The sequence below is a fragment of the Micrasema longulum genome, unplaced genomic scaffold, assembly GCF_059751315.1.
Source record: "Micrasema longulum isolate JH-2025_06_02 unplaced genomic scaffold, ASM5975131v1 h1tg001793l, whole genome shotgun sequence".
Lineage (NCBI taxonomy): Eukaryota > Metazoa > Arthropoda > Insecta > Trichoptera > Brachycentridae > Micrasema > Micrasema longulum.
This window is the reverse complement of record NW_028278967.1, coordinates 50900-122988: the sequence shown is the minus strand read 5'-3', so window position 1 is coordinate 122988 and position 72089 is coordinate 50900. Positions and strand designations below refer to the sequence as shown.

Genomic DNA, 72089 nt, shown 5'->3' with positions numbered 1-72089 from the left:
CTGGCCTCGGAGTAGCGCAGGACCAAAGTGCTTTCGCTGTAGAGATCGCCAACTTCGGGGGGACCTGATAAGGCACCTCAAGAAAAAGATCTTTGGAAGGTAAAAATATTTATTCAAGTTGACTTATTTTGTGTTGGTGGTCGTATTTGCTTACTGATTGGTGATAAAAATTGACTTTTTGGTAAATCAGTTGATGGAATATGTCCCCTCAATAAATGCTGCAGATCTGAATTTTGTTTTCTCAGTTGCATAATTTCTTCATTCAATTTCTGTCTCTCTGAAGAAAAAACACAAATACTATTACAATTTAAAATTTGAAATACAAAACATTATTTTAAGGTTTATGTACTCACCTTGTAAAATAGGAAGATATTTATTAAAAGCAAATAGTAAGCCGCCCCACAACTTCTCTTTTTGTGGGGAAAATACTTCTTTATACTTTTGCCAGTACATCACAACATCTTCGGTTTTTAAACTACGTGATATTGCAGTATCCATCTTAGAAAGCATGGGTCTTAAAAAAATACCATCTGTCAACATTTCTACAATAGATTTCATGGGGTTTGATAGACATATTATGTAAACAAATAGAAATAGACATTACGATTGTTTGGCTTGGTAAATATATTTAAATTAAAGTGATAGAGCATTTAGAATAAAATATGAAAATGGAAGGTGCTAAATGACAATAAATCAATAAAGAAAAAACTTGCAAAGGAATCCAAGCTCAAGATCAGCGTCGTAGCTAGGGTCATGAGCGCCCCTGGCAATTTCTACGAAGAGAAAGATAAAAGAACGCTGTGGGTCAAAGTGCACCCCCCTGAAGATTGCACCCCCGGCAGCCACCCTCGCCTGACCAGTCCCTAGCTATGATGCTGCTCTTTAGGAATTGAAAAATAATAAAATATATCATTTCATTTTTGAAAGCAAACAAATTAAATATGAAGAATAAGTTCTATATATCTCAGAGAGATTGTCTTCTTCTTTTTCTTCGATTCTTTTTATTTTTCGCTGTCCAAGCATAGTAAAATTTAAATATGCCATAATATATAGTCACAAATGATTTTTTAAATTACAAAGCAGAATACTATATATTTATGTAAACTGGAAAAAAACAATAGAAATGTTATTTTAACGCTTGTTTTGAAGCTAAAAAATAAAAGTGTAAAAGTGATTCAATTTTCAACTTGTTACATAACAACAAAGAGTACCTTTTTGCAGCTTTATCTGCAGCGACAACACTAGCTACAAATTCTTGTAATGCGTTCAGCACGTGTACTGAGGATACTTTCAGATCATGTCCGTAGATACAGGTTACTGGCATCTTCTTGTGGGAGACACTTAAGCTTACGGAAGAAAAGTCTCCCATGCCCATTAACATTCCTATAGATGCATCTTTGGATAAAAAATTGCAGTAATAAGATCAGTTTTAATTATAATATGTTAAAAATTACATATATATTACTGTAACAAATTTATACCATTCAAAGTGTAGCTGCAATCTTTAAATATTTCTTCAACTTCGTTGACTAAAAGTTGTTCTGATTTGGTTATTTTTAACTCAATTTCGGAAGCTGGCTTTCTATGAGTAAAAAAACATAGTCTTTATTTTCAACACGAATTAATACCAAAAAGAAAAGGGATTATAACACTTGTTGCACCATTAACTTGATTGTTAATTAATTACTCGAGGGAAAAAAAGTTTACTTATTACTAAGACCTGGATGGTTTGTAGCAATGGTTTTTTCCAGTGATGCGTCACAGTAAATTTATTACAAATTTATAAATACGTGTATTTCTCATAATTTTACTGTGCTCATGAAAATACACTATTAAAATAAAGTCTAATTGTAACTATAATTATCTGCAACTTATTATTGTTTTATTTAACATAAAATTTCTCTTAGAATTCAGTCAGCACCTTAACTAAGCAAAGTTTTGGCAAGCAAGGGAATTGCCAGGGTTAATTATGCGGGAAATATTCATGGGAATTTCTAAAATATTTCATTATTAAAAATAATTTTAAGTTCGCAGAAATTTATCCGTCAAATCGTTTTCAACTTAATGTTTTTATGTAAATTGGTAATTGAATGAATGATTTTTTTAATCCTTTTAATTTGGTATAAAAAATGTTTTCTTTCACGCGGTAAAAATTAGGGCATTTAATTGTACGGCGAAGTTTATCAAAAATGTATGAAAAAATAAATAAGAATGCTTTTAATATAAATGAACTGTGATGGTTCTAGGAACATACTTCATCCATGTACCTGCTAAAGGACTGCTTCCCTAATCAAAAACCTCACCGCACACCCTACTACCTACCTATATATTTTATATTGATTTTAGTTTCAAATGCATGTTTTTAAAGAAAATAATGGCAGTGTTTGCAATAAAAAATATTTCTCAGAATTAATTCGAGGGATGTCAGATTTTATAACACAAATATTTAGCTGTAAAAGGTTTGGCTGTCCATTAAAAAAAATCTATTTACACTGATAAATCTAAATATTATAAAAATCCAAATATATTTTTTAATCTTACTTACTCTTTAGATTCAATAACTTTTGCAATCTTGTAATCAGCCTGGTCACCTTTAATATAATAAATTTAATTAACGTCAAGTTATAATAATTTTATAACTGCAGTAATTTATGATGCACATTTAATGATTTATAACAAAAATAAACAACTATTGCAAAATATGCAATATGGAAATTGTTTTAGGACTCCAGACTGACTTAAAAGTTTTGTTTTTGGCCAAGTGATTGTGCGTAACAAAGGGAATAAGGATTGTGGAAATTAAAAACCCATAAATCCACGACGCAATTGAAAAAATGGCAGGTAAATGGAGATATTTTGTCAATGGGAAGTGTGCGATCAAAAATTCCTTGAACAAAAACCAAAATGAAAATGCTTACCGTGTTTCATTTTTGGTGAATCAATTTCATTTTCTTGCACAATTTTAGTGTCTTCATGGTTCTGCTAAAACATTTTGAAATAAAATACTAATTGAATATACAAAAAAAAAATTGCACACATTTGAATAAAAATGTCTTCACTATCAAATTTATTATCAAAATGTATATGCAAAATGTTAAATGTTTTTAAATCCCAATCAAGCGAATATTATCGAGCTCTAACTTCGTCATTTGCCATGTTAAATAATAAGCTTTGACATTGAAACCAGTCCGGAGATTAAATGTATTTAGTGGTTTTACACAAAGAAAATATTCCATTATATTATTTATGTATATATTAAGTATTATTCAAATTTAAAATATTGAAGCATTATTTCTTAAGATATAAATATTCTATACATAGTAATAAATAAAATAAAAAATGTTCTACAATTTTTTCCATTTATTTATACGTAAGCATGGATTGTTTTATAGATTTGTTACTACAGTAAGTACACGTGGCTGTGACTGACTCACCCCATTTTCCGGAATAGGTTTCTTATCTTTTTTTACCTTTTCAATATTTTCTTCATTACAAATAGGACAATATGAGTATTTAGAAAAATATGTGCATAACATATGCATATCTTCTTCTTGCTGAATTTCTAGAGCCTGAAAATAAACATACACATACACAATTCTTCTTTCTTTCTTAACTTTCATTTGCGTAGGAATTTCAAATTTAAATACTGTTTGCTTTAAAATGCCATGTATGTTTTATGTTTTTTCTTTATGTATCCTATGTTTTTATTTTTTTCTCACATACTCATATTTAAAATTATATAAACTCTTATAATAAACAATAAACAACTACAACAGTGTAAGTCACTCTCCAAGCACAAGAGTTAGTCTCTTTTTTGGAGAGTTACAGTGATAACATTTACTAGATGTGTAAAAGTAGATGTGTAGAATTTTAAAAAAACATGTACATTTTATGAAATTTATTGATAAAAAAAATTTAAAAAAATCTTTTTTAATCACTCATTTGTTGTTGCTTAGACATTTTCATGAACTTAATGATGGATAAGTTCAAAATTTGAATAATTTTTTAATACGAGTTCCGTCGCGGTACTAGCACGGTGCAGACAGCACGCAACATAAATAATGTGTATGGGCTAAACACTGCAAGCGAACGCACTTTATGTTTTTTTAAATTTTATTGCTTCCATTGAAGAAATTTCGACATCAACAATTAACCTCGTGGAAGACCGGAGACTAAGTTTGAAGATGAGGGGTTGAAAGCAATAGTGAAACCCAGAACCCATCTCAAATTATGACTGTGCTAACAGTAGCTTTCAAAGTAAGTGACAAAACAATATTAAGTTATCTATATAAAGTCGCCAAAGTAAAGAAGCTTGAGAAGTTATTACATTATGAACTAAATGAACGTCAGCGGAAAACTCGCGTTGATGACTGCATTGCTTTGCTGAGCTGATATAACAACCACAAGCACCCATCGCTGTGGTAGGATAAAGGGGCTCCAGCCCAAAGATGCCCAAAATGAAAGATCACTTAAAAGAAGAGTACGTAATAACGGTCAAGAAACTGCAGACAATGATGGAGTAGCTCGCAGCAAAATGACAAAGCTGGTCAGTCGCTCATCGCCACTGTTGCTTCATGGCAACACCTGGTTGCGCATTTCACTTCAGAGGGTTTCTAAACTGCAAGAGCTGAAGTTGGAGACTCTCTGTTACCGACCATACTCGCTGGACCTCATTCTACCGATTACCATTTTAACACAAAAACATAGCAAAAAAAAATCACACTTTGTTAAAGGCTGTAACAAGCCATTGAAATAAAAAGTGACTTTTAATAAGGTTCCAAACCATCAGAATTTTTAATGATGCATTTTAATTTTATAAGATATCATGTGACAATTATTTTATTTAGTGTTTGTAAAAAGATTTTTAAAAAAATATTTAAAAAATCCAATTCTCCTTTTCCAATCAATACTTACATCGTATTCATTTAAAAAAAAAAAAAATCTATGCAAAATGGGAGTTCCATAGGTAAAGCACCTAATATTATAACATATAAGCATATCAGTAATTATAGTTTTAGGATTAAAAATATAGCATCTTAGTGTTTGAGAGTTTATTACAACATTCATGTAAATAAAGAGCCCTAGCATTTTAGGGTTCTTTATTTAAAATTGTAAATTAAAGATAAATTTTAGAAGATTTTAAATAAATGTATGTATAAGTAAAATAGTGTTGATAAAAACAAAAATATATGTTTACCATATGTTACATAATACTTAATAAAAATGACTCACACTAAACACATTGTCCAATTTGCAAATTAAAACAGGTTCACTTTCATATTTTTTTAGAAGAGGCCATAATCTTTCTTCTATTAGAAATCCTGAAGTGTCGGCCACTAAATTGAGAATATGGGTTACCTAGAACATTTACATTGGTAAAACTATAAATTGTTCATTCTTAATTAGCAATAATTAGCGTAGTATTTTATATAAGTAAATATGTACATATATTTTACCAGTTTGTTTTTAGATTTTTTGTAAAAACTGTCAGAAGAATCCTTTAATGATTCAGAATTTGCACCACTTAATGAAGACCCACAACTAAATGCATCTGAATTGAGAAATAATACAATATAAATAATACGATAGCATAGAGAATTTGTAATAGGTACCTACATACGTCCTATTTATTTTGCCAGCGGAAATTTAAAATGCTCATTCATAAAGTCGTGATCGTAGAACATTTACGGATGTGCGAAAAACGCGACATTGACTTTCTTTTATATTTGATCTCGAAAAGGTTTTATGAAGGCTTTATATTCAAGGTTTTAAAAAAAATCAGATATACATAACTAACTCAAGTATCAAGTGTACATGTTTGGAGTTTGTCTAATAGTCTGTCTATCTCAATGGCGATGTCTTGAGACATGTTTTTGTCCTATAATAAATTGCTGTTTACACGTGGACAATGGTCAAGTCTTGCACGCGGTGGTGGGGGTAATCATTGTTCCGCGGAGGATAATCTGCTCCCAGCCCGCCCGTCTATCTCGGAGGCGATGTCCAGAGACAATGTTTTGTCCTACAGATTGCTATTTACACGTGGACAATGGTCGAGTCTTGGGACAAAACAATATTGTATTGTCCACGTGTAAACAAGATCATTGCAGGAGACTGCTGCGAAACATTGCATAAATTTATATACTATTAAACGTGTTGTCCAGATATTTATTCAAATTTATGTTATGTATATGTAATAATGTACATGTAATATGTAAATGTAAAAAAAAATATTTTTGGTATTCTTGAACAATTTGCGTGCTTCCACTTTCCATTACGTTGTATCCCAGCTCAACACAGGACTCTTGGCCTCATAGAGTTAGGGATATGTTATTATTTTTTTGTAATGTGTATCTTTGTATAAATAAATAAAAATAAAAATATACTTTTGTACTTGTAAAGTTGTGACATAAAGTGTAAAAAAATAAATAAATATTTTTTTCATGTGAAAAGTTGAAGAAAATCACATGTGTCGTTGTTTTACGATCACGACAATATATTTTTTTTAAATCATCAGTATTTTTTTTTTCATTGTGAGTATTGCATTTTAATTATATATTTTTTTATTTGTTGAAAATGTAATGCATTTCTTTAAAAAAAAATCAGTTCCTTAGATTCAAATATTTCGCATAAATTGTGAGTAATCGTACAATATAAAAAATTACCTATATTTTGTATTTTTTCTATAGCCATATTATAAGAAGGCATATCAGTTTGCTTTGGAATTTTTATTTTATTTGGTAGTGACTCTATTCCAAGAATATTTTCATTTATTATTTTATCAGTTTTAATGATGTGTTCAATCAGTTCATTTGCTTTCTCTCTATTCATTCTCCAAAGTTGTTGGTATTTTCTTTCATTGACCTAAAAAAATATGAGGTATTTAATTTTTTAGGTAATGTAGTATCCAGAGCTTATAATATTTGATTTGTAATTTACAAAAAATTATTTAAATTTCATTTATCAACTGAGATACTCGTACATCCACAATAGAGAAAAAAAAATCAGAAAATTCTTCTTTATTTTCGTTTGTGTACATTTATTTATTGAATATACTAGCCTCACTGCTATTTAATCTTTACATGGCAGATATGCCAGAATCCACCTCACGAAAATTTTATTACGCAGATGATTGGGCGATAGCTGTGATCCACAAAAACCTTGACTACTGCGAGATGGTACTTGAACTTATGTCAACTTATTTCCGACAACCGCGACTTAATGGGCCCAAATATCTCTGACTAATACTGGATAGAAGCCTGACTTACAAAGAGCACCTGACCAAGACTGCTGCAAAGCTTGGAACCGGCTGAGGCTCATCACCTACCCAGTTACGGAATACTGTGCACCAGTCTAGCTTAATAGCGCACACACCACCCTTATTGACATATAACTGAACCAAGCAATGCACACGAGCAGCGACACTATCAAGCCAATGCCGACTTTCTGGCTGCTGGTCCTGAACCATATCACACCTCTTCATCTGCGACAAATGAAAACTTTGCTCAGAGAATATGACAAAATCTACAAAAATGCTGAATTATCAATTAATTGGGATATTCCGAATGTAGACATGAGCAGAAAACCATCCAGGAAGCCTTCTGCCATTACAGCTAAGGCAGCTGCGCATGGATGAGTTTGCGCTAAACACCTCATGGCTTAGAGAATGGAGGTCGAGCGTGGAGCCTCACCTACAGTCCATGCCCTACATCAACGAGAAAATACTGGGCTTTGACCTACCCAGGAGAACATGGTGCAGCCTTAGCAGGGTCAGGTATGGCACCGAGAGATGTGCGGACATGATTCACAAATGGGGGGAAATACCCTCACCGGTTTATGAGTTTGATGTCGAAAGGCAAACCACCAACCATATTGTCAAGGATTGTCCAGCAAGACGCTACCTTTGTGATTCAGCAGACTTCCTTACTGCAGTTCCAGAATCTAAATCTAAAACTTTAATTTTTTGTTTGTTTCTCTCATTTTCATGTTTTTTGTTTCCTGCCATATGCTAAGTAAAAAAATAAGCCAATTTTTTACTAGTATATCTAATCTGTGATTTACAGTTACAGCAGTGAGAAGCAACCGACCTCCGTGTTTTTTCAAAATGAAAAAATCTGAGTTTCGTGTTCTGATCATTATTTATGTAAGACAAGGATAACCGAGACCAAAGCCAAGTTAGATAAGTACTATCTAGACTCTGCACCATCGATGAAGATGATTCAAAAGTGGTTTGCTACCTTTCGTTGTGGCAGTATAAGCACCAATGACGATAAACAATCTGGACGCCCAGAAGATGTTAGTACACCAGAAAACGTGAATTTTTTTAATGATAATATGTTGAATGACCCCAAAGTGAAATTTAAGGAGCTAGCTTAGACCACAAAGATCTCGTATGGTAGTGTATTCAATATCGTACATGACATTTTGAGTATGAAGAAGCTCTACGCGCGCTGGGTCCTGCGTTTGTCAACAGTGGACCAAAAACAAATTCATGTTGCGACTTCCCAGCAGAATTTTGCAATGTTTAAGCAAAATCCAACGGAGTTTTTGCGCTGATTCATAGCCATGAATGAAACATGGATACATTTCTACACTCCAGAATCGCATGCGCATGGAGTAATATTCATTGTTTATTTTGAAAAAGGTAAATCCATAGCTGGTGCATATTATTTATCATTATGGGATTGTTTGAAAATTGATTTTGCAGAAAAACCGTTGCATTTGGAGAAAAAAAAATTCTCTATCATCACGACAATGCGCCTGCTCGTAGCGCAAGCAAAATTGTAAGAAATCGAGCATGTACGGGTTCTCAGCCACCGTATTTTCCAGACGTGGCTTTTAGCGACTTCTACCTGATTCCAAACCTGACAAGATGGCTCACCGGTAAGCGATTTTACTCAAATGAGGAACTCATAGCTGAAACTAAGGCCTATTTTAGAGAGCTTCTGAAGGATTACTTTTTGGACTAAAAAAGTTGGAAAATCGTTGGACTCGCTGTGTCGACTTAAAAGGTTTGTATGTTTAAAAATAAAACCGAATTAGGCCAAAAAAATGTTTTCTTGTTTCACTTATTCCAAACATATTTATCCACCTAGTACGTATTTAAGAACATAGGACATTATGAAATTTTTCTCGACTAAGTTCTCCATAGAGTAATACTCTCATTTAGCTATTAAACAGAGCTTTATACCCGTATGCAGAGACAAACCTTAAGGTGAGGAAAGTGCATTCTATTGTCTTCACCTTCGGGTTATTCTCTGCATTTGAAATTAGAATGTACTTTCCTCACCTTAAGTTTTGTCTCTGCATACGGGTATTAGACTATTTTCACCATACATTCAACATAATAAATATGATCAAATCTTACATTAGCAAAATGTTCAGCTTTAACTTGTAAATCCAGCATAACATCATGCAGTCGACATATTTCTTTATTGGCCTTTGCCTCCTCAGCAGCACCATCTTTTTGTGAATTTTTAATCTTCTTTTTTAGAGCGTTCATAATATCCTGCATTTTATTCAGTTTTCTTTTTTGTTGGGATCTCACAAACACATTCTCTTCTTCCCTTCTCTTCAACACCTGTCAAAGTCATGTTTTTTTTCACCAAAATATTAGTAATAAATATTACTAATAAAATAATAATAAAATAAAATATTACGCCCTATTTGCATTCTTATAATTTACCCAAATATTGCATTTTGAGGGCCATTTTCAACGAGTTGTAAATAACTCACTATTGGAAAATGGGAATCGAGTATTAGTAATGTTTTTATTACACTAATTAAACACATTTATATTTTGGATAATTTTCTTCTGTAAAGTATAGCTTATTTAAAATGCTCATTATGAAACCAAATTTAATAGTCTCACTTAATATTTTGGTTTACTTAACTTTATTTAATACATCGGCCTCATGGTGTAATGATCAGCGCGTTTGCCTACCATGCAAGAGGTCTTGGGTTCAATTCCCCACAGGGTTTATATGAAATATTTATTAGGGAGGGTGTTTTCAATAATATAATATTTCATAGTCCATGGACTAGTACCTGTAGCTTAAGGCTGATCATTTTACCTTCATGTTGCAAAAATGATCAAAATATGCTGCAATTGGTGTGCCAATGCAGTGTCCTAGGAACCATTAGGTGCGGAAAGGGAATGATGATGATGATGAATATTTTGGCATCGACTTTTTGAAAATTCCAAAAATATAAATGTTTAGGTACATGTATTTTATTTAATAAATATATATTTGGGTTATTATTATCTATCCAAATATTTATATTTTAAGGCCATTTTCTAAAAGTTATAAATAACTTGTTCTAGAAAAATGGGAATCAAGGTGTGGTGAACTAGATTTCGAACTTCAGACCTTGAACCATGAGTCCTAAACCACAAAACCATAACCCGCTTCATTTACATATATCTGTTGATAGGAAGTAAGTAATACGGGGTCTACATTCAAGGTGCATAAAAGGAATGCGATAGTGTGTTGTGACGCTGCCTTGTCGAGTTTCGATAAACGCTGGTGCATCAATATTCACAAATATAATATAAACATCAATATCGACCCGCCAATTTTTACCAAAACTCAACTACAACACACTACCGCATTCAGTCCATGCACCTTGAACGCTGACCCCGTTTATAGGTATTTTTCTTCCTATAACTATGAGTTGTGAATAAATAAATTTGTGTAAAAATATTAGGTGTACAATATTGCTTCCGCCATTTTTTTTACGAAATTCGAGGCCTTATTGTAAAAAACTGGTTATATATTTATGACTCAAAGTATGCCAAAGTATATCAAAGTGCCATTGATCGAAACAAGTGATAGTCAGAGGGAGCAACATCTGAAGAATACAGCGGGTGGGGTAAAACTTCCTATTTTAATGTTTCCAAGTAAGTCTTGACCACTTTCGCAACATGGGGCCAAGCATTGTCATGCTGCAAAATCACTCTCTCAGTCAGTCTCTTGTAGTGTTGCGGCCATTTGTCTTTCAATACTTGGCTAAAACGCATTAATTGTATTTGATAATGATCGCCTGTGATTTTTTCACTCGGTTTTAACAGATCATAATACACTACACCGAGCTGGTCTCACCGAATACAAAGCATGACCTTAAAGCCGTGAATATTCAGTTTGGCCGTTGAAGTGGAAGCATGGCTGAGAAATTTGATTTTTTGCTCATGATTTATTCAGAAGTGGTACTTATATAATTTTACCTGAAAATTGTAATCAATTTTTTCGCTGTTAATAATACAAGTTGCCTTCAATTGCTGTAATTCTTGTTGGAGTGTTTGAACTTCTGTTTCTAGTTGTATTTTAGAAGCTCGGAACTTTTCTCTATGTTCCAATGTTAGGATATCCATCTTTTGTTCAAAATCAGCAACCTGTATCAATATGTATAATCTTTTTATTCTTTCCGAATTAAGTAGAATTAGATCTCTCACAGTAAGAAAAAAAATCTTTGATAAATAAAAAATATGTTGAAATAGACTCCTGACTTATTTCTGACCGAGAGCTAGTAATATAATCAATGTGAATTTTTGTTTGAATTTTTAACGCCACGATTACGAAAACATCACACCCTCAGCCTCGAACACAAAATGGCTATGGTAACCGACCTGGCACATCCCCACTGGAAACATATAGACAAATCCTCTCTAACAAATCTACCCTTCGCATAGGAACCTTCAATGTACGCACCTTGCGAACCCCTGATGAAGACCTCCACGTCACAGATTACCATTTGGACATTTTAGGTTTAAGTGAAGTGCGCTGGAAAGGGGCAGGTAAAAAGTTGTTGGACGGGTGCACGTGTCTATACTCTGGTCAGGACCAATACCATCGCCAAGGAGTGGCTATATTAATGTCGGAGAAGGTATCTCGCTGCCTTGTGAAGTGGGAACCAATCTCGGAACGGCTGATATGTGCTACTTTCAAGACGCCCGATAGATCCATCACTGTCTTTCAGTTCTATGCTTCTACATAGGATGCAGACGCCTCTGCCAAAGACCATTTTTATGATTTGCTTCACTCTGCATTATCTAGGTTATCCAGACGAGACCATGTAGTTATCATCGGTGACCTTAATGCTAGGGTAGGGGATACCTCCATAGTAGGATCCGCAATCATGGGGAATCATGGTCTCAGTGGTACAAATGAAAATGGTGTGAAACTCATAGAATTGGCTACTTTAAATGAGCTCACCATTGGCAGTACTATATTTCCTCATAAGAACATTCACAAGTATACATGGACCTCGCCAGATGAACGCACGAAATCGCAAATTGACCACCTACTCTACAGCTCAACACAGACAGGGGGAATTTCTTGACGTTAGGGTTTACCGCGAAGTCGATTTATACAGCGACCACAAGTAGCTCGTTGGGAAATTTCACCATAAGCTCCACCACATGGCTAAACAAAATAATAATGCCAAAGCCCATCGATATCGAAAAGCTGAAAATTCCCGCCACCGTACAACGTTTCAACAGTAGTGTTCGAGCAAATCTAGAAAACACAAATGGTGGTCACAACTCTTTACCTCCAACGGACTACATTGAGAGTCAGTGGCAAACTCTCAAGACCTCAATTATGTTGTCCGCAAAGTCTGTTCTAGGAGCTAAGGAGAGTGTGCGTCCGCGGTGGATGTCAAATGATACTTGGAATGAAATTGAAAAGCGAGCAAAACTGGAGTGAGGCGAGGCTGCATCCTTGCACCATTCTTATTCATCATACTGATGGATTTTATCTTATGCAAATCAATACCACCTGATCGAGGTATAGAAGTGAACTCCCCCCTAAAGTTGTGCGACTTGGAGTATGCAGATGATGCAGTCCTTTTTGAAAAGTCTGTTGGTGATTTTCAGGAAATTGTCGACACACTGCAGGAAAACTCAACTCGTCTGGGTCTTAATATTAATACAAAAAAGACTCAGATTATTTGCAACAAATCCTGTTCTGACCCTGATCAGCCTCTTTATAATAATGGACAGAGGATTGAGAAAGTTGACAGCTTCAAATACTTGGGAGTACACATAACTGAGGATGGAAGCATGCACAGCATGAAGAGCTCACAACCCGCCTAGGAATTGCTGAGAGCAACTTTTAACATGATGCCTGCTGTCTGGAACTCTAGTCTATATTCAGTCAAAACGAAATGCTGATTATTCAACTCTTGTATAATGCCAGTTCTCCTGTATGGGTGCGAATTTTGGCACCTTACCAAAGCTCAAAACACCAAACTTCTGAGTTTTGAAAGTAAGTGCTTGAGAAGAATATTAGGTATAAGGTGGTATGATTATATAACTAACATTGAAGTCTGAGAACGGACGCAGCAGTCTCCTATAATGAGCGTCTTGAGGATGCGGCGGTGGACCTGGCTTGGACACGTGCTGCTCATGCCTCAGGAGAACCTAAACCCAAGTTGCCACTTCTTTAAACCTGCGTGATCACGCCGTCCTGGAAGGCCGTCAATGACGATCTTTAGACTTTATTTGGCGGAATTAAGGGGCGCTGGATTGACATGGGAGGAAGCGATAGTGCTGGCTGGCGATAGGGTCTTCTGGAGGCAACTGGTGATGTCCACATCCTCCACTTAGGAGCGGATGTGGAAAAGAAGAAGAGAAGAAGAATTTTTGTTTTGACTGCATGCCAAAGTAATCTCTTTTCTATTTTAAAGTAGCAATAAGTTTTTTATTTATTTATTTGAATAGGTACATGATTAATAAAAGAAAAAAAGGTCCCCCTAAACTGCGAAAACTGGCTTGTCAGCAGGTTTTTTTTTCCTTTACAGAGGATGATTTGTAAAAAGGAGTTACATAAATTTAGAAAACAATGTAGAGATTATTGAAAACTAAATGATGTACAATAATAATAATAATAATACTATTGTATTTGGCTGATTTATATAGGGTAATTTTTGTGAAAAATTACCTCAGGGGCGTTTTATAGTTTTATATGTTAACTTACATTCTAACTAAGCTAAAGGTACATGTTATATTTTCTCATTTAAAATTGAGGGAATGATAAACGAAAGAAATGAGATTTTAGTTTAGATGATTCGCAAGTGTGAAGGCAATTGTTTCCAGGCAGAGGGGCCGGCATCGGCAAAAGCACAATTTCCGAACCTAGTGTTTGAGCAGTGCCAGATTTCGACAAGTTTACCTCTGCCTGAATCAAATGCTGACCTAAGAGTACATTTTCTTTGACATGTTTTTTCCTTAATACATTGGTCCGATAGGTATCATGGAGCCATTTCATGAATGGATTTGAATACTGTCCAGCAAAGCTTGTATTTTATTTTCACTGCGCCAATTTAACCTGTGCAAAGCTCGAAGATGTGAGATGTGAGAATATGTTGTTTTTGCTGCTGTATTGAAAACAGATTGAAGTTTATGCATTACAGTAATCTAGATGCAAAACGAGTTAGTTGAGTCTAGGATTATTTCTCGGTAAGGATTTTATTTGTCGTAGATGGAAGAAACCAGCACTTACCATTTTATGGATCTGAGAATGAAGAGAAAAATCTGAATCTAAATGAACTCCCAGTACTTTAACATTTATACTAGGGGTAAAATCACAATCTGTGAACGAAATTGGGATCAGTCTAAAGGGTATAGTCGCTTAATTTTTTATGAAATTATAATAAAAAATAGCAGGCAAGTAAAGTTGAACATTTTTGAAATATGTATTCATACAAATACATACATATTACAAAAAAATACAAAAATAACGTATCCCAAACTCTATGAGGCCAAGGGCCCTGTGTTGAGTTGGGATACAACATAATGGAAAGTGGAAGCATGTACATAATTAAATAATAGCAAAAATAAAAATTAAGTATTATTACACAAACGTACATATTTATATTTCGAAAGGCATCTGGACAACATGCTCAATAGTATATAAATCTAAGCAATATCTCGCAGCAGTCTCCAGCAATGGTCTCTTCCCTTAGACAAAATCCAGACTTGTACACTCCTCCTGAAAATGGCTTTCGTTTTAGAGAACTTAATATGTTCATCCAGAAGATTGAACACTCTTGGGGCCACAAAAAAGAAATTCCTCTGAGCAAACATGAACTAAGAATGTATACAATAATTTTCCTCAAGTAAAATCGCGACATAAAATGCTATAATAATATTGCAAGCCTTGTTACCTGTTGTATTTTATTATCAATATTGGTAATTTCTTCTTTGTCCCTCTTTTTAAAAAGCGCTTCCCATCTCTTGTTATTGTATTCTATGGTTGAAGCTCTTTCCATCGCTATGGCGTTTTCAATTAACTCCAATTGAGACTTATAAGCATTTCTCATTAGCAAAACTTGATCATCTATACGTTCACTCAGTTCTTTGATATCGTGCAACTGCTCAAAACAATTATTATTATATATATGACTCGGTAGGTATTTAAAATAGACAGACATATTTGAAAATTCATTTTACTTTACCTGTTTTTGTAAATCTGCAAAATATGTTTCATCAACTAGCTTCATTTCTTCCTTTAAATTCAGTATAAGGGAATTTTTCTGCATAATTAAATCATTGCATCGTTCTTTTTGAATGTTTATTTCTTCATTGATAGTGATTGGATCATTTAAGGCTAGAATAGGATTCCAATTTTTTGATATAACTTCAAATTTTTCTTCGGCCAGATTTGCTTCTTCTTCGAGTTTAGTAATTATTTCTGAGAAAAATAAATACTGAAGGATAAAATATTAAAAATTATGTGCGAGATTGGAAAACAAAAAAAACGTTTTATTTAATGAAGCAAGGAATAAAAAAAATAAATACATATATTTTCCTAGGAAACATAAATGTTGTATATTTTTGAGAGTCCACAACAAAAAATACAGAATAAGGGAGATAAGTACATTATTATGTCTAGAACACATTTATTATTTGATCGATAAAATAAAACAAAATGACATATAATATATGACATATATATATATATATATATATATAAAATTACTGAGCAAGTACACAGATAAGATATGAAAATATACCATATTATGTTATTCAATTTATGATCAAACATCATGACAACATACCTACCGTAATATTTTTTACATAAACTTTATTTTATAATAAGGAATTTTGCTGTTTTCTTGCACATGGTGGGAATATTTAAACTTTTTTAGAACGTTTGAAAAAATAATGTTGTTAAACTGACACATATTTTCAACACACATTTTACAGTGCTATTGTGTTTATCCTGCCAATAATTAGTCAATCATATATATACACATGGAATCTTTACAGGATAAATGATAACGTCACATCTGTGTCATCATCATTCGTCATACTTAATCCCAGCTCGGATTATAAAGCACAAATCCTTTAATAATCATAACACTTTTAAAGGACACAATAAAACTATGTTTAGTTTAGTTAAATATGTCGGGTTGTGGTCCTATGGTAGTGTTGCAGACTCCAGATCAGGAGGTCTGAAGCTCGAATCCCACTCTACCACAACCTGTCACCATATTCTAACACAATTACTTATGACTTACAGAATTCAATATTTATCATTCCCCTTTCCACACCTAATGGTGCATAGGGCACTGCATTGGTACACCAATTGCAGCGTATCTTGATCATTTTTGTTACATGAAGGTAAGATGATCAGTCTTACGCTTCAGGTACCAGTCCAGGGACTATAAAATATTCTAGTGTAAAAACACCCTTTTAAATAAATATTTCATGTCATCCATGTCGGGAATCGAACCCGAGACCTCTTGCATGGTAGGCAAACGCGCTGACCATTACACCACGAGGCCGACAATTTACTATTTGGGTGAATCATAAGAACACAAGTATATATATTGTTTACTAATATTTTTTATAAAAGTAATATATTGAATATTTATTTATTTATTTTATTATTTTTACTAAATATTTAATATATTTATTTAAATAAATAAATAAATAAATATATTAAATATTTAGTAAAAATAATAAAAAAAACAAATGAACATATTATTCTGATATCAACACCATTCAAATTTGAATAAAACTATAGGTATATTTTTGAAAATCATAAAAAGTTTATATTTATACCTTAACATACAACAATTGTGTTCTGAAATAAAGTTAGTGCTGCAAATATTAATTTTATAAGCAGCATCTCTTAAGATTATAGAAATGACACATTCACTGTCGATCAAACCCCGAATATTCATGTCAAATAGATGATTCTTTGGTTAGAAGATATCTCGCATCACAAGTTTTGTCGAAAAAAACAAAAAACACCATCTGTATATCACTATTACGGCCTGTACTTACGTGTGGCTCCGAATGTTGGGTATTAAGTAAAAAAAAAATGGGATGTCTCTTCATATTTGAGAGGAAACTACTAAGAAAGATATTTAGAGATGTACAGGAAAACGGAGGTTGGAGGATACGGTTTAACAAAAAAGTCCAGAACGTTGACAATAACCCCAACATGGTGCAATTTATAGCTGCGGTGGGCAGGGCATGTAGAAAGAATGAGAGAAAAGAGAGTGCTTTTCTCTCAGAGAGAGAGAGTTTGGTAGACCCAAACTCTGGTGGCTGGATAAAGTGCAGGGGGATGTGGATGCTATTGGCTTCAGGGTCTGAAGAAGTAGGTACATCCCAGGAAAGAGAGATAGCCAATGATGATGACCTTTTCAAATCAGATCCCTAGATTTAAGCATTAATATCAGACCTCTCTGTTTTTCTGCCTCCGCGAACCTCCTGGCCACCTCCCGAGCATCGCTGGCCACCCTCACATTGGTGACCTTCTCTTCTCCATCAGCCAACAAGTGCTCCAGCAATGCAGCACTCTCCACCGCCTGTCTCTCCACGGGCCCGACCTCATCTTCCTGGCCTACTTCTCCCAATATTCCTTCACTTCCAGCTTGTATGTTATCTGCGCGCGATGCTCTGAAATTATTAAAAAGATAATGCTTTTTTGGAAGAAAAATCGTTTCAATTGACATAAGCTTTTCATTTTTCTTACTTGCTGATTAACAATTAATTTTAATTCCTCTTTAATCACTTTTTACTTTCAGAGTTAAGCTTTTGTTTCTTTATGTAAGGATTAAAATTGCTATATTTTAAGGTTCTTTTGAAAAAGATATCTAAGATTAAATACTTAATAATAGGTACCTATATACCTAAGTATAATATTATGTATTCTATAAATAAATTGAAGGGGAGGTATAGTTATTATTCCTATATTACCTTTCAGCCAATCAAAATCAAACTAGTGTAAGTTAAGTAAATTGCAGATTCTTCAAGCTATTTGATTTGTAACCAGATCGTGCTTGTACCATTGGCATAGCTTGAACATAATACATAAACATGGGTGGAAATACAAAAATGGAATGTGTAAGTATTATATTAGATTAAATTAAACAAAATTTCTTAGTTTTTTTTTAACTGGTTCAAAGTATTTCTAATACCAAATTATCTTTTTTTTATCGATAATTCTATAACTGGTAATATATTATTATTTTATATAGTTTATCTTTTTTAGACTTTCTTAATTTGTTAATTAAAAATATTGTTTGAAATACTCTGTATTATTTATGCTTACATGTATGTATACCGTAAAACGCTGCAACTTTTCCTACCGGCCACAACTTTTCCTGTTTCGTTACGATTACGATATTTCGCATTTGATTGGCTTTTTCTCACTTTTTACCATTTGGTAGTAATTTTTCATTGTCCTGGCAACACCTTTTTTATTTTTCATAACGCCAACTCCATTGTTGCGCTCTCAGTTGAGCGATGAATGTCGGCAGGAGGAGTCGTGAAATTTTGGTCTCCTAAAACTTTTAAAGTTCAAGAAAAACCAAAAGTGTTTTTGAAAAGTAAAACCGTCCCGGGGTAAGAAAATACTGTATATTTTTCGTATTGTTTGATACTTTTATCAAAAGTACACGATTTCATCAAAAAAACTTGCTAGGCAATGTTGTGCAGTGTTTTGAAAACACGATTTGTACTTTTTGCCTGGTTCTAGGGTTATCACTAGTAGTCAACGTGCTTTATCTTAAATTTGATTTTTTCATTTAATTTAATTTTTTTATTAAACGAAATTTGAATTTATTTGACTTTATATAATTTACCCGGATAAAGTTTTTTTCGTTTATTTCTAGTAATACAAATAAACTTTTAATTATGATTTAAATATGACACACTACTTATATAAGTGTTCGAAACATAACTTAATTCAAAGTTTATCTCTATCGATGATCGTTATAATAAGTTTACAAAATATCTCAAATCTATTGATAAAACGATATTTCGAGGACAAATTGAATACTAAAAATTATGGAAATCTTAATTCTATTGCAGTTATGTGAAAAATGGCAAACAATCAACAGCGAAGAAGGCGTAGAGTAGGAGCTCGTAGTTATTCTGATTACTCGAAGGAAATGCTGGAAGTTGCTGTAGATCTCGTTCGAAGAAAAATTATTTCATCATACGAAGCAGAAAAGCAGTTTGGGATCCCACGTCGGACAATTAGCAACAAAGTCAAAAGCGTACATAATAAACCATTTGGTCGACCTACAGAGTTTTCAACTGAGGAAGAAGCTCACATAGCGGACGTGGTGAATATTTCAGCAGAATTTGGTTGTCCTCTTTCTCTTTTAGATTTGCGTATTGTAGTTTACAACTACCTTTTAAAAAGTGGAAAATCTGCTCTTTTTAAAGGAAAAATGCCTGGTGAACGCTGGGCCCGTTTTTTCTTAAAACGACACAATTTTTCACAAAGGGCAACACAAAATATAAAACGAAGCATAATATCCCCTTTCGAACTGAGTGACATTAATGTTGACGTGAAAGATTGTCATGAATTTCAAGAAAACAGCTGGATAATAGCTAAATTCGCTGCGAAAAAGAGCACTAAGCACTTTGTAGGGAAGGTTTTATCAATAAATGAAAAAATTCCCACAGTGAAATTTACACGAAAAGTCAAAAATTCTAAGCGTGATAAGGGATCAGTCTTCATCTACCCTAGTATTGAAGATGTATGTGCTGTACAAGATTTAAAAGATGTTATTGCAGTATTACCTGATCCCCAAATTTCCCGACGAGGACATTTCATATTTCATTTAAATCTTAATAAGTATAACATCCAATAAGTAAAAATGGTATTACTTACCTAACTAATAAATCAGACGAATATTTTCACAATCGTCTTGGTCAATCTGTCGAAATATTTCCCTTATCGTATTTTGAGTAATTATTTTAATAATTTTGTATTTTGTTTGAGATTTTTTGAAAATATTTCTTTTCTTTTGGGTACCTAAAGATGTACCAAAATATTTGATTTTATAGTTTCCGTACCTAAAGTTAGTAATATAATAATGTTCCTATTCACAAATAGGATATTTTGTTATAACATGCTAATTTTATACTTAACGGTATTTTCAGCATATTATTAGCTTGTTTGGTTTTAAGCATATCTAGTTTTTTTAAATATATTCTTAGTGGTTTCTAAAAGTAAAAAGTAACGATGTTGGTTAAACAGTTAGCTATTTTTGTTTTTCGTTTTATTTTTTACGTATGTTTGTTTAGTGTCATAGCTTTTAATATTGTTCCTACTTTGTGTTGCTGAAATTTTAATTACCTGCCTAAAAAGTAACTTTAGGTTTGAGAGAGAAGACTACCTATTATTATAGATATAATAGACTGATATTAATACCTACTGTTACCAACTTTATTTAGATTTACTTCTGATTATTTGTTTAACTTAGGAAAAAATAGAAATAAAAGTGGAAAAAAAAAATCTTTTTTTGGCACAACCCTACACTTACCGACATGTTTGTATGGGAAGTTTGTGGTACCTGCTACAACTTTCCCCATTAGCTGTGAATAAAAATCTATTTCCTTAATGGCAATAATTTGACTGCCGGGGTCAAGCACAGCGACTCTTGCATATGGAAAAAAAATACTATAAAGAGAAACATTATATTTACTGAGGTATTCTTCGAGGCAAAGTTGCGCCTTTTGCACACAACTTTGCCTACGACTTTGAATGCATGTAATTAGGAAAACTTGCAAGATTTAAAAGGATTTGGAACTTATACGGCTAGGCATTAGGTCCGTCTTCCATCTAAAACGCATTAACAGCCATAATAATAAATAGGTTCAGAGATATCTACAAAAAAAGTCAAAATTGCGGCAAAGTTGCAGCGTTTTACGGTATTTAATTGTATTTGTAACTAATATGTAAAAGGTCCCAAGTGCCGTTTATTTCAATAAAATAAAATAAAATAAAACATGTATGATACAGTTAATAAACTTATTTGAGGTAAAGATGTCAGGACCATTATTTTCCAATAAATAATTTTGGCAACCAATCTATGCAAGTAAACACTTAACAACATATGTATCAAGATGATTGTTAGTATGCTACCTTTTTGATGCATTATGTCTTCGTTGAATCCGGAGTTCTCTGGCCGCAATCCTTTCCTGAGGAATTTGAGAAGTAATTTGTGGATCGGTGGATTCCAAAATTTTTTCCTCATCTTCTTCATCCATGTTATATTACAGCGAAATACGAGGGTTTAAAATATCAGCGGTAAAAATTTGATCAATATATCCGGTTGCCATGAAATTTTAAGCAAACTAGTGTTGCAAGGTTACGGCAGCGAGTTGGCGGAATCAATAATTATTTATGATAAAAAAAGATTTTATAGGTGACTGCTTACTAAAAAACTAAGCCTCCAAATATATTTTTATGAATTTCAGTAACTTGGAAGTCAGTACTTGGATTTCAGTAACAGTTCCAGGGAAAGAGAAAAAAAAAGTTTTATGACTCGGAAACATATAACGACCTATTCATTTATAAAAGATAATAATTTACTGTAATTCGCTCTTAGCTGTCTCATTCGTATAACTTTTTCCACAAAAACTTTGTTGACTTTCCATTTTTTTGTTAAAAGACGGTACATATTCATAAACTTACTAGTAATAAAAGCACTATTAAGTAGTTGTTGGTGCTGATGCATAAATAACTTTTTATAAAATACTGTATTTTGTGGACGGTAAGACGCGTCGAACCATATAAGATGCATCCTAAAAAAATCTATTATTTTTTTTTTAAAAAGTGTTCGGGATGATAAGACGCATTGAACCAAAAAACGGATTACAATTTTTGATAGAATTTTTATAGTAAAAAAAGCGGGCCCAAAAAATACGGTATATCATAAAATGAAATCGATTAAAATTTGGCTGATTTCCGGATTTTGAATAACAAACCTAAACTATGTACGGTGAGAGGCGGGTGTATTATTTTATCATTTGACTCGGTATATTTCATATGAATTAAAGTGCCATCGTGTACTGCTAAAAGATACTACAAAACTTATATTTCACTATCACAATTTACTTCTAATCAATTTTAAATATTAAACACGTAACGTATTATTAGTAAAAATAAAAAATGAAATATCATCTAAGTTTTTTAATAGCCTTTTTACCTCTCAACTCGGGTGTTCTGGCCAAATAAAATATCATCAAAATGACGTTTTATTTTATTTTATTTTATAAAGTATTTGGTAACTTAAAGAAAACCAGATACACCGAATACTAAATAATAATGAAATATCTGTTTCGTCTCTAATCGTAAGAATCACAAGAAAAAAAACGTTTTCATTTATATATGTGTCTTGCACAGTTTTGCTAACAGTATATTTTAGATTCAATGCAACATATACCATATACATAATTTGGAAAGAACGTCAACGCACAGTTAAGAACCTCTGGAAATCCAAAATATCTCGACACTTTTTATCAGGAATAATAAAAATAATATTAATAACACTGGCAACACTTACGGTCCTTTTTTGATCCGTCGGTCATCATGTCGGTGTGTTATTTTTCTGACATTTTTCCAAATCGTAAATTATCAATGCAATCGTAATATTTATTTGCCAGTGTTCTGAAAATTATGAATTCTCAATAAACGATTTAGTCGTTTTTGCCATTTAACTTGATATGTGTATCTGGTTTTAGTATTTACTTTTTACAAATACACGTTCCAAATGTCATCTTTCAGCTTGTGCAGCCGGAAAGCTTTCAATGTGTTATTTCTTAAACATTTGTGGAAAATAATTAAGTGAACATGTGTTTTTACAATTTGTGTCATTCTAATAATTTCGTTTCAGCCGGCTGCCGCCCCCGTTAAAAAAGCTAAGGAAGGGAAGGTTATTAAAGACAACACCAAAAATGTTATGAGAAACCTGCACATCCGCAAATTATGCCTGAACATTTGCGTTGGTGAATCTGGTGATAGATTGACTCGTGCTGCTAAGGTATAATCTAATGAACTGTTTGTTTACATCGAGTCAATAACCTTCTTGTCAAGCTAAAACCTGTGTTTACCTGCATATTATTTGTTCAAGAAAATTCTGTCATTTGTGAGAATTTCCTTAGTTAAGGATATGCTATAAAAATATCTTTTTGCAACATCTGCCCATCTTTGTTGGCTCGGTAGATTACTTAAAACAAGAAACATTAAAAAAAATATCGATCTAGTTGATTAATTCTAATTGAAAAAAGGCAAAATTAAAAAGTAACGATTTTTCTACTAGGTGTTGGAACAGCTGACTGGACAACAGCCCGTGTTCTCCAAGGCTCGCTACACTGTGCGCTCCTTCGGTATCCGTAGGAATGAAAAGATCGCTGTCCACTGCACGGTGCGAGGCGTCAAGGCTGAAGAGATCCTCGAAAGGGGCCTCAAGGTAAGCGGTGTTTAAATTAAACGTGGAAATCTTTTACTTCACCCCAAAAGCATCAGATGTAAGAATTTAAAGAAATGACTTCTAACATATTTATGTTTATTGATTTGTCAACACTATTATGTACTTTTTAAAACATTATTTAGTAAATATGAGGGTTGTCAGCGCCCTTGAGGTGATTTTCACAAAAATGGCGCTATATAAATTATCCAAATATATATATATAAATATATATATATTGTCTGAAATGTTTCCAACCTAACGATGAAACAAGTCGTATTCATTCAAATTTGGTTTTTATTTTTCTACATAGTCGCCTTTTACATCTATACACTTCTCCCAGTGATGCTCTCATCTCTTCAACCCAACCGAATAGTTGTTAGCGTCTTTCCCCGTTAAATAGGTTTTTTACGAAGGTGATAGCCTTCTCATTAGATGAGAGATAGAGCAGAGTCCCCGTACACAGTGTCCAACTTGTCTTTATTGCCTTTCATAAATAAATATTTAATCACAGCTCGATACTATATTTTTCCAATTTTTTACAAAAACACTTAAATGACAATAGAAACTCACTCAAATGACTGAAAAAATAACTGCGCTTCCAAAATAGCCGAAAATTTTATGGGTACCTTTCAACGCATGCGCAAACACATTCCCCAATTTTCGTTGACAAGTGCTGCCATCTTCATGCTGAGGTTGGAAACATTTCAGACAACCCTCGTATATGATACTTATTTTATATTATTCAATGATACACTCACATTTACATGTGATATTTTTATTTGGCTATTTAAGGATCAGATATTAGAAGCATCATTTCGCTTCATTCCGCTTCATTCCAACAGAAGCAATATTACTGATTGAACCGTCAATTCTATATTGAGAGGCATCCGATTAAAATCTCTAATGGAAATTTTTATATATATAAATATATATAGGACTGTGTAAGTACATAAAATATCTAGCTTCGGCGGCCCGCTAGTTTATGTCTTGGACCTAAATACTCATTTTATGTTAATCAATGATACACTCATGTTTACATAGGGTATATTTCTATTTGGCTACTTAGAGCATTTAATTTGTGATAAAATATGAGACAGACATATCTCTCTTCATCAGAATGTTATTCACAATACTTTTTTGCCTATGTCTCAGTATCATTAACAAAAAATATATAATCCAAATGTTCTGTAAAAATATACCGTTTCTTCCATTATTTGTGTTACATTAACTGCACCATCCCACTAAATAAAACTTTTAAGCACTTCAGTTAAATGTATTTTTTTTATAACAATCTTCAGCATGTTTTATTTGTTTGTATGTCCTGCCCTGTGAGGATGTCCTTGTATAAAATATGCCAGATTATTAACTCTTTGCAACTTCCGCCCAAATTCCTTTAGTTCGGTGGATTACTTTCTAGAGTAACACGACTTCATTAATTTTTTTCATTTTAAAATATGCTGTTACAGTCTTATTCCGTAATTAGAATTATTTTTCCAGGTCAAGGAATACGAGTTAGTGAGAGGAAACTTCTCCGATACAGGAAACTTTGGCTTCGGTATCCAAGAACACATTGACTTGGGTATCAAATATGACCCTTCCATTGGTATCTATGGTTTAGATTTCTACGTTGTCCTCGGAAGACCAGGTAATTTATTTATATTATTTTAAAACTTTTTGACCATTTAAGAGCATTTTGCACCTAAATGTGTATTAATGGTATGCATATTTTTGTTCAAGGTAATTTTTAAAATATGACAGTTGCCTTAGGTATATATATGCTATATTAATTCTCTATGCAACATCTACCCATTTTTATCTGACTCGGTGGATTACTAAATAAGAGAAATAGGAAATAATTATTTACCACAAATCCTGATGTAAAATATAAGTCGAGTTTTTTGGTTCGTATGATACCAACCAAGAACTTGTTAAGCTGGTAACCACGAATTTTCAAAAAGTGAGATCTCTACAACTCTTATCAAATAATCTTTGTTTAAAAAGTAAATAGAAATATTTATGGTTTCTAAATACAAAAAATAATGTTTTATAATATTTAAGATGAGCTTTTAACTTTAATAGTGCGATATCTCACAACTAGTGAATACCAACTTGACGATTTTGTGCCAAAAATGATTTCTTTCATGGTTTTAGCAATGTAAATTAATGATCTGAAAAAATGATTGATTGACCTTCATTCATACATTCTAGCGTTGGTTTTGAGTGTCATTTAACCAGTGTTGAAATAAACTAAAGCATTTCATACTTTTTACTCATTAATTTATAATAGAAGGCATCCAAGAGTATTAATATTTTCCAAAACTGCATTATGCTAAACATATCAACTTATGCAAAGAATGACGAACTATTTTTTTATTTTGAGTTCCATGATCATTACATCATTTTCAGTAACAGAAAACTATTTTTTACAGAATTTGAAAGAATAAATTTACTTTATCAGAAGGATCTAAACAATAAGGGTTTAATAATATAAAAACATGTTTCATAATATTGCAATATTAATTCAATATTTTTTATGTAAATTTTGAGGGAGTACTGACTTCAGTTAACTTTATTTTTATTGATATTGTTTTTAATAAATGGTAATATTTCAGGATTTAACGTTGCTCACAGAAAACGAAAGCGTGGAAAGGTTGGATTCCCTCACCGCCTGACCAAGGAAGATGCGATGAAATGGTTCCAGCAGAAATATGATGGAATCATTCACAACAAGAAGTGATTTATTTTAATAACAATAAAACCAATATAAACTCATTTCTTCTTTTATTATCTAGTCTAGTTTTAATAATTTATTTTTTAAAACACTAAAATAAAACATTTAAGTTTGTAAGTGAAAATTCTTGATGGAAGTTCATTGTAATTTATTATATAAATAAAACACGAGTGATACTTCAAATTTGTGGATTAAAGTATCACTCGTGTTTTATTTATATAATAAACTAAAATAAAAGATGAGTAATAATAGCGGTCTTCTATTTTTGTTCAAATGATTTGCATGTGTACTTCCACCAAGAACTTTCATAGGAAAATTTGCTGTCGTAGTGATGCGAATTTATCGCATGTGGAAAAAATGTTGAAAAAGAGCCGATTTATGTATTCTAGGCCCAAAACCATTTGTATAATGCATATGTGCAATATATGAAATTTCACAAGAATATAATTTGAATCATATTTTCTCTCAATTTTGCATACATAATACAGTCCAACTTGGTTATAACGATCACGGAAATAGTGAGATCTCGGATATAATGAGGAAACATAAGTTGACATTTTAGTTTGCGGTTTTCTCCATACATTTATTCACTTTTATAACGAGCTTCTTCTCGGACATACCGAACAAAAATATTGTCAACAGTTGAGAAAAAACTCTTCAATTGATTAAAAACATCATTTTTGAAATAAGAACCCAAGTAATACTACGTAAGTGTCTAAAGTACATAATTGTTGTTTTCGCCGACAGCATTGACAAAGTATCACACATGGTTGGAATTGCTTGTAAAAAATCCAAGCTTTGTGAACTTAGTAAGCGCAGGCTCGGCACCGTATTACAATTTACAACTTCTTTTGTAGTTTATGAATGACATCCTTGTTTCGGGGATTTTGCAATGTTTTTTATTAATGTTCTATGGTCAATGCATAATGAACATTACAAGTGGGTGATGTCAGACGAGTTAAAACCTAACCCTTGAATCTAAGCAGGACTACTCTGCCGTCATAAGAAAGAAGGACGCATCTAACATTTTTTTCGAAAATGAGTTAATTACATATTTGGAATCAGGAAAAAAATATGCATATAATAAAAATACATCTATCTTCCTAAAATAACCACAACAATATTATTTTCACTAATAAATGAGACTAAAGTGCAAAAAGTCTTGAAGATAACTAAATATAAAAGGCTGTTCTGACTTGTATAATTATTAAAGACTGATTAAAATACTTATTTTTTCTTCTATTCCGTTTGACAAAACATCTGAAATGAATGTACCTACTTGTTTTCAATTAAATTTAAGATCTGCTGGTAATTTCAAAGCTAATTGATTATTAGGTCGGCGTTACTAGTTTGAAAAACAGTTGTCAGTGACTTCTATTTTATTTAGAGTAGAATCAATTGGCACATTAACACTAAAAAAGAATGTTTACTTAATTACTAAATAAAAAGAGCTTTTCTAGCTAGAAACATCTTTTCACTGAAGTAAAACATATTACTTTGTATTTTTTTTACTAAAAAGGAGTATGATGTTAGTTTTTAAATATAACGTAAAATTAATATATATATTCCATTAGGGCAAACCACAATACATACTGTCGCACAATAATATACTTAATTTTTGTAGCATTTTTCAATCTCAGAGTTACAAAATATCTATTTTCTCTGTTTATTGTTTTATGTAGAAACGTCCTTCTTTCTTATGACGGCAGTATTAACAAGCAGAAGTGTTTCAATTTGCAAAAAAGTGGCAATTATTTGTACAATGAAACGTGGTGAGAAATATGTTGAAGTGTGAAAAAGGATTTCTGTATCCTATTGTCAACATTGTGAAAAAATACAAATGTTTTTTATCAGAATTTGAAATTTAGAAACTGGTATGTTTGTAAGCATTTATTATTACTAGCAGGCAACAGTCTGCTATTCCTGACTGTTACATGCTAGGGGATTCGGCCCTCATTTGAATTATTAGAATCTCGGGCTTTGTGAAATTTCACCCTTTTGGGCCTCACAATTTATTTTTTGCTTTTAGGAGCAATCTAAATATAACAATAAACGGGGGTGTGGTCCCGTGGCTAGTGTCGCGGACCCAGGGATCAGAGGTCCGAGCATTGCACCACGCTCTACTATTTCGCTCACTTATTTTCTAATAAATAAATAGTTAGGTAAATCATAAAAATACAAAAATTTATTTAAAAAATAATCTTATTTATTTAAAAATAAAAAAATAATCTCACTCAAAATAACACTTCAAAAACCTCATAGTTATAATATATTATATATCCCGGCAGCCTCCGTGGTGAAGTGGTTAAGACGCTTGACTCGCGCATGAAAGGTTCCGGGTTCGATTCTTGGTTAGAACACAAAAATTAAATGTGATTAAAGATACTTTTTCTGCCTGTTTTATTTTTTTTATTTACACAAACCAAATGTCTTATTTGGATATTATAATTTAAAAGCATAATAAAAACATTAAAATAACTGCTTTTAATAATGCCATCTACCGGCCGATCTGTAAAACGCTAAAATATATAAAAGCTAAGAATTTTGTTATTAATTGAAAAATTAATAATTTTGTTTTACCAGAATTTATATAAATATTTCGCCATTTAAAACAACAAAAAAAAATATACGTGTGGGATTCGATCGCTAGGCATGTATACAATATTTTTGTCTTTCTCGTCCACTGGAAGCGTGGCGTCTTATGTAATCCAGTTACTCGGCGGCCGGGTGAGGTGGTGGATGGTCTGGGGTCTGTGGCTGTTTGCCCACGTTGACCGCGGACGTCCAGCGGGCTCGTACAGAGAAAGAACAGACGCAATCAATCATTTCTACGAGTAATAATATATGTATAACAATTTCAAAAGTGACAATATGCAATGGCGATTGGATTTAAAAACCTTTCTCTGGTATAACGTGTAATGCTTATAACAAACCAATTCAGTCGGCCCCGTCTTCCTCGTAGTAACCAAGTTCAATTGTATCGCATGCATAATACTTTGAAAAATACATGGTAATCCAACATTTACTTGACTGTTGCATCATCCATTATCGAAGGGTTTTTCAATTTTATAGGACAGTCATAAATAAAAGTAGTGCCAAAGTTAAGTATTTTTTTTATATTACAATAGCATAAAATTAACAGTGCCACAAAAATAAATATCTTTAAAACAAATATATACAAACAATAAAATCACTATACACTTGTATTCACCATCCTGTATTGCATGGATTATCATTTCTTCTATCTTTACACATAGGTTTATTTTATTCTCAAAAGCTGATGAAAAACCCTTTCCCTTCACCAGTTTTGCACAATTCGTTCTGAATATACCTACCTATCGTTAAATGAAATAAGATTTCGTGTTAGTCAATAACAGTTTCACATTAAAAAATACACTCATGTTCTTCTTTAACTTTTGTATTAAAGTAACAATTTTATATTTTTGGGTGAAGTATTAAAACAGGTAATTTAAAATTTAATAACTTATGGAAACATTGCTTAATTATTTGCTTACAATAATTCTACTTGTTAAATACATAATATTATTTATGTATTATTATTTTGCTATTCTCAACTACAAATCTTATAACTTTTAGGTTGAATCTTTGGTTACAAAGTCTAAACTTTTCATAGGAAACAAAAATAGTTAAAATTATTTTTATATATAAATAAGGATACATAGGAACCAAATTTCCATACCTGTACTCTTTAAAAAGGCACCCTAGTTAACGTCCAATAATTTGACCATTAAATTCCTTTTTATACAATAGACAATTCGTTAAGCGTGATTACTTATTAATTTTATTTTTATCCGATACTTTCTGGGACGAATAAGAAGTCATTATAACTCTTAATAGGTAGAAATATTATTCATTGAAAAACAAAGGATGAAATTATTTCCATGTATACTTGATGTTGATTCTTTTCAGCAATAAAGAATTATTTCATTTTAGTAAGAAGAAAGTATAGAAAAATATACACTATGTGGTCTGAGGAATTTCTCTTATATATTGTCAATATTATTACATAATGTAGTAGGTGGATCAAAAAGTTTGGAATAATCCTAAGAGGTGGCGTTAGTATACACTAATGTGAACCAATCATAAAAAGGCTTCATCCTTCATTAGACATCTGTAAAAATTTCAGTTATTTTTGTTTGCAGTGCGAAGCAACTAACCTCTGTGTTTTTTTGTTAAATGGAAAAATTTGAGTTTTGTGTTCTGATTAAACATTATTATTTACGCAAGAAAATGATAACCGAGATCAAAGCCAAGCTAGATTAAATATTATCCGGACTGCACTGTCAATGAAGATAATTCAAAAGTGGTTTTCCGACTTTCGTTGTGGCTGTATAAGGGCAAATCGTCTAAATAAGCGATTATGCACAGCTTATCATTGTATTTGACTTTCGATAATAATGTTTTATAGTTACCATGTTTATGGTAAAATAAATAAAATAATTGTTTCATTTATTATAAATCACCACCACCATTTAGATCTTCCCACAAAATAATATCCATTAAGTGCGCCCAGCCCGTTCTCAGTGAACGATGAAAGTAGCCGATTACCTCAGCTTATTACTCCATACAAAAAAGAACACTATATTTTACGTTTTTAAACTATGTAGTTGCGTTTTTAAAACTATTTTGAACATTGTTTCCGAAGGACTATTTTTCTTTGATAGGATACTGTTGACATATTATGTATCACATAGGACATGTGGTGTTTGCAGTGGCCATTAATTATTTTAAAAGGAATCGGCCAGTGTTAAGTGTTGATATTTAAATCATAATAGAAATATCTTCTGAATGTCATTTTGTGGTATTTTTGATTATTGTTTTAGTTGATTTTCACAGAACCACAGAAAAAAAAAACATTTATAATTATATTACTTATATGTAGGTACAAATGAATGAACATTTTTTGTAGATTACCTATAAAATAAAACATGGGTCGTCACTGCTGTACAAGCACACATGACGCTATACGATCTGGACGCACGATAACTGAGACTAAAGCTAAGCTAGATAAGTTTTATCCGGACTTTGCACCATCGACGAAGATGATTCAATGGTGGTTTTCTGACTTATTGTGGCTGTACAAGCACCGATGACGCTGAAGAATCTGGACGCCCAATAGATGTCAGTACATCAGAAAGACATGGAAAACATCCATATTATGTTGAATGACCCCAAAGATCTCGTATGGTAGTGTGTTCAATATCATACATGACATTTTGGGTATGAAGAAGCTCTGCACGCGTTTGTTAACAGTGGACCAAAAACAAATTCATGTGTTACAACTTCTCAGCAGAATTTGGTAACATTTATGCGAAATCAAACTAAGTTTTTTCGCCGATTCATAACAATGGATACATTTCTAAACACCAGAGTCCATGCAAAAGTCAAAACAATGGGTTTCTCTGGGTGAAAGTGCTCCGATGCATCCAATGTAGCAACAATGGACTGGAAAGGTTATGATGGCCTCCGTATTTTGGGATGCACATGGAGTAATATTCATTGACTATCTTGAAAAAGGTAAATCCATAACTGGCACATATTATTCATCATTATTGGATCGTTATTAAATTGTCTATCATCATGACGATGCGCCTGCTCATTCATCGTTAGTTGCGTGAGCAAAATTGTAGGAAATTGGGTTAGAACAGGTTCCTCAGCCACAGTATTCGCCAGATCTAGCCCCCAGCGACTTCCACCTGTTTCCAAACCTGAAGAGATAACTCAATGAGGCCTATTTGGAAGAGCTTTCACTACTTTTTGGATGGGATAAAAAAGTTAGAAAATCGTTGGACTTAAAAGGAATGTACGTTGAAAAATAAAATCGAATTTGGCCAAGAAAATGATTTCTTGTTTCACTTATTTGAAACTTTTTGATCCACCCGGTTTATCGCTTTTTTGCAAGAACAACGAATTATCTCGAAAAATACAATTTTACAGTAAACAACTTTTAAATATATAAAATCTAAACTAATGCTTTTTTACTATGGATCTGTAATTAAGATCTACGGTAAAAAAAACCCATTAGTTTAGGTTTTATACTTTTTTTAATATTTAAAAGTTGCTTCTTGTAAAATTACATTTTTCGAGATAATGCGTTGTTCTTGCAAAGAAGCAATATGTTTTTGTCGGTTCAAATTAAGCCATTACTAGTCAAGTTTTTAATAAATTATAGTTCTATTAATTGAAGAAAACAATATTCAATATATTAAAAATAAAAAGTTATTAAAAATAGAATAGAAAAAGTTAAATATTTGTCAACCATGAAAGGCGAATTTGGTTAGGTTACTTCTTCCTTACTATAGACAACCATTTAGTAAAAAATGATTTTCTTTGCTCAAATCCCAGAGAAAAACGTTGAATATAAAATGAAAAAATATACACAAAAGGTTCTCAAATAATGTTATTTTAGTATTTTCTTTGATCAGAGATCAACAAAATAAATTTAAGCGAAGTAATAAATTCACTAGCCTTAAAAATACATACCTATACTGAAAAATATCTACTTCTAGTTCCAGCATTTATGTTACCCAACAGCACGGAGATATAAGGGAAAGGGTTGCTATTGATACTATGTACGTCTATTATGAATGCCGCGCTCTTTGGATGTTTTCTTTTTCTTTATCCGAGAACCCTAAAATACTTTCAATAGCGTTAAGGTGTCCTTGGTGGTTTTCTCTATCTGTTAGAAAGTAGTAGATAGCCGATTTCAGGAATTGGAGCGTCACTTCCGGGTCCACACTTCCTCTTGATCCTGCTTGCGCTTCAACAATGCGTTTATACATCGCCTGTAATCATTTACCAAAAATAAATATAAATGACAAGATATATGTACTTATGAACAATATTAGTACTTATGCAAACATAAAAATAGCACTATATACAAGTATTAATGTCATATGCATCAACCTAGTTAGATGTCCCAAAACCAATAAATGCTGTAATAAAATTTATTTTATCGTTAATTTAATTTCACTCATTAAAAATATTTAGTCATTAATTTAAGCTCAAAAAAAGCAGAATGTGTTTCACAAAAAGCTATATTTTTCAAGAAGCTTATAATGAAATTTATTTGATAAATAAATGTCTATGTTCGTCTGTAATTATTTTTTTTGGATAAATGTCCAGTTGTAGATATTTGCCATTCAGTATACCTAGATACTTTTGTCCACACCTTTGTCCAAATACTAATTTATTTATACGTAAAACAACCATTATAGATAGTGAATTACAAAGACTAAATATTGACATTGCTTCATTACAAGAGACTAGGCTAGCGGACAATGGCTCGATTAAGGAATCTTGTAATACATTCTTTTGGCATGGAGAATCAGCAACAGAAAGGCGTGAATACGGGGTTAGCTTTGCTGTTAAAACTCTTTGATGGCATGTTTAGAAATTACCGGTGGGTATTTCTGAACGGTTAGTAAAAAATGAGAGTCAAAACACAAAACTTCTATACAACTCTAATAAGTGTGTATGCTCCAACGTTAAACTCCGACCCCGACTCACTATTAAGTGTTACGATAGAAGTAAATAAAAAAGATAAAATAATCGTGCTGGGTGACTTTAGCTGACTATAGTGTATGGCCTTTAGTTCTTGGTCAACACGGATTAGGAAAAATTAACGAAAACGGACAACGGCTTCTTGAATTGTGTGCACAAGAACAACTTTGCGTCATAAACACATATTTTTCTGCTGGTCGAAGGCAAAAAGTTTCTTGGCAACATTCAAGATCAGTCACTGGCATCAACTAGATTTGATCTTAACTAGAAAAATAGATTTAAAAGATTTTTTGAAGACTCAAGCATATCATAGTGCAGATTGTGGATCGGATCATGCCATTGTTGTAACAAATGTATGCCTGCAACCACAAGAAATACATTACAATAAGACAGCAGGCACAAAAAGAATCAATACAATTGGTGTAACAGATGAGATGCGTTCCAGTTTTCAAAGGGAAATGAGTCAATTCTGTGATTCCAAAAATAACTCATCTGACACTTGGTATAATTTACGTGAGTCAATTCATAAGGCAGCTATAAAAGCTTTTGGTACTACAAAGAACCGAAGTAAAGATTGGTACGCAGATTGTGCCGTAGAATTAAACCCAATGATCCAAGCAAAAAGAGATGCCCTGATTAATTTTAAAGCATTTCCTTCTGATCAAAATAAACAGTCTTTGAAAAATGCAAGGGCAAATGTACAAAGAGAGATTAGGCGGTGTGCAAATAAATATTGGAATACGCTGTGTAGCGACATCTAAAATGTGGCGGATACTGGGAATTCTTTTGCTATGTATGAAGGCATAAAAAGAGCAATTGGATCTGTTGTCAAAAACTGCGCCTCTAAAAACTATTGAACCAAAATAAACAATTGGATCGTTGTGTGGAACATTACTCGTCCCTATACTCTTTACCAATTCCAATATCATCATCTGCTTTATATTCCGTTGATGCATTAGAAATTATGGATGAGCTGGATGTGATTCCATCACTTACAGAACTCAAACAGGCTATTATGAGTATGAAACAGCGAAAAGCTCCTGGTGTGGATGGTATACCCGCTGAGATACTGAAAGACCAGTCTCTGTTACCCCAACTTTACCTTCTTCTCGTAAATTGTTGGAACGATGGTTATGTTCCACAAGACATGAGAGATGCGAACATTATTACATTATACAAAAACAAGGGAGACAGAGGTGACTAATAATTATAGAGGTATCTCCTTGCTGAGCATCATGGGTAAAATATTTGCCAAAGTGTTTCATAGACGAATTCGAAAATTAGCAGAAAGGACATACCTCGAAAGTCAGTGTAGATTCAGAAGAGAAAGGTCAATTACGGATATGATATTTGCTCTTCGGCAACTTCAGGAAAAATGCCGTGAACAGCACAAACCGCTGTTTATCTTCTTTGTTGACCTGACCAAAGCTTTCGACACAGTGAGCAGGGAGGGTCTTTTTAAAGTCTTGGAACACGTGGGATGTCCGCCGAAACTTCTTAAAATATTACTTTCATTCCATGAAAATACAAATTGTACTGTTCAATTTGAGGGTAAAAGGTCAACTGCCTTCAAAGTGGAGTGTGGAGTGAGACAAGGATGTGTGCTGGCACCCACTCTTTTTGGTATTTATTTTTCGGTGCTGCTTCACTCAGCATTTAAAGATTGTGAAACCGGGGTGTACCTCCACACTAGACCAGATGGGAGGCTATACAACATCGCAAGGCTAAAAGCCATCACTAAATGAAGACAGATACTCATTAAAGATTTGCTATTTACGGATGATGCTGCTTTTATTGCGCATTCCGAGGAAGATCTACAACTTTTCAAGGATCTGTTTTCAACAGCGTGTAAAAAAAATTCTATGGAAATAAGCTTGAAAAAAACTGGTGAAAAAAATGAAACCAACTGGTCCAAGAAGTTTAAAACTTGAAAAATTGTTTTCAGGCGTTGCCTAGTATGTAAAATAATTCAGTCAGATGAATCTCTTCACAGCAATAAAGGTTTCAGCTCTTTAACTGCACTTAAATCAACAAATTGAAGAAATATGGATGTTCAAACATAGGCGAAATGGTGAATATTACACAGTGTGTAAAGTGGCCACTTAAACCAGCCAATGACAGGTCATAAGCCCTGTAAATGCCTAGACTTTCACATTTCCTTATTTAAGGTATTCTCCATCCCTGTTGTTATTTGTTAATTGAAAAAAACTGTTATTTTACGACAAGACACAGATCAGAGGCCAGAAATTAAAGTTGATGGTCAAATACTACAGGTCTGTTCAAAGTTTTGTTACCTCGGTTCAACAGTGTCTGGAGACTGTTCGTTAGACTAGGAGATCAACTGTAGAATAGGAAAAGCAGCTACTACATTTGGAAAGCTCCAAGACAGAGTTTGGAAAAATGATAAACTTACCATATTTACCAAAGTACAAGTTTATCAAGCCTGTGTACTCAGCGCGCTCCTATACAGCGGTAAAACCTGGCCTACTTACAGACACCAAGAAAGGAAAATGAACGCGTTTCATTTGCGATGTTTGCAGCGTATTCTTGGCGTGATGTGGCAGAACAAAGTCTTCGGCGATGGCACTCTTAAAAGAAAGACGCCTGCGATCACGGTCAAGTGAGTCGAATGGAGGATGGCCGAATACCGAAAGATATTATGATTGGAGAGCTTTGTGATGCTAAACAATCCCACGATGGTGAGCGATTGCGATTTAAAGATGTCCGTAAATGTGACATGAAAACTTTTTGCATTTACGCTGATCATTGGGAAGAACTCGCCAGGGATAGAGATGCATGGAGAGGAGCTGTAAAGGAGGGAAAAGCGGCACACGACGACCTCTGGCTGGAAAGTCTGAGGCTTAAAAGACTGCGAGGAAGGCAGCTACCTACTGGAGCCCCCCCCCCCACAACCTAGAAGTGTGAGAAATGTGGCCGACTGTGCTGGTCCCGTATAGGACTATACAGTCACCGGAAAAGCTGTTTTTCCCAGTCTATAAATTAAGTGTACATCACCATCGTCTTTCGAAGACAGACGGTTGCCATATAGATAAACCTAGATACTTTTGGATAGACAACTGAGTTTCAAAAACAATTATACTCGCCTCTACCTGCCTGGATGTCATTTGTGTTTTAAAATTATGATTCTGTGTAAAAAAAAAGTATGGGTACAGTACACCAATAATCAGCAATGCTTTATTTACCATCTTTACAATCAGCAATGCTTTATTTACCGCCTGTACAATCAGCAGTTACGATTTTTCCATATTTTTTTTCTTCTTTAGCAACAACGCTTTAAATTAACTTTCACAATCCATTTTTTTCTCAAAAGAGGCTGTTTCTAAATTATTTTGATGTTAGAAATAAAACAAATATTTTATGAAAAATGTACATGCTTTGTAAATAAAGTGCAAAATTCTACCATGCGTTAGTGCAAATAATACTCTGATGGAATAATAATAAAATAAAAGTTCTATTAAGATAAAAAGAAGCTAATTATTATGCATTTTTCTGCTTTTTTACAGCATCATCCCACCTTTCGAGCGCCTAGAACCCAAAGAGAAACAGCCTCCTTTGCACTTAGAAGTATATGTGATTTTGACGTACGCTCCGGCGAGTAGGTTAGATCCTGTAAAATACTTTGGTGTTATGGTTACAATTCACTACACATGTAATTTAAAAATGAGCCTAAAGCTTTTCCACAAGGACCTGTTAATATTTTTTTTGTCCCAACATCCATTGTTAGAAACCGATTGCATTGGCAATGATAATTTCATGTGGCATAACAATATTCCTTCATAATATTTTCATAAGGTACACATAAAAACAACCTTGTGAATAATTCATTCTAATGGGTACTCATTTCTTTAGCTAAATATGTAGTATTATGTGCCAGCAAGTATTTTAATTTTATTTATAATCTGATTCCTCTGTAAATTATTAATTCTATAGTCATTATTTCCTTATCCACACCCTGTGGTGCTCAGGGGACTGCATTGGTGCTCCGATTGTAACGCATCTTGATTATTTTTGTTACATTGAAGGTAATGTGATCAGTCTTTACACTCCAGATGCCAGCCATTCCAGAAACAATAAAATATTACAGTGTAGAACCACCTTAAAAACCAATAATCCTATCCACCCCGCTAGGAATTGAACCCAGAACTTCAAGCATGGGTGGCGGATGTACCAACCACTTAATTGCGAGGTGGAATTATCTCCCCTCGAATTGCTTTTTCAGGTTTTTTACCTTAGAGTAGTCACCGAGTCGAAAGCAGTCATCCAGGTTTCTGGTTCTATTAACTGTATTCTTTATCCATCCGAACAATAACTAAATTCTATAGTAGGTATATCATATAAAATATTTGTGATCTTTTGTTTCCAGATGCAGTGAAGTAATTTGTGTTAACTGGTTCATCCTTAAATTATCTGTAAAAAATAATTTGCTTACCCTTAAATTGTCCAATTCACGTTGTGTGATTTGTAACTCTTGTAACAATTCAGGAACTGATACTCGACTTTGTGGAGTGTGGGTGAGCTCCAGTACCTTAAAGATAGATTCATTGGTATTTTACAATGAAAAATTAAAATTGTTAAATTCAGACAAAAAAATACAGGTCAAAACTGAACACTAAACTAACCTGATTAGCCTGTTCAAACTGAGCAGCTTGTTGACCTTTGGTGTACATGTGAAGGTACATTTTATGATGTTTGTCTTCTTGTTCCGCTAATTGCTTACTAACTTCTTCCAAACGTTTCTCTAATTCTCTTATTCGTTCCTTAGCTTGCTCATAGTCAGGCATAATACTGCAATACCGTGTGTTGACATCTGCTAACTTTTGTAGGATTGCTTCTACTCTATCATTATGAATAGTCTTCATTTCCTGTGTTTCATCCATTTGTCTTCGAGTAATGTCTTCTATTTTCTTTTCATAAATATGAATCAGTTTTCTTCTTTCATCTTCTCTATCGAGATTATCTGTGCTACAAGCTTTATCTTGCAAATTAGTTGCCATAGAATCTTTGGAGTGTACGGACGAGTTGGATAAGTCTTCAAAATGGCCGGAATCAGCTAGAGAGCTATGCAAATCACTTAAGTTATAACTACAAGAAGGCATTTGATTATTCTTAAAATCTACACTGTCCCCTTTATACTCTGAATTTGATTTTAACGGGCCATCGTCAGTTAAATCTGCAACATTATCACAGTCAGGAGTGGCAATTTCTTCACCAGCGAGTTCTTTGACAGTTACTGCATCGCTCGAATTAGATTTCTCATCAGGTGATACGAGGGAGGCTTTGTAGAGTCTTAGTTCGACTACTTCTTTGGTCAGTCTAAATATATCACTGTCTTTCTTTTCTAAGTCCAATTTGGCTTGGTTTAATAGGGCTTTTAGCCTTCTTATTTGTCGTTGAGCTCTCTGGGTGGGAGTTAGATATTCTTCTCCTGTCTGACCAGCATGTACCGAGCAATGAACGACATATTTCATTTTCCTGCCACTGAATGTTGTTCCGTTGCGTGCCACGTAGGCGTGATCACAGGATGCAGTGGTTGCCACGCTACTGTAACTATGTAAGGAATCCATGTCATCATCCATGTGATGGTCCATCTGATCCTCAGGGGAAACCGGGGGAGTTACTGGGGCTATACCATTTCGACTGGGTGGCATAGAACAGAGACATGTTTTTGTAGCAGAGGGTGATTTTACTGGTGTTTTGGCAGATTTATACTTGTATGTCGGTTGTGACAAACTCAGGGACTGTAAAAAAGAAAAAGAAATTAGAAGTACATTTTTTTATTTAGTGATTTTTTTTCTTACATTACATAGAGTACAAACAAGATATATCCCGCATAGGCATAGCCTGTGTGTGAGTATACTGATTTAATCAGCTTTACGTTACAGCATGTAAGTATATACACTATACACACAATAAAAAATATACAGTATAAATATTTTAATATAAGAAACAAAAAATTAACTTAAAAGAACAACTGAAAACTCAATGATTCCCAAATCTCCTTGTAATTAATTTATAAAGACTACTATCTAGAGACAATGAATGATGTATAGGGAGCATTGATTAAATTTTTTTATTTTAGTAAAACTTATTTGAATGGCATTTAAGTAGTAAAATTTTATAGTAGTAATATGAATATTATTGGTAATTTCAAGGTTAAACGTTTATGAAAGGTATTTGAGTATTAAAATATTATTGTAGTTGGCAGGTTCGGTATACATGTATTCTTCTTGTTGAGTTTTTACTGAATTCAGTAAAATACGGAATTCTTCAGGTTTTTTCGGTTTCAGTCAAGATGTTCATCGTCGTTTGTTAAATATGAGTTAAGACCTTCAATAGTTTCGCAAATTTGCTATTCATCTTGAAGTCAAAGAAGTATCTGGTATACAGTACATGGTTTCTTTTTATTATTGTAGTGGAATATCTTATTGCACCCATCCATATTTATTTATTTATACAACAACGGTTCAAAGAACCTTTTACAAAAAAATAATAATAAATATGCCGGAGACAATATATCAATAAAGGATATATTGTCTCCGGCAATCCATCACCGCGAAACTCACATTTGACCACTTTCGAAGAGAGAAATTGGAACATTTGTTTTTAAATGTGTGTTCAGCAAAATTATGGATTTTTAAAACAATCCATAACTTGAGTGAAGACGCATAAGAAAAAATCTCTCTCCTTGAAAGTGGTCAAATTTGGCATGATGGATTGCTGTCGACGATATATATTATTATATACTGTAAGTGTTGGTGACAGGGATGCGAGTTCAGTTTATTTGTTTTTTTTTTAGGAGCCATTTTTTAAAAAAAAAGTTAAATTTCTGTAATAAAAAAATGCAGTAAAACCCAATTATCAGGATTAATGAGTGCCAGACGTCACCTGGAAATGCAGAAATATGGATAATTTTACTAACCATCAAAACAATATTTTGAAAGAAAACACAACATTTACTCTAAGGCCACTTTTTGATTGCTTTTGAAATAATACAGCGAATTGGAATCACATTAAAAACTTACTTAAACATGTCCAGCAAAGTTGATTACTTTGATGAAGAGACTCGTTTAAGAGCAGCAAGGTCTCGCATACGCATGACAGTTAGAAGCTGTATATGGTCGCATTCGGGCTGTTGCTCCATCCACTTTAAGGCAGTGTCCAAACAAAAGAATGCCTCATTCGCAGTAGGTCCCACTTCCGGTTCAGCTGAAGTAGCGTCAGCGTCTTCATCGCTCACCTGCTGAGACTCGTCCATTAGATTTTGAAGTAAATCGTCATCATTTAACATTTGAAATCCAGCGCCCGTTAAATCGGACTGCAACCACTCGTTTATGTCATCTGCATTGCACTCGGAACAGCCAGGAATTTTAACAAGGATGTTCCGGATGTCTTCAGTCGATATTTCTTGTTCAGCCTCATTTTCATTTTTATTTTCACTTTTCTCAAATGTTTCTTCCACTTCCTTTCTCTTTGCTGATCCCTTTTCTTTCTGGTTTTGTTCTATTGTCGAAATTCCATTAAGTTTATTCCACGCCCTCTTTAATGTTATGGTTTTAACAGAGTTCCAAGAGTCAGCTAACATGTAAGAACAGTCCTTTAAATCTATCTTTTTATGGTATGCTAGAGTGCCCTCTTCATCTTCATCTGCTAAGAGCAGTTTTTGCAACAGTTGTCTTCGGTAATGGCGTATCATGCACTCTATTATGCCTTGGTTCATCGGTTGAAGTAAACTCGTTACATTTGGTGGCAGGAAGAGCACTTTAAAACGCCCATTTTCTCTTTCTAAGAGGTTTTCAGACGGGTGAATTGGCGTATTATCGACGAAAAGTAACACATTCTTATTTTTCCCTATTTCCTTTTGGTATTTTTTTGCTTCCGGAATAAACACTTTATCATACCACTCTGTAAACAATGCAGCTGTCATCTGTGATTTTGTTTGATTATTGTACACCAGGGGAAGGTTTCTGACATTTTTAAAAGCCCTCGGCGATTTCAATTTACCGATCAAAAGCAAAGGGAGCCGATGAGTGCCTGTTGAGTTAGCGCAATTAAGCACTGTCACTCGTTCCTTGTTAATTTTGTGTCCGAGAGCAATAGTTTCTCTCTTTGAGGCCAAAGTTGTATGAGGTAAAGCCTTCCAATTAAAGCTAGTTTCATCAGCATTGTATACCAACTCAGGGTCATAGTTTTTAGTTTCATTTTTAAACTGTTCAAGAAATTTATTAGCAGCAAGCTTTTCTTTAGCCACATCGAGCAGTTGAATACCGCGTCCAGCCTTAAAATTACGAAGCCAGTCGTTACTTGCTGTGAACTCAGACACACCATCGATCTTTTCAGCAGACGTTTTTGCTTTCTCGCATATAATTGGGCCAGACAGAGGATTTCCAATTGATTTTTGCTGCAGAAACCATTTAAAAGCTGCCTCCTCTAGCTGTTTATTTTCAGCGGTCCTAATCATTTTTCTGGATGAGCTTCCATCTTTACGTTCCAAAACGGAAACAAAGTTCATAGTTATTGAAGAACTATTTTTCTTTATGTCAGAAATAGTGGATGTGCCTACATTATACATTTCGGCCAATCGTTTACCGGACACTCCTTTGTTCAGTTCTACAATAATGTTCACTTTATCACTCATTGACAACACAACTTTTTTTCGTTTATAAGACATTTTAGTTAGGCCTATACACCGAAAAACTATTTAGTAATGCTAACAACTCGCGAACAAACATTCAACGGACGAAAAGCGTGAACAACAAGGCAAATCGGACCCAATCGCGCGATATGACACTGACATAAGCGACCACAGATTATACTGAAATATACAAATTTATACTTTAGATAGACCATAGACCTAAGAGGCAAATATATGTACTGACGGCCAGAGTTGCCAACCTCCACCAAGCGAAAATCACTAGATTCTGAAAAATAAATCGGTAATTTCGGTAAATGAGGAAGTTCAGCCCAATGTAAAATTGTATATAAAAAAGTATTCTGCGATAAAAATTAGCACATTAAATTGTAAAGTGAAGTTTCTTGAAAATATGAAAAAAAAAAAAAAAAAAGATTTTAATAAACAAACTACTTTGTATGACGTCACTTTAGTTTTTCCGAATCAACCAATGATAAGAGAATTGCATAATATTTCCGGTTTACGGTAAGTTAACTGACGAATCAACAGAACTCATCGATAAGAAGTGGAAGAGAACTTGAAACGTCACAAGCGAAGTAATCTAAAAAATACAAAACTTAAAAAAATTATAGCGCCGATAATACGATACATAAAAATTCAAACCCATTTTTTTGGCATATTTTTATAGTCTATTAACAAATAAACAGAACTTCCTAATTCCCTATAACCCCGAGTGTCGTGGCTATTGCAAACTTCAAAATTTATTGTTCCCGCAAAGCATGGAGGGAGGGAGTAGCCACAGTTTCCTATCTTTCTAGATTTGTTGTCCACCCAAAAGCCGTGAGCGGGGCAAGGGAGCGGCTGCTGTTGTGTCATAAAAATTAGCAATTTTTCAAAATTTCATAGATAAACCATTTTTAGATTGAAATTAAATTATCTCAAAATTGATAGAATTTCCGTCGAATTCAGTAGATTGCTCTCAAAATCGATAGATCTTCCAAAAAATCGATATAGTTGGCAACTGTGGACTGAAGCAATGCGAAAGTAAAAAGATATGGGGTGAAAAACTTTCATTCTGGGGTGGAAGGGTAGCTCCAGATTTTAAGAAATCTGACGCTTCATCATAATTTATCTATCCGCACCCGGTGGCGTAATCATCGCTAGATCATTTTTGTTACATGAAAGGTATGGTGATCAGTCTTTCGCTTTAGGTACCAGTCCAGAAACAGTGAAATATTGCAGTGTTAAACCACCATTAAAATAAAGGCTTTACGTCGACCCTGCGAGAAATCAGGAAGAATGGTAGGCAAATGCCCCAAGCACTACACTACGGGGTGAACTTATCTCCACTTGATTTCCTTTATTTTAGGATTTAGCTATCGAGTCGAAAACGCTCATAAAGGATTTTGGTTCTATTTCACAAACAGAACTTTCATCCGCTTGGATACGGAACACGTGTTACGTATACATTTTGTATATACTCCGGGCTTCACAAAAAATGACTGAAGAGCAGCAAAATAGGTCATATAATATTTACAAATGAAGAACGTGCCACTTACGGTGTTTCCTTTGCCTTTGTTTAAGAGAAACACGTTGAAGATTTTATTTTTGTAGGTACGTTTTGAAGTGTCTGAAGACAAAGAAGGAAAGAAAACCTGAAGGAGGTAGTGAAGTGAATTTCAGTTTAATATACCTTTCTAGCTCTCAAACTACAATTATTGTTTTTTTTTTTAGCCTTCATTCAATAAAAATACATAAGTATTAGTAAATAAACCATAGAGTACCAACAGAGTCGTTCATTTGCAATGCAATACAATATACCGTAGGTACTCAGATAGAGAATTGCAAGCGCAAATTGAAATCGTCCGTTACACATTTGTTGTTAAACTAACAACCAACCCAAAAATTTGGAACACTTTTGTTTTATGCAATAGAGCTAAAGGACTTCTCTAGCGAATTATTACTCTAAGAAATAAACCAAAAAAAATATGCATACATGCCAAAAAAGTAAAGCCCTTTGTTTGGCAAGTGAAAAATATATATTCATGGAATATTTTTCTGCGTCTGCGGTGCGCGGTGGACGATTTAGATAAAAGATTTCTGAGAACTTAAAGACATCTTTTGACAGTCTTGACAATCTTAAAAATATAATAACCGAATTTCCCATGCATTTAAAACAATATTTGTGTGTAAAAGAAAATTTTTAATATCTCCATTTGAAAGATAAACACTTTTTTTTTATTTTCATAAGAATACTCCGAGTTTTTAGCCAGAATTACTATTTACATTGAATTAAATCACTACTTTGTGGGGATACCTGCATAATATTTATAAACGGCTTTCGCCATCTTGGCTTGCCTCACACAATAGTTGCTGATTGGATCGTGTGCTTTTCGCCACTGTAATATTGAGCCTCATCTATTGGCCCATATGGTTAAAATCCACATCGCATGATAAAATAAGAACTTCGATGAATATTCATCAGCCCAATCTATATTACGGAATAATCGGATGGGGTGGTGGCTTAAAAGCAAACATTTTACTAGCCAATTATTCCAAACGCTCTCACGGCCGTATTGTCTCGTTTATTTACATACAAAATACAAGAGAAAAACTGTTTTCTCGTGCCACGAGAGTGGTTCAGAATAGCACCCCTGGTTGAAAAAATACAAAAAAATAATTATATAAGCTATATGAAAAACCGTCTACCTTTCCCATTGTCCAATTGTAAAGAAATCAGGGTTCTAGATATGAAATCATTATTAAAAAATAATTGTTTTCTTTAAATCCATAAAGACAAAGTGTATGTTTTTGAGTGATCTTGTGTATGTTGGATTCGTTCCAACGTTGCGACTACCATTGCAGGAGCCATATTCAGGGTAAACTGTGGTGTTACACGGGATCACCCCAAAAATATTAATATTGATAACAGTGACCGTGAAAACCTACGCACCTATTTATACATAGTAGTGCTTCTAAGTCATGATATCTTAATTAAAAAACTAAAAACAATATCAGGACAACATATTTACAGGGGAATATTTTTCTTGAATAATATGAAGAACGGAAATAAAAAATGCATTCAGGAATACAACATATTTAAGAAAGAAGTTAAAAATTATATTCATAATTGATTTATATTCATAAACAAGCTACCTTTTCATATTAAAAATGCACCTTCTCTAGCCAGCTTCAAGAAACGTCTGAAACATTATTATATATCCCCACAATCCTGATAAAACCCCTGGATTTTAATGTTTCATTTTCATTTTTTTAATATACATTTTTGTCATTTTTTTCTGCCCTTGGTTCCTCTTTCTCGCTCTCCTTCCAAACTCATTATCTGATTCCACATTCATCATCATATAATATGTATAACATAGCCTTATCTCCCAATTAAAAAAACAGCTGTTTGTTTGAATTAATTAGGTTATTTTTATTTTATGTCTGTTTCTTTTGATGTATATTTTTGGTTTTTCGGTACAAAATTTTGACTAACTTTTCTTTTGACCAATCTGTTTTTTGGTTGGCTGGAAGATATTGCTTTTAGCAATAAGTCCGTAAAAGTATTTATTATTTGTACTTATTTTTTTAAATAAATAAATAAAAATAATTTCTTATTATGTTTTACTCATTGATAACACAGCATATTTTTTTGTAGATTGAAAATATTTATTAAAATAAAAAAAACACATTATTGTAAGACGTCACTCCCCTTTATGTACACATGAATTATTTTTTATTTTACGTAATGGTAGACGTTAATATAAATATACATATTTAATCTATATAACCATTCAAAACAACCGCATCCCTCAAAATCTTATATAATGCATACGTTCGTAGCCATCTTGAGTTTGCATCTGTTGTTTGGAATCCTCGATAATTTATATATCACAACTTGATAAAATACAGAATAGATTCCTTAAACTTCTGGATCGCAAATCTCTTACATATTTTGACTCCTATGAAGACTCTTCTTCCTTTAATAGTTTAACTTCCCTTACTAAACGTAGAAGCATTTCTGATCTGTCTTTCCTCTTCAAAATTAAAAAAAAATATATCGATAGTCCATATTTCTTGAATCGTATTTCAATCAATTGTCCCGTAAAGTCAACACGACAAGTTCATTTTTTTATAATTCATTGCCAAAAAAATAAAATGTTCAAAACTCGTTGATCTATCGTAGCTGCTCCAAATTTAATTTACTTTGTCCCCATTTAGATATTTTTAATACAAAATTTTGTGACTTCAAAAAAAACTTTTTGAAACACTGTAAAATAAAACATTTGTCAGTGTGTTTAAGTTTATGTTCCTTTAATTATGTTTATTTTATTATAACATCAAAATTTTGAATTGGTCAACTATATTATGAAAATCCCTCCTCCACTCCTCCACTCTATTTCCTAATCCCTTAACCTTCTTAGGAGCTCTTTTTTTTCTTATGTCTTATATAATATATTATTTTTCTCTTTACTGTGTAACATGTTCTCTCATTATATTTGTGAAAAACTTTAACTGGATGTATGTACTATTTTTTATATTTTGTATTCTTATAAAACAACTGTTGTTTTTCCTTAATAAATAAAAAAATAAAAATAAAAATGAAAAAAATAAAAAACTGTATTTCGTTGTAATATTATGTGTATCTTTTCTGAATAAGTAAACCAAAATAATTATAATTTCATTAATTTATTTAATGCCGGGCAAACTCACAAACTAGTACACCGCGACGTCGACTGATCTCCACTCGATTTTCTTTCGTATGATTTTTACCCGAGAGTAGCCGAGTAATAAATACAAAATATTTTATCTTTGAAAAATCAAATCCACCCTGTTTTTACCGTACTTTGTGGACTTGAACGATACGTGTGAAATGGGCTTGTGTCACGAAAAATCAAAATAATAATTTCAGTTGAACAACGGATTTCTTTCTGCTATGTTTGGTTATGATTAGAATTCAAACCAATCTGTTTTATAAAAGACAGAGTAGCGCGCAAACTATTTATGAAACAATAACAAAAGATGTACCTACGAGTATGTACGATTACATTATATTATTATGTATCTACTTGTTCGTAAATATACATATAATAAACCAAAACGGTAATTTATGACATTTAATCAAAAAGGTTAAGCTTATTAAAAATGGGTAGCGAATTTATACGAACAACATATTTATTTAGTTATATTTCGTTTAGTTTTATTGCAGTTTGACATATTCCATTTTTTTTCTTCCAATAAATGATACTAGGCAGCTGTTTAATCTATAATATGTCAATATGATGCAGTTGGGTAGTGTAATTGCAGAAATAACAAAATTGTAAATATGAAATAGAAATACATTTTTTGTACAGTAATTTACAAGCACCTGAAAAAATATCGTTGTATAAACCAAATATCTTTACTTACTAAACAACGAAAAAACTGAATATGCAACTGAATTTTAGGATTGCACATTATTAATTATTTTATTGATCATCTTGCAGGAGTGGATAACTAGTAAATAAACTATAAATAAGTTATCTAATTATAAAAATATATTTTGCGTAGTTTTGGTCTAGTTTTTAAAAGTACCTATATTTTAATATTTTAGTTTTAAAAAAAGATTATTACAATACGTTCCAGATGTATAAGATACGTACATGGGTACGTGGTACGTATTCTCCAATTAGTTATTTTGTTCACCGGTCAAAAATATTGGAGTTGCGACATTTTCGGCACAAAAATGATATTCCTGAATCTATATTTACTTTCAGATGAAGAAATTTAGAGTACAGATCTTAATGATTTGTAATTGTTTGAATCTGGATTTTAAACTGATATTTGATTTGAAAATGTTTTTTGACGCTATCCTTAAAATTAATGTGTTATTTCGATAATGAAATAAATATATATATTTCTTAGTGACAAATTATTGTTTGGATATCTTATATTATTATTACCTGTCCGGATTGAATGAATGAAAAGTTCAGAAAATTTGGAATATTAAAAAAATTATCATATATTTTGTTCATTCAATTTCGTTGATTTTCACGAGTTTTTCGGATACCTCCTGATAGCATTATCTGGGTTGTCATAAGAGTATACCTGGCATTTTAATGGTATTTCTTGTCGATGATGTTTCGCATTTTTATACCATTTAAAAATCTTTCTCGATTTCAGGAAGCGAGAAAAGTACGAAGGATCATGAGCATGAGCTTTTAATTTGATTCAGTACTCACTAGACTGCGCTGCCTAGCGGTCATCTGCTGAGGGCCGGCCCGGTGGGGGCTCTCTGAGGACTCGCGGGACTCCGTGATGGGCGGGAAAAGCCCACCGGCGCCCACAGGGGACGCCTCGAGACTACGGCCCTGCGGGGCGCGCTCCCCGCGCAGTCGCAGAGAGGCTGAGCGCCGGAAAGGCCCGACCGGGATTCGGGAAATCTCGGTCTCGTCGGGAGAGCGCGCGCCGCGTACCCCCTTTCCCAACATGGTTGCCGTGGGCGGGAAATTTGGGCTGGTGGGTCTACTGCGGAAAAACAAACGGGGTTAGTTGCTTAACTACACTCACTTCTAGGCAATATATATCATAGTCGAATTGACATACAGGTCAAAGATAGGTAGGACACGTACACGAGTATTTATTAACACGTTTTATTCACATATCAAAGGTTTTATTTATTTATTTAATTTTATGTACCTATATAGTATCAACTAGAAACAGTTCATTTCACATGCGGATTATTTTTTTAACTGTAATTACATATTATGTATTACTAATACAAGGAAACATATTTTTTCTACTGACATTAATATCTCGGTGCAACTGCATTTTAATTATAGTAATAAAAATACTGTAATTACTTTATTCCGTTTTTATTTATAATTTTACCAGTGACCGGGTTTCATCGTGACTGGCATCGTTAAACTGATGTCGGTCACGACGAAACCTGGTCACTGGTAAAATTATAAATAAATGTGGAATAAAACTAAATACGGTATTTTAATTGTTATTATTAATGCAAAAAGATGTACATAATATTTTTCACTCTATGCTACACAATGTATGTTGTGGGCATTTATGTACAACTTAGTAAAACATCTATGGCAAACAAAAAACGTACTTTGGGTAGCACGGGTAACAGTGGATCGTTTGCAATATATTCGTGTGAATTGTACGCACACAAACCCTTTTTTGTTTAGTTGACACTTTTTCATACCCCCCCCCCCCCCTTCTGTCACACTAGTCATCTTCACGACATCAGAGCTGGAGGACATTGAGCGACGCTTCGGTCAATGTGTTAGGACAAAACTATTTTCTTACGTGGATATGGGTGGAAGATTTTAAAAGTTCGATTTTTTCCTTCAATGTTTCATATTCAATATAGTACACTATTTGAGTTTGTCGGGAGAGGAGCTTGCTATTTTGTTAAATTTTATATTTACGAAAACGTTCATTAGGTTTCAGTGAATCATTTTATCTTAGGTCACTGTGGATCGCTTTTTTTTATATAAATAAAAAGTTGTAAGTCATTTCCATTTTCGTGGATTATTAAAAGTAAGTCTAAGAAAAGGGGGAAGAGCATCAAGGCCGATAGGGTAGTCCATTATTGCAACCGATACCCCAAATAAACTCAAAATGTGGTTTTTCATCTTCAAACACTGGTAGAATACAGAATTCACATAAAGTACAAATAACAAACAGTTTATTATTTGAATTAACATCTTCTATTTTATTTTAATGGCATAATTCAGTGTATCTAGTCTAATTCCCTGTAACCTTAATATTTATCAACTGTGGCCCACCACAGTGGATCGATTATCTTAAACCTATAAAAAAGTATCTACATAATTAGATTATTAAAATTAAAAAGCTCTAAAATGTCAAGCCGGAACTTTTACTTTGAAGACTACGAATGCTTCTTTCGATATTATCAAAGATACCAGAATTAAACAATAAACTTCAGAGTTACGGAGGTTAAAAAAACAAATGATTCACCGTACACTACTTAGAGTAATGAATGTGTAAAATGTATTGTTTTAATTAAAGAATAAATAAAATAATGATTTGCTTCATGTAAATACATAAACATTCCCTTTCTGATCCTAATGGTGCATAGGGCACCAGATTGGTACACAGATCATAGCGTAGTATAGTATTTTTTTAAATAAATATATATTTTTGTTAATCTTTGCTTTTAATTTTTGTATAAAATTGTAAGACTCAATATGTCCATAATTTTCTCAAACTGAACGGTTTGGGTAGGTAGGAAGAAATTGCCTTAAGGCAATATGCCCGCCCTTATATGTATATATATATATTGTATATGTATATAAAGTGTCAAATAAATATCTTGATCGATTTTGTTACATGAAGGTAAGGTGATCACTCTTACGCTCCAGGTACCAGTCCAAGGACTACGAAATATTCTGGTGTGAAAACACCCATTTATATAAATATTTCATGTCAACCATGTCGGAAATCGAGCCCGAGACCTCTTACATCGTAGGCAAACGCGCTGACCATTACATTACGAGGTCGATAAATAAATAAAAATGCATCTACGTTAATTGTTTTTATAATTTTTAGGACCTTCGTCGAATGCATACTTGTAATAATTTATTTAACAAAATAAATAAAATGTGGTCATCATGGCTACATTTGGAGCGTGTGTGCTATTTTCTTGGTATAATCAGTGTCATTGAATTGATATTTGATCAGCATCTTGTACATCTGTTGTTTTACGTCAGTAAAATAACAATCCTCAAATACATGTGTCAAACATTCAGCCTTAAGTTGACAGAAAAACAGCACAATGCAGATATTATTACAGATATTATGTTTTTTTTGCGTCTCAATCAAAAGATTCCGGTCAGCTTTATTTTTTAGAGGTTTCTTTTGCTCCATAGTAAATACTGAATGGTAAACAGTAAACATCACAATGAAGACCGAATAATAATAATGGTATTTTTGTGTATTGATTGTTAACCGCGTGACTAGGTTTGAATAGGAAAATAATATTGAAACAAGAGCAATGGGGATTTAGTGTTCGACCATCCATATCGTCGTTTCCTCTTGCTCGCTTCAATAATAATCCTTCGAAAATATTAAAATAATGCAAGCCATTGCCTACGTACAATTCAACCGCTGATATGTTCATCTTTTGAAGTGGGTATGGTTTTAATTTGATGCAACAGAGAGGGAAAACATCTTTTGAGAAGAGAATGTGGAAGTCTAGGCATTTAGAGGGCTTACGACCTGTCATTGGCTGGTTTAAGTGGCCACTTTACACACTGTGTAACATTCACCATTCTGCTCATGTAGCATTCACATTTCCTCAACTCTTCCATCTGTTGACTTTTGTGAAGTAAAAGAGCTGAAACCTTTATCATGTGGGTGAGATTACAAACTGAGACTACAAACATTTGGAGATACTAAAAATATAGTTGGGTTTAGTTTATTTAATTTTCCGAAAAATACGATGAAGAATAAGGTATATTTTAAGATTTTTGTAAAAATAATAATCTTTTCACGGAGATTTTCGAACAGAATAAACAATGCTACAAAAATATATGCTGTTAAAATATCGTCTACGGAAATTTGAAAGTATTAGTCCAGTGTAAATTTCAAAAAATGAGGTAAGAGAAATTACAAAAAAATATTAATATTTTTGTGAATTAATGAATACCATTTATCGCTGTACAATATTTCGTCACCGTTTAAGACAAAAGTCACTAACCCTAAAATTTTTAATTTTGATTTAAATATGCCATTCGAAGCGTAAAATTATGTTCCTTCAGAGGTAAACGTCACCATAAACTTAGTTATGTTGCGTAAATCAAAATGATTTGTTTTTTACTATGTGACTATATATTATTGTATATTAAAACATAAAAGAAAACGTCCTAAAAACCGTTTCTTGAAAATCAAAATTTTTTGAACCACATTATATTAATTTTATCTAACGTTTCCTTCCTTTCACTGACTCTTATAGTTTGCATTGTCTAAAGTCTAGGTTATATACAAATAAAAGCCACTTGACAAAACTTTAGCCACCTTGTCTCATTAAAACCTTTAATATATTTAAAAATATATCAGAAGGAAAAAGTTACAAATGGAATTTATTAAAAAGACATGAATGAATTATGTTGTTTACATAAAATAAAAAATAAAAAGTTTTTTTCTTGATCTCCAAACATTCAAATTGCGATTTTTCAAAATGATGTTTTTTGGGTTACCTCAACGACGACGATTTGTTCTGTAGATATGCCGCAATCGGAGAATTAATATCAAAATATTATTAAAAATAAGTAACTTTTTGATTCAATCATCTTAAACAATTTACACGCTGTCCTTTAGAGTATTTAAAATTTGTGTCAAGGATATATTCTAATTATAACATAAAAAATATAAAAAAATGGTTAACTTAAAATTCATCCACTTAATTTACATACGGTAAATTTTACTAGAGATGAAATAAAAATAATTTATAAATTCTTTTTTTTAAACTTTATATTTATTTTATTTAGATTACAATGATTGGTGAGTGGTTATATGTTCATCTATTTTTTTGCTAAATAACATGTTGTGAATGTACCAGATTTCTTCATCATTATCATCATTCCCTTTCTGCACCGGATGGTGCAAAGGGCATTGCATTGGTGCACCAACCGCCGTGTATCTTGATCGTTTTTGTTACATGAAGGTAGATCAGTCTTACGCTTTAGGTCCCAGTCCAGGGACTAAGAAATATCTAGTATATATTATATAATATAGAGAAACGGCCGGGATTTCGTAGGCAATGGTATAGGGGATTTCTGAGCTGTCCATTTTGCTATTTTGGATTCCGCCTCTTTGGCGGGTTCCTTGCGATCGCCTTTAGTACTTTCATTTCTGACGTTCTGAGCAGTTATTTGGTTTTTCTATTTGGTTTTTTTATTTAGTTTTTCTACTAGGTTTTTCGTATTTTTATTTTCTCTCCATCTATCCTCGCCTCTACTGTATACACCATGATCGGTCTCACACACGTTTTGGATATCCGAATTATGTTTCCAATAATCATGTGTTCATTGTATTATACGACATTTCTTAGGCATTCAGAAGTTTACTAACTGAGATGGATATGTTCTCATCATCTCTATGGCTGCATTATCTGCGTGGCATGTGACCATGACCTTATCTCCCTTAGTAGATTCACTACTTTTTTCATTCTTAAAAGCGTTTTTTGTGTAATAAAAGGTTTTAGCGTACATATTGTTGAGCTATATTTAGTTATAAAGGTGCTTTAGCACCTTGCTAAACTTGCTTTGTTTCTTTGTTGTTCTCAATATGTGTTATTTTTTAAACGAGTCGAGTTGTAACTCCTGGTAATGTAATTCAAAATAATATACTTGTAAAATACTATGTGTTATATGATTTATAAATAAATTAAAAATATATGGTGTAAAAACGCCATTTTAAATAAATATTTCCTGTCAACCATGTCGGGAATCAAACCCGATTTTATTTGCATGGTAGCAAACGCGCTGACCATTACACCACGAGGTGGACCAGATTTCTTACAACAATTAATTAATTTAGAATAAAATCAAATCGTGAGACATTATTTTCCTTGCGAATTTTATCATTTCAACATGTTCTCGTACGACAATGATTACAGATACAAACTTTTATTATATTTTTTACTAGATTCAAATAAAAGTACTTCGTCTTTCATGCACCACTTTATTTTCTTTAAAAAATAATGTCGCGTATAAAATGTTCCAAAAAGTTAGTGCTTCAAAAAAAGGAAAAAAAAAACATTTATTTTACCTCAGCTTGTAGTGTTGCGAATTCCATTTGTAACTAATTCGATTCGTAAATTCATTCGGACCGTATTAGAGGAAACGAGAGTTTTGATTATGTTAGAGTGAGATGGATATGTGACAAACGAACGAACTTACTAAACGAAATTGTGATAGAATGCAGAAAAAAAGCCTGCAGAAATCCGAGGTTTGCTTCCTGCGTTGCTACAACTTGAACTTAATTTTCTAACACGAAATCGGTCACCAAATTAAAACATTTAGATCACAATAACGCAAATATTTATTTAAAAATAGTGTTAATCTACTATGAAAACCGTTTGTCTAAGGGTTTTCATTAGAGAAAGTGATTTTCTACCATCAATATAGGTATAATTGATGTTTTCCGAGACGAATACAGCATTTAAATTAATACCGAATCTTACCGATTGCAAAAATGTGTTTTCCAAATGTAATACTCTATCCTTTATTAGCTGTACACAAGGGAAAATAATCAATAGAGGAACGTGATAGATAAAGTATGAAGTAGATATGTACATATGTAACATTATTCAATCGCAAATGATTCTAATGCATAAGGAAAAGTATTGGTTTAAATGAAGGTTTTTTTCTTTTGCGCTGGGTGTTGTCTTTTTGGCCTTGATTTTTTAAAACATTTTATTATTATTTTGAATCTACTATTACAGACGTGCTGCGGTTCAATACGAATAAAAATATTTCTATAACGAGTTATGTAACTATTATCGAACGTTTTGTAACATTATTACACATATTTCAAAAGTTTTACCGCAGAAATATATTTTTCAACGTCAATACCCAAAACCGCATCCGACCAACTTTTCCTTTAGGATGCATGTTATATTAATACGTGTCCGTTGCCAAAGTTGACTCCCTAAGCCTATAATTACCTTGACATTTATGCGCAAAACAGCATCTAAAGTCCACACGCTTATTATTATTATTAACGTACAGTTTTTAAAACAAATTTGTAAACGGTGTACATATTCAACGAATTTGAAACAATTGAAAAAAAATCTAATAAATTATTTAGTTAAGGAATAATTACTAGTTGTAATTTATTTTGTATAATTTATCATCATCATTATTCCCCTTTTCGAAACCAGTGGTGCGTAGGGCACTTCATTATTAAACCAAATGTAGGGTATTTTGATTATCTGAAATCATCACATGAAAATAAGGTGATCAGTCGTACACTTCAGGTCCAGGAACAATGAAATATTGCAGGTTAAACAACCTATAAATTCGTACATCATATTCGCTAAAATAAAAATACGACATAACATTATGTTGTATTTTGTTATTTTTACAAATGTACAATTCAAGTTTCATCATTTAGTTAACTATAAAATAATTCATATTTTAGTACCCGAATCTTGGCCTTTAGTTTAGTCACCAATTCTTTTTATTTGTCTCTAACAAGTATTTTTGTGTGTCCAAATTAAATTAAATAAGAGGACAAATGCAAATATTGAGGATTTTAATTAGTCTAATATATTTTAGTGAGAATAATAAACGAAAGGCAGGTACTAGGAAACTTTCTTTAGTTGGGTAAAGCAAGCAAAGAGTGCGCACTATCAAAGAGTACGCATTGCAATTGATTCAAAACACGTTAAATGAAATAATAACTAAAATTAATAACACTGCTATTTTTAATGAGTTATCAATAGCCTAAACCTAAACTATCAATCGGCGTGTCGTTCACATAACGTAATCGTTCACATGGGTTGCATTTCTTTTAAAGCACTTTGAGCACCGGCCGAATACACATATAATTTACCCTGTGCCCGGTCCATTTTTGTGAAATTTCATGCTTTGTGAAGGGTTTCTTAAAAGTGTCATAGTTTTGAAAATACTGGGTTCAAAAAATTCACACTCTTTATATTTATTAGAGATAATTAAAAAAGTCTTTTTTGTATGATAGTTTTGCCAACATTGGCCATTACGGAGAGCCACATTGCGCATTGCAATGCTTGCGCATATACATGGTCTCACTCCTTTTTTGTGCTTTGCATCCCGGAGCCGTGAAAACACGTGATTATAATAACCATGCGTTGTGTCCCGGTCCCGTGTTTTCACGTGGTTTACTAGCAGAGAAAAAGTAAAATAAAGTCACTAGATGTCAATAAAATGCACTTTTTTAGACAGCTGGTAAACCACGTGAAAACACGGGACCGGGACAAAACGTATGGTTATATAATCACATGTTTACACGGCTCCGGGATACAAAGTGTTAAAAGGCATTTTTTAAAAATTAAAACAAATAATCTGTTACGATACTAGGACTACTATGGCAATAGTGAGCAATATTTTATTTTGTTTAATGATTATTTGACTTTTTTAAGTTTTTTTTTTTTGTCACTGGATTTCGGTTTATAAATAATTTGGATTGTGAAGGGAAATGTTTAAAAAAAAAAAGGAATAACCCGCTAAGCCTCTATTTCAGAGGCACGTTAGCGGTGGAAAAGAGAGGATATGGAAGGAAGCTATGAAAAATACACCACAACACCCCAGACCAATTGAGAAAAAAAACTTTCTTGGATTTCTTTCTTGCAACTAGTGGGAATCGAACCCGCGACGCCAGTTTTACAGTTAGCCATCTAACAAAATGCGCCACGGCATCTGTCAAACGCCACCTCAAAGCAAAAAGTACGTAGGCGTACTCAATAGAAGATGTATATTAAAAAGGTGCAAAAAATTGTAAACAAAGAAGTTAATTGTATCCATTCATGGCACGATTACACTGACTACATTGGTTTTGGAGCATTTTATAGTGATTTGTGTACGAAAAATTAATATTGTATTGCATGCGTACTCTTACCTTGTACGAAGAAATTATTGTGAGTACTCTTACCTAGTATTGTAGGAAAGAATACGCAAACATAGGCGGTCTCCATAGTGTAGTAGTTAGGACACGACTCACGCAAGGAAGGTTCCGGGTTCGATTCCCGGTGAGAACACAAATATTTGATGTGATTTTTCTCAAGCCTGGGTATTCTGTGTTGTAATTCACCACTGTAATTGGGTTTTCTGGCCTGTTGCGGTGCATATAGAGATGTATTTTTTATATGAATTTTTGTACTTTTAAAATTGTTCACGAAATAACAATATCTTGTTTTGATTCCGAAAATCTTTTATTTTCATATGATTATAATTGTTGGATGATTTTTTCATTAGAACATTAGTTTGCTAATAATATTAGAAATCAAACACTGATTTGAGTCTACTGAACACTTTATAAATATAAATACCTAAATTCCCCATTACCTACTAAACACTTAGCCTCGCACTTAACCATTGGTTTTTCCCTCAATTATGATGACATGCTATAGTTCATAATATTATTTTTATTTTCTAAGTACCTTGAATTATATAACTATATAAGGACATCAAATTCATCTAATCTTCACATTCGTTTAAAAATGCCCTAACAAGTTTTTGTTTTTATATTTGTAAAAATAAAATAAAGTGTTCAGTAGGCTTAAATCAGTGTTTGATTTCTAATATTATAAGTTCTACAAAATAAACACCAAATCAATCAATAATTAGCTTGCTGTACCATATTTGTATTTATCACATATTGTTATCTACGACTTACATTTATAACAACTGTTTTTTTCATTTTTACTTTCAGTTTTAGGTTTTTAATTATTTATCAAATAATTTTAGCGCTTTCGCTATATTCATATAATACTATGTACCAATGGCGGTAATATTTAATTTTTGAATAGGTGTACCTATATCGAATTGCAAAAAATGTAGGTCGTAGGATCCACAAATGTTCGCCATACTATTTAAGTAAATCAACTCAAAATACCAAACAACATTGTGGTGTTGTTTAAAATTTTCCTACTTTACGGGTGAATAAAGAGAAAATCTGATTTATCATTGAACCATAGGTAATAGGTACCTGAAAACTGGGCCATGTCGGTAACTAAGCGTGTTAGGTTAAGACAGGGGTCTCCAAACTTTGAAGCCTTCGGGCCATAATGTTTTTTTTTAGTTTGTTCCAAGGGCCAAACCAGTTTTAATTTTTCTGCCTTTAACTATATTTCTAGACTAGAATAGTCGCAAAGTGCGCGACCTAAGCAAACTTACGCTTTTTTGCATTTCAATTATTATTGTGTATTGTGACACTTAACGACATCTAGTGGCGAGTAGTGGTACTATGTATTGTACTATGTACTATCTATTTCAGCTACCCGCTAACAGGTGGCATTAGTCGTAATTAAATATTTGGAATTACCGCGTTGGTTCGAGAAAGTTCTGGTTCTGGCTAGTGTATTCCGATCACTTCGAGATTGCAGTAATTGCATATAAAAAGGCTAGCGGCGCAACCGCGAGTCAGTCTGCGTAGGAAAGGCGAAGGAAGCGAAACTGTCTATTGTGAAATAAAGTAACACCCGTGCATAAAAGTATTTTGATTTGACTTATTGTTTTTATGTGTGATTTGTTAGTATGGAAAAGAAGCGAAAAATCGACAGTCAATGCAGAACGTTCTAAGATAAATGGAACTTTTAGTGTTTTGTGATTGAGTCCAGTAATAAGGCGCTATGTTTAATTTGTAATGAAACCATAGCTGTTCTCAAAGAATATAACATTAAACGACACTATGAATCGAAACATCTTCAAAATGACTCCAAGTATACAGGAAGTTTGCGGACGGAAAAATTTGAAGCTTTGAAACGCGGACTCAAATCGCAGCAATCTTTGTTTACCAAAGCGAATACTGAACAAGAGTCTGCAACTCGCGCCAGCTTTTGTGTGGCTCTTGAAATCGGAAAACGTGGCAAACCATTCACCGATGGAGAAATGATAAAAGAATGCTTGATTGCAGTAGCCGAAGAAATATGCCCCGAAAAGGTAAATTTATTTAAAAGTGTCAGTTTGTCCGCAAACACCGTGGCTCGGAGGGTGCAAGACATCGCAGAAAACATATCATCTCAACCGTCTGACAAAAATGGACATCATGAGTGGTTTTCTCTAGCATTGGATGAGTCAACAGATGTATCAGATACTGCTCAGGTGTTGATTTTTATTCGCGGAGTAGATAAAAGCTATGAAGTGTATGAAGAACTTCTTGATATTGATAGTATTCACGGCACGACAAGTGGGGCAGATATTTTTAAGGGAGTTGAAAATGCCATTAATAAAAAGAACCTTCGATGGAAAAATTTGAAATCTATTACACTGATGGAGGCAAAAATATGTGTGGTAAAAATAAAGGAGTGGATGCACCAGTGTCAAAGGCTGTAGAAAATGATGGTGGTTCAAAACCATTAGTCTTACATTGTATCATTCATCAACAGTCCTTGTGCGGAAAATGTTTAGATATGTCTGAAGTTCTAAAACTAGTCATATCAGTTGTTAACTTCATCAGATCCACTGGGCTGAATCACCGACAATTCCGCGAGTTTATTCAAGAGATTGGATAAAATGACTTACCATATCATACTGCCGTATGCTGGTTTAGTTGCGGAAAAGTCCTTAAGCGCTTTTTTGAACTTCGAGCAGAGATCGAATTTTTTTTTAATGAGAAGCAGCGCCCTTTTGCCGATTTAGAAAATAGTGAATGGATGTGGAAGTTAGCATTCTATGTCGATTTGACAAATCATATGAACGAACTGAATTTGAGATTGCAAGGAGAAAATCAGCTTCTTCCTGATTTATACACCAATATCAAATCCTTCAGGCAGAAAATAATAATATTTCAATCGCAATTACGTAAAAAATGTTTTACACATTTTAAAACATGTGAAATATTCAGCCACACTACAGAGACTGAACTTCCGTCGATTTTGCAATCGAAACTTTGAGTGCTTTGAAAATAAATTTTGATACTCGTTTCTCAGATTTTGATGTCAAATTAATCTTTTTCAAAATCATTTTGATTCTGACATTGAAACCCTGGCTCCGGTAGTCCAAATGGAAAATATTGATTTACAGTGCAGTGATATGATTAAGAACAAATATCAAAATTCATCTTTGCTGGAATTTTATAAGAGTCTTCCACTGGAACAATTTGATAATTTGCACAAATTTGCTCGTGGGTTGTTTTCTGTTTTTGGTACTACTTACTGGTGTGAGAAAACGTTTTCCAAGATGAAGTACACAAAGAATGTTTACAGATCTCAATTAACCGATGAGAATCTTAAATCTCTTTTGATAACTGGTACAAGTAAAATTGATTCACAACTACAAACTATTGTCGGTGGAAAATCACAATTACATAAATCTCATTAGTGTTTTTGTTTTACTTTGATTAGTGGGATTCATTTAAATTATTTGTTAGTTATTAATATGTTTAAACTTAGATATTTAAGTTAAGTTTTCTGCGTCATCATTTCTGTCGTTAAGTTTTACCTTGCAAGTAAATAAAACCGAGTAATTATTATTCTGTGTTTTCTTCTTCAACTTATCACAGCAATAGTAACAACAATAAATCATTGGCTGTCGCGGGCCAGATTGATGACACTGGCGGGCCGGACTTGCCCCGCGGGCCGTAGTTTGGAGACTCCTGGGTTAAGATAAAGTCGGCAATAATAATTATGCGCGATAAGAAAAATCGTAGCTCAATATACTAGTAGATATAAGACGAAAACTTGCTAGTTTAACATAATAATTTATTTCATTAAAAAAAAAACAAATCTGCTCTGGTACGATCTAAAAACGAACTCCAGTTAAAGTTTTTAAAAATAATTTATCGTAATAGTCACTAAACTTATCGTTTTGTTAATTTCTTCTTCATTATATTATTTTAAGTTATCAACTACAGATTTGAAAATATTTTGAGTATGTCTTGATGTTTGCACAAGAGTCCTGGATATTATCGATATATTTTACAACAGAGATTGTGTGATACAAATGCATGATTTGTAATGTGTTAAGCGTCATATATGTATACCTGTATATAAATAAACTGAATGACCAAAATAATTAGTTGATCAAAACTGTTTAGTAACCTTAGTTAATTTTATTTTATGCAACGAAATAAATCATCGATAAACGCAATATTAAACAATATTTAAGGTTTGTCCAAATTTTTGTAGACAAGGACTGGATTCAACTAGGGAGTTGTTCTCCCCAGGGGGGGAGCTGTTAATATTAATATATTACAACAAAGACGAAGTACATTTCACAGAAGGTAAGTTAGAAGTCTAGGTATCTACAGGGCTTATGACTGTCATTGGCTGGTTTAAGTGGCCACTTTACACACTGTGTAACATTCACCATTCTGCCCATATTTAAACATATATATTCCTTCAATTCTTTCATCTGTTGATTTTTGTGAGGTTGAAGAGCTGAAACCTTTATTTATTAATTCTAGTCCTTGTGCACAAAAATTTGGACAAACTCAAAATATTGTTAATAAATCCACCTGGTCCATGAAGAAGTAGGTATAGATTGAAAAAATATAGTTTTCAATCAATTAGATGAATATCACCTGCATAAATAAAGGTTTCAGCTCTTAAACTTCACAAACAATAACAGATGGAAGAATTGAAGGAATATAGATGTTCAAAGATGGGCAGAATGGTTAATGTTACACAGTGTGTAAAGTGGCCACTTAAACCAGCCAATGGCAGGTCACAAGCCCTGTAGATGCCTGCTATTACCTTCTCTAAAATGTTCTTCATCTTTGTTGTAAAATGCAATACTATTGTTTTTTTAATTATTGTTTATTTTTGTTTATAATATAAACAACTTTGTAATAATAAATATGAAATTTATGAACGTAGATATAAAATATTGATATACTTCAAGGCGGTGAAGAATACGGTTTAATCTACCCGCATATATTTTATTTATCAATGTATACAAAATCAATAAAAAAAAGCATTATATGTAATATTTTGTTCGTTTCGTTTATATAATATAAAAACAAATTTTATTGTGATTTTTTATCTTTGCAAAAGCTGTTTGAATTGCAAAAAACATTTAAATAAAAAAACCATTGTTATTTTGTACCTGCTAGTCATTATTTCCAGGAATGCGATCGTGTACAATCAAAGAAAAACCGCCACGTGCGCTTTTCGTTGTCCTCGGTATATCACTAAACATCGTATTGTTACTATAAAATATATTAACGGCTTGTTAGTAGTATTAATCACTCGTAATAATGTGATATTTACATATTAGTTCAGAGAAGATTACCGGATACTGAGTTGGGTGAACTGGCTTCTTGTTTTATATCACTTTGGTGAAGCCTCAATTTTCAATACTGTTATCAAAAATACACAAACAACGCACACTGACAAGTGTAATCGGATCAAATATGAAATACTGCGAGCAGACTTTTGACTTCTGACGTCGTGTCTGAAACAGCAAACGTGCGCGACTGGGACTGTCCGAAAAAATCGAAAGTGAGGTACTGATTACAGCTCTTACGTAAGGTCGATTCAGTTGCGCCTTGCGCCTAATTTCCACAATGCTGCGGACGTTATTAATAAACAGACATCATGCATTTATCCTTCAAGCTGCATGTGATGATATTCAATTTGTTAACCGCCATTTGGAGCCACGATTATTTTCTTCTAAATGGCAAATGGGTGCTACGCGAATTGCGGATGGCGGCGTGTAGGAGTATTTAACATTTACTTGCTTTTCACCCCGACTGAAAATCGACCACTTCTCACATAGTACTAGTACACTCTTGTCGGAGCACTGAACTCTGTAGGGTATTTTTACTTAGTGGAACACTTTACTTAGCTTGGTATTTACGGAGGGGCTAGTCGAGATAGTATGCGAGTTTTCCGGAAAACATCGATCGCTCCAATTTTCTGTTTTCCTTTCAAGTCTGACGTCAGAATTTGGTATTAAGTATATTACAAAGTATTAAATAAGTTACAGTAAGTAAATACTTAATAACAAAAAATAATGTGTTTTTAGTAAATATATAATTGTGTAGGTACCATTATTTTATTACCCTCGTTTGTCTTTGCTGTATGGTTTTATGTTACTTTTGTTCAGTTTCATGCACAATGTTTCTTCGTTAAAGTATTTTAATTGGCCCAGGCCGTATATAATTTATTTAATTATGAAACTTATTGAATAAAATAAGTAATACCTACTTATTTCCCTTTGTAGATTTCTATATTGATTAGCATTATTCTTGCTATTGCGCCATTCGTCCATTAAGTGTAGTATGTGGTCTGTAATCCAACTTTTCTTTTTGACTGGTTTATCGGCTTGAAGATTTTAATTGCAGATCTCAATAAACACTGAGTAGGATACTCTTCTTTTTGACTGGTTTGTCTGCTTGAAGATTTTAATTGCAGATCTCAATAAACACTGAGTTGGATACTCTTCTTTTTGCCTGGTTTGTCTGCTTGAAGATTTTAATTGCAGATCTCAATAAACACTGAGTTGGATACTCTTCTTTTTGACTGGTTTGTCTGCTTGAAGATTTTAATTGCAGATCTCAATAAACACTGAGTTGGATACTCTTCTTTTTGACTGGTTTGTCTGCTTGAAGATTTTAATTACAGATTTCAATAAACTGATTTTATATTGTTTCACTGTGTTTGTATTTCTTCCGTGGGCTCTTCAGAAAGTTGTCTAATCTTTTCATTCAGTTTTTGAGTGATAGTAGTTCTAACCGCATCCGATTGCAATTTGGAGGTATCAATTTTGTTGGTAATCTTCAGTTTTTTAAATATAAAAAAAACTAAATCTACTATACCACTATAAACACCACATTTCACACAAATAACTTAATAAACCGCGCACCAGATTAACAATAATAAAAAGAACAACACAAATAAAAAAAATAAAACGCCAACAAGTATTATTCACAATTTTGTTATATCTTGTTATCCTGTTCAAAAAATTGTATTATATATTGTGTTGTGTACGTAATTAGTGCTGTGTTGGATTTACGTTTTTTTAAATATAATTTCTTTATGTTATAACATAGCATAACAATAAATGTAAATAAATAAACAAAAGAAGCTGGAAATTTTGCATTGCAGAGAAAAGGGATGACAAACGCAGTGAAACGTTTTATATCTCAGAGAAGAATGAAATTATTTGGTTATCAGGGTTTTCTTTTCTTGGATAGGCTGTTCGTTTTATGTAGCGGAAACGAATCATTGTAATAAATTTAAATATCTAAAAATCAATGAGTTATAAAATTACAATTAGACGAAATCTTATTTTAATATCTCAATGCACCTTTACGGTAATATAATAATTGTTTGAGTTACGCTCTTTTTACGCGATTTATTATTTCACTCATCATGCATGCTAGTAGCTGGTAGCTGGTATCGATTCGGTTGTTCGGAAAGTGCACGTACATAAAATACATTCTTTCAATGAAATCAATTGATAAGTAGAACGGTTGTTAGTAATACATATAAAATGATTTATGCATTCATTGCTCTGTAAAATAATTCTGCTCCTAATAGTAACATAATAGTCGTTTGATTACTGACAGTAATTAAGGTTAAGTTCACAGTACCGCTATGGGACATACGAGAAAATACTGACATATTTACGTATTACGAGAAATTATTTATTGTCCTAGCGGTGTTGATAAACATAATTCATGTAGAACGTCACATAAAGACGTCTGTTGGTTGCAATTTGCAATGTATATATGAAGATGGTGAGCAGAGGGATAATATGTTATTTAGCCCAGGGGCTAACCGATCGATCTTAGTCATTAGGAATGTTGATCGCGACAAGGCAAAGTAAAAAAAAGGGCACAAAAACACTTTCAAGGTTTTTTAGCTATCTAGTTCATGTAACAAATGATCGAAATACGCTATATTTAGTGTTCGAATGCAGTGCCCTATGCATCACTGAGTGTGGAGAGGTGAATGATAATTATCATGAGTTATATTTATTTTAAACTTCAAGCTCAAAAATAATAAGTACTTCGGCGGACTCATTGCTAAAAGCAATATCTTTTAGCAAACCAAAAAACAGACTGGTCAAAAGAAGAGTATGTCAAAAATTTGTAATAAAAAACAAAATATATATCAACAGATACATACATGAAAAAACATAATTTGTTAAAAATAAAAGTAGTTTTTTAGTGGAGAGATGAGGCTTGCACATATTTACTTAAATAAAAGTACCTTAGGGTATAGTCGTACATGTTAAAGGATGAGGAATGTGGAATCAGGTAATGAGTTTGGAAGGAGAGGGAAAGAAAAACCAAGGAATAAACATATATATATATATAAAAAACAATAAAATGAAGAGAGGTTAGGGTCCTAAGGATATATAGAAATGTTTGTGGCGTTTCTTGAAGGTGGCCAGAGAAGGTGCATTTAATAAAGAAGTGAAAAAAATTTAAAGTTTATGCGTTGATAAAAATGAAGCCACTTAAGTTCGGAACTAAAGGTTGATACATGGCCATATTTTTTCAAATTGAAAACAAAGTGGATGCAGTGCTTCTGTAAACGCTTCAGATGATCTATAAGTTCCGTATTGGCGTCAAGATAGCAAATATTAGCATAGCACAGAGACATGACAGACATGACATGAGGTTCAAATCCTGGCAGAGTCTATATAAATTATGTAATTTTATACTGCAATATGTCGTAGCTTCTGAACTGGATCGCGAAGCGTGTGACTTATATTACTTATGCTTATCTTCTATGTAATAAAATGATCTAGATACGCTGCAATTAGACCTTCAATGCAATGTGGGAAAATGATGATTGTCTGTGATGTGGTCTGATTTAGTTGGCCACCCCTGATTTAGACCATTTAATATCCAGCGAATCGTTTTCCCATTGACATATTTTTGATACATCGAGTCATGTTCGTCAAAACATCCAAACCGACAAAAACAGTATTTTACTGCAGAATGTTTGTTCTTCTTCATTATTAAGGAATGTACTTTTCAAGTTAAATTTCGTTACCAATTTTATATTATTGATATCAATAAAATATAACATACGAGCTGAACCCGGCAACGCTGTGCTATTGCTAAATTTGAGTACATACTCGTGTATATATATATATATATATATATATATATTAAATGAACACAATCTAAAGTTTGATATCAATTATTGTATTTTGTCAAAATTAAATATGAACGTATCCATTATTATTTTTGTGTTTCGGTTAAAATAAATTGTGAGGACAGAGAATATTAGTAAATAGGTATTCAAACATTGTTTTCCTGTCACTGTCTTGCGATGGCTCCCCGATATTGTGCAAAAAAGACAACTGCTTGTCAGACCTTTTGTTAGAATATACAACATTGACATTTCGCTGTACCATTTTCCGCACCTTAAAAGTCGACCGATTTTGTCATTTTTTTAGGCCGAGTATCAAAATAAAAATATCTGAATCGGTACGTTTTTCAAAAATAGTTTGTATACCGTGCGCCCGAAGATAGCAGATAAAACTGTGTCTAGTTCCCGTAATAAACAATTGTTGTAAAATCAAAACAATAAGAACAAGTCAAAAGTAAATATCTATAGCGTTTAAAAAAATCACTGCTCTAGTGTCATGATCCAGAGAGAAATTACGGGAATACGTTTGTATGAAGAAAAGTCAGACCGCGTTTCCTCTCAAGATTAAACATTATTAAGTATGCTTACAAAACTTTACTTCATAATGCCTTTATGTAACCATAGAAAGAGGTTCGGTGTTTTATTTATTTTATTTTATTAACTAAAACGGCAAATCTGCCTTTTACAAAATTTTATAATATTAACATATTTGGCTTAATATTAAAAAAAAAAAAAACATAAATTTCCGTGTACCCAAGATTTATAAAAAAATATAAACCTGAAAATTATACAACATATTCAGTAGAAAGTTGAAATAATTTAAGAATACATGTAAAAAACAAATTAAATATTAATATATTTTAAAGTAATATAACAAGAAAATCGTAAATGACTGTTTTATACAGCTGGGCAAAGTAAACAAAAAATGTAAATATTATAAAATGCATAAATAAATAAATATAATTACCATTCACTATCTTTGAAAAAGTTCAAAGGTTTGTTCTATAGGAACAATACCCTACACTAAATATACCCGATGCGTGGGAATAACTATTGCCGAGTTCATGAAGTCTGTTAAACACGGCATTACCAGTATACACTGTACGTGAATTGTTGCTACAAAACGGTGGCACCTGTCTAGTCATTCTTCCAGGTACCCTGAAGTTGAGATATAACAGTTCAGGGCAATCCCATATTGAATTTACAAATTTGAATAAATTTAAAAGGTCTATATTTTTTATTCTATTGTTAAGTTTTAGCAAATTGAATGTTTTTAGTACAAAATCGTAATTTAAAAATTCATGACTGATTCTAAGTTTAAATTCATATACCTTAAGAATTTTTTTTGGACTCTTTCAAGAGAATTTTGGTGACAGTTGTAGTAAGGAGTCAATTTTGTAGAGTTATACTCATACTAACTTGCCACTAATGAAGTATACATCAACTTCAAAGTGCCTATGTTTTGAATTCTCTAGTCACACGTAATATGAAGCCTAACATTTTCAGTGATTTACTAGTAATGTTGCTTATGTGACTAATGAAAGATAATTTTTGATCGATAACGACACCCAGGTCACGCACCTCAGAAGTTGAGACTTATTGTATATTACCCATCAGATAATCAAGAATATTGGATTTTTTATTCTAAAAAATCTTATTATGGGGCATTTTTTGAAATTCAATTGTAGTTTATTAGTCGAGCACCACTAGAACATTTTATCCAAATTACGTTGCAGAGTCACACAATCATTTACGGTATTATTAATTTTAAAAATCTTCATGTCATCGGCAAACAGCAATATCTCCACATAATCAAATACTTTAATTATGCGTTCTTAATTAAATCCATCTATTAATACATAAAGACCCGGAACCCTCTAAAATTATGACCCTTAACTCATGCCCAAACGTTTTGTCTTGCCCTACATGTATTTAGTCGTTCTTTAACCGCCAGCCAGTTTCAAATCAAGTTTGACATTTAATTCTCAACCGAAATGCTTGATTGTGTCGTGAGTCGCGAAAGCGCGTAAAAACCTTTCGGATAAACGTAAAAAAGATGGTGTAACTTTGCATTGGTAAGTAGGTACCTAGTTACTTATGTATGATTGAATTCCAAAACATAAAATAATTTATTTTCAAATATAGTATTATTTCCGCAAATGTCAAACGTTGCTCTACTACAAACAGTGGTGCATTTGTGTAAGAATCCGTTTTTCAAAAATGTATCAAAACTAAGTTAAAATTATTAAGGCATTACGAAAAATCCATTAAAAATAAGTTGATATGTAGAAATTAAGAAATCGTAAGGAAATTAATCAATTCAGTATCCATTTACAATAATTGTTGCTTGTAAACGTTAAAATTCAAACTTTTTTAATATACAAAAAAACAACATCCTCCAAATTTTTCAACATATGCATTTCAGTCGAATGCAACCCTGAAAAATCGATGAAAACACAAATATTGCTTCTAACTTTTTTCCACTCAACATATCAAAAATGTTATTATTTGTAAACCTTGAGGACGTAAATTAGAAAATTTTGCAAAAAACCGCACGTGAATCTGTCAAGCCATTTTCGAGTTTTTGCGAGGCACGTAACGGCGATTCATTTTTATATATTCAAAAGATAAGTAGATAGATAGATATATAGAAGATATAGATAAACAAAATTAGCAATATATCCCATTTTACGATATGTTTAATTATAATGGTCGCCCTATACCTAGTTTATTCAGAATCCTCCCTTCCTCCCCTTTTTTTTCTACTGTGGTTCCCACAGGATTTAAAATAAATCATAATTAATGCACGTTAGTGTTAGCATGTGTCCTATCAGCACGTTGGTTTTATGTTTTTGTGCGACTATGGTAAAGGTGTAAAGTGAGATTCTAATGAAGAAACGTGACCTACGATTCGAAATCAGTAGACGTAGAAAGTTCCACATGTGGTGATATACAAAATGTTCACTAACATCATTTATTTATTTAACATAATTTGACATAATGTTCGTCCGTTTAATTTGTTTCACGTTATATTTTACATATTTTTAAAAATATAAGTAACTATTGCGATTTCTACTTCTTTTTAAAAAAATAATTCAAGATTTTTTTTTGAATAATTAAATAAAATAGCATAAAATGTACTTTAAAACAAACCACCTAATAAATATATTGATTTATTTATTTGACAATTGCAACCAGGATAACTTTACGGTCTGTTTAACCCATCACGTAATGTAAACTGTAAATATAAGTTATAAGTTAATGAATAGAAAGCAGATAACTGGATATATGATTAGAAAAATAGATCTATATTATCAGCATATAAATCTTATTTCGGTAAGGAATCGACCCCGGGACCTCAAATATGATAGGCGAACGCTCTACTTATCCCAATTCGTTTTTCTTTTACAGGATTTTTACCTGACAATAGCAATCGTTATTTTTCTTGCGCGTGGAGAAATTTTGTATGGGCCGATCAGACCTTTCTTTATAAAAACATACTATGCATTTTCTCCCTGAATTATGGCACAAGGATAGTAGGACTGACCAAAACAAGATATTCAGCAGAAACCGAAACTAAATTTCGGCTTCTGTTCTAGTTTCGGCGGAAATCTAAACCGAAACTTATTTTAAAAAGCTAAAAATCACTTTATAACGCTAAAAATTCGGCGTCTTTTTGCTAAACCTTACGAGTTCATTCAAATAAGTGATAAAAAGGCATACATTAATTGAGTAAATTTGTTTTTTTTTTATCGCTTTTTGTTTCGATGTTATGTTATGTGTAACTTGTATGCAACAGTTCTTCAATGTACGCTATAGGAACTTAAACTTATTAATTACAAAAAAGAATTACAAAATATAAAGATGAAAGATCTTAGAGCTACTAAGTATAAACAGCAAATTACAAAATCAGTCTAGTTTATATTTTTTATGTTAAGCAGTGGCAATACGATAATGATTTGAATGGATAACAATCCAATATCTCTAGTTGTGCTAATATTTTATACATGAATAGTAATGTGAAAGCGGAAACAAACTAAAGGTAGGTCACAAGTCACGCGGCTGAGTCACGAGCCATAAGATGCACCCGAGCACAGCCGAATCTAATCCGATACATCCCGACTGCGAGTTTCGGCCAATTTTTGGCTAATACAGAGCAGTGATTTTTATACACACTATAGATATTTACCATTGGCGTTTCTCTAAATTTTAATTAGATTTTTACGATAAATTGTTTCTTATGGAAGCTAGAACTATTCAAAAACCCTTTAGAACTAAGTTGTATCTGCCGTCTTCGAACGTACGGTATACAATATGTCAAAATTTTTAAAAACGGAAGTACCGACACAGAAAATTACATTCTGATACTCTTTCTAAAAAAAAAAAGAAATTTGGTTCAGTTTTGGGGTGCGGAAAACGGGACAACTAAATCTTGATATTAGTTGAGCATAATCAGTCCGACGTGCAGTTGTCTTTTTTGCACTATAACCGGGAGGCATCTACGAGAGAGTGTCAGAAAAACTATATTCAAATACCTATTCTTTATTCTATAACCAACAGATTTAAACGCAGCATATTTTTACAAAGTCGTAAATGTCTACAAAATGTTAGGTACTTTGTTTTCTTTTTTTTTTGGCTGGATACGTTTTTGTTTTATTGTATTATCATTTTCTTATCTTGGTCAATCGTTTTTCCCTTAAATCCGCGCTAACTAAACGGAAAATTATTTTAAGCGCCATTTTGTTTTTCGATCTAAGAGTCGTGAAAAGTTTTGCGCAGACTCAAGACTGAAATATTTTATCGTGTTAACTGATTATCTGTATCAAACGTTTTTATTCAAAGATTTTAGTTAAACGTAGACAAAGCGTGAAATAAAATGAAGCATACGAATCAAATTGTAAGTGAGAAAACGTTTAGTTTGACAATTAATTAATGGCAGTTTTGGCCCGCCAATTACTTAAGTTTGTTCGAATTAAAAATTCGTATAAATCATACAATGTTCGAATCAACAAATTTTCCTTGTATTGGAGAAAGGCAGAGGCCTTTCATAAAAATATAAATTCATGCTTCCGTGTGTTTTATTGTTCGTTTATGGTCTTTAGATAGCACTAACGGTAGCTACCTTTGAACAATAATGTACGTAGTATTATGTATGTATGTGCATGTACGATTTACAGTATGTACTTTGTACATACTACGTTATGTCTGGTCTTGTGTGAGAAAAAATATAACAATAGCCAAGCCGTAGACTGTACCCATTTCCATTGAATAACAAAGTTTCATTGTTGCGTATTTTTTGTGCAAGGTGTTATTTATAAGTTCAAAATCGGGCATTCAATATGAATTACAATTGATCACATAATATTATTTCCCATAAAGCCCGCAATGTTATCGATTTTTATTACACACCAATGAGAAAATATATACTGCGATTATCAACGAAACAAAGAATGTATGAATGACAAACCATAAAATTTAAAAGTAACTACAAACATTTTTAACGGACGCATTTTATCATTATTACTCGTATTATTGACTGTCCAGTGCCGTGATTATAAACGCTATCTTCATATGTACATATCGAGACGGTACACTTATACCCGTATGCAGAGACAAACCTTAAGGTGAGGAGAGTACATTCTATTGTCTTCACCTGCGGGTTATTCTCTGCATTTGAAATTAGA

The 72089-nt window shown here is 32.8% G+C and overlaps 3 protein-coding genes across 18 annotated transcripts; 1 reads left to right on the top strand and 2 right to left on the bottom strand.

Moving 5' to 3' along the window:
• Window positions 1–96: 96 nt before the first annotated feature.
• On the bottom strand, window positions 97–21589 carry LOC148273967 (dynein regulatory complex protein 1-like). 5 transcript variants are annotated; one of them, XM_088237808.1, is made up of 16 exons: window positions 21396–21589; window positions 17694–17911; window positions 15454–15689; window positions 15163–15369; window positions 11222–11389; window positions 9365–9577; window positions 6663–6861; window positions 5457–5551; window positions 5233–5358; window positions 3435–3569; window positions 2919–2982; window positions 2546–2591; window positions 1482–1582; window positions 1212–1395; window positions 354–514; window positions 97–277 (listed from the first exon to the last, which is right to left on the bottom strand). In XM_088237808.1, exons 1-16 carry the CDS (start codon window positions 21518–21520, stop codon window positions 114–116), a joined length of 2442 nt encoding a protein of 813 aa, XP_088093934.1. In that variant the 5' UTR covers window positions 21521–21589; the 3' UTR covers window positions 97–113. The 5 variants fall into 5 exon arrangements, with proteins under 5 accessions (XP_088093934.1, XP_088093935.1, XP_088093936.1 ...); XM_088237809.1 differs by having other exon boundaries at window positions 2919–2979; XM_088237810.1 differs by lacking the exon at window positions 3435–3569.
• Window positions 21590–22821: 1232 nt separating this feature from the next.
• On the top strand, window positions 22822–26496 carry RpL11 (ribosomal protein L11). Its single transcript, XM_088237826.1, has 5 exons — window positions 22822–22850; window positions 23149–23295; window positions 23575–23724; window positions 25222–25369; window positions 26337–26496. The coding sequence occupies exons 1-5, from the start codon at window positions 22845–22847 to the stop codon at window positions 26459–26461; spliced, it is 576 nt and encodes a 191-aa protein (XP_088093952.1). The 5' UTR covers window positions 22822–22844; the 3' UTR covers window positions 26462–26496.
• Window positions 26497–32887: 6391 nt separating this feature from the next.
• qtc (GRIP domain-containing protein quick-to-court) lies at window positions 32888–62770 on the bottom strand. Of its 12 annotated transcripts, none has more exons than XM_088237813.1 (7): window positions 62585–62770; window positions 62399–62501; window positions 48854–49139; window positions 38620–39738; window positions 38430–38525; window positions 37515–37607; window positions 32888–33261 (listed from the first exon to the last, which is right to left on the bottom strand). In XM_088237813.1, exons 2-7 carry the CDS (start codon window positions 62407–62409, stop codon window positions 33058–33060), a joined length of 1809 nt encoding a protein of 602 aa, XP_088093939.1. In that variant the 5' UTR covers window positions 62410–62501; window positions 62585–62770; the 3' UTR covers window positions 32888–33057. The 12 variants fall into 12 exon arrangements, with proteins under 12 accessions (XP_088093939.1, XP_088093940.1, XP_088093941.1 ...); XM_088237814.1 differs by having other exon boundaries at window positions 48854–49136; XM_088237815.1 differs by lacking the exon at window positions 62399–62501 and having other exon boundaries at window positions 62563–62770.
• Window positions 62771–72089: the final 9319 nt, after the last annotated feature.

Coding starts and splice junctions, on each gene's coding strand:
- LOC148273967 (XM_088237808.1), bottom strand. CDS start 21,520: ATGGATGAAGAAGATGAGGAAAAAATTTTGGAATCCACCGATCCACAA. Junction 17,912..21,395: donor AGACATAATGCATCAAAAAG/GTAGCATACTAA, acceptor TAATAATTTCAG/AGCATCGCGCGCAGATAACA. Junction 2,592..2,918: donor TTCACCAAAAATGAAACACG/GTAAGCATTTTC, acceptor ATTATATTAAAG/GTGACCAGGCTGATTACAAG.
- RpL11 (XM_088237826.1), top strand. Junction 23,296..23,574: donor GATTGACTCGTGCTGCTAAG/GTATAATCTAAT, acceptor TTTTTCTACTAG/GTGTTGGAACAGCTGACTGG. Junction 25,370..26,336: donor CGTTGTCCTCGGAAGACCAG/GTAATTTATTTA, acceptor GTAATATTTCAG/GATTTAACGTTGCTCACAGA.
- qtc (XM_088237813.1), bottom strand. Junction 38,526..38,619: donor AGTTTGAACAGGCTAATCAG/GTTAGTTTAGTG, acceptor TCTATCTTTAAG/GTACTGGAGCTCACCCACAC. Junction 33,262..37,514: donor GGGTTCTAGGCGCTCGAAAG/GTGGGATGATGC, acceptor AAATGATTACAG/GCGATGTATAAACGCATTGT.